The 72,089-nt window shown below is 34.8% G+C and overlaps 5 protein-coding genes and 1 pseudogene across 5 annotated transcripts; 4 read left to right on the forward strand and 2 right to left on the reverse strand.

Moving 5' to 3' along the window:
* The first annotated feature begins 12,950 nt into the window (after positions 1-12,950).
* On the forward strand, positions 12,951-13,889 carry LOC100955972 (olfactory receptor 6C75). Its single transcript, XM_003790478.1, has one exon. The coding sequence runs from the start codon at positions 12,951-12,953 to the stop codon at positions 13,887-13,889; it is 939 nt and encodes a 312-aa protein (XP_003790526.1).
* Positions 13,890-18,016: 4,127 nt separating this feature from the next.
* LOC100958072 lies at positions 18,017-19,173 on the reverse strand (annotated as a pseudogene).
* Positions 19,174-27,857: 8,684 nt separating this feature from the next.
* Positions 27,858-28,796, reverse strand: LOC100958388 (olfactory receptor 6C74-like). The gene has a single exon (XM_003790648.1). The coding sequence runs from the start codon at positions 28,794-28,796 to the stop codon at positions 27,858-27,860; it is 939 nt and encodes a 312-aa protein (XP_003790696.1).
* An 11,269-nt stretch (positions 28,797-40,065) lies between these two features.
* LOC100958712 (olfactory receptor 6C76-like) lies at positions 40,066-41,001 on the forward strand. Its single transcript, XM_003790649.1, has one exon. It carries the CDS (start codon positions 40,066-40,068, stop codon positions 40,999-41,001), a length of 936 nt encoding a protein of 311 aa, XP_003790697.1.
* A 17,658-nt stretch (positions 41,002-58,659) lies between these two features.
* Positions 58,660-59,717, forward strand: LOC100956282 (olfactory receptor 6C65). The gene has a single exon (XM_003790479.2). The coding sequence runs from the start codon at positions 58,751-58,753 to the stop codon at positions 59,690-59,692; it is 942 nt and encodes a 313-aa protein (XP_003790527.1). The 5' UTR covers positions 58,660-58,750; the 3' UTR covers positions 59,693-59,717.
* A 9,126-nt stretch (positions 59,718-68,843) lies between these two features.
* LOC100956594 (olfactory receptor 6C76) lies at positions 68,844-69,785 on the forward strand. Its single transcript, XM_012805498.1, has one exon. It carries the CDS (start codon positions 68,844-68,846, stop codon positions 69,783-69,785), a length of 942 nt encoding a protein of 313 aa, XP_012660952.1.
* The last annotated feature ends 2,304 nt before the right edge of the window (positions 69,786-72,089 follow it).

Consider the following 72,089-nt stretch of genomic DNA (forward strand, 5'->3'; position numbering starts at 1 on the left):
TAGGGCAATTTTGTATAGTTGATGCTATTTCATAACTTGATAAGGCCTGTTCAACATTTCCACTTCATTCTAGCTAAGTCTTGGGAGGTAGCGTGCTTCCAAGTATTGGTCAATTTCCTTCAGATTGTCATCTTTCTGGGAATAAAGTTTCTTGTAATATTCATTAAGGATTTTTTGAATTTCTAAGGGATCTGTTATTATTTCATCTTTACCCTTTCTGATTGATGAGATTAGAGATTTTACTCTTTTTTTCTTGGTTAGGTTGGCCAAGGGTTTATCAATTTTGTTGACCTTTTCAAATAACTAACTTTTTTATTTATTTATTTGTTGTATAATTCTTTTGTTTTAAATTTCATTTAATTCTGCTCTAATTTTGGTTATTTCTTTTCTTTTGCTAGATTTGGGATTGGAATGTTCTTCCTTTTTCAGCTGCTTAAGATGTCCCATTAAGTTGTTAACTTCTTCTCTTTCTTTTCTCTTGAGGAAGGCCTGTAATGCTATAAATTTCCCTCTTAGTACTGCCTTTGTGGTATCTCAGAGGTTCTGATAATGCCTGTCTTCATTATCATTTCATTATAAAAATTTGGTAATTTCCTTCTTGATCTCGTCTCTGACCCATCTATCATTCAGCATAAGATTATTTAGCTTACATGTTTTTGTAAGAGACTGAAAATTCCTTTTGTTACTGAGTTCAACTTTTATTCCATGATGGTCCAAGAAGATGCATGGAATGATTTATATTCTTTTAAATTTACTGAGGTTAGACTTATGACCTAAGATGTGATCAATTTTAGAGTATGTTCCATGGACTGATGAGAAAAATGTATATTCAATTTTGTTAGGATAAAATGTTCTGTAGATGTCTGTTAGGTCCAAAAGTTGAATAGATACATTTCAATCTAAAATTTCTTTGCTAAGCTTCTTATTGGAGGAGCAATCCAACACTGCCAAAGGAATGTTAAAATCTCCGACTACAATGGAACTGGGAGAGATCAAGTTGCTCATGCCTGTTAGAGTATCTCTTATAAATTGATGTGCATTCTGGTTGGGTGCATAGATACTGATAATTGAGATCCCATCATGTTGAGTATTACCCTTAACAAATATAAAGTGGCCAACCTTGTCTTTGCTTACTTTTGTTGGTTTAAACCCTGTTGTATCTGTGAATAAAATTGCAAGACCTGCTTTTTTCTGCTTTCCATTTGCCTGGAATATAGATGACCATCCCTTCACCCTGAGTCTATATTTATCTTTTAAAGTAGGATGTGATTCTTGAATACAACAGATGTCTGGTCTGAGTTTCTGTATCCAATCAGGCAATCTGGGCCTCTTTACAGGACAATTTAAGCCATTCACACTGATTGAAATTATTGATAAGCCTGGTAAAATTTTGAGCATCAAGTTGCTCAAAAGTCCAGTAGACATTTTTAATCCTTTTGCCACTGTGGAGGTTGGAATTTGATCAAACGTTTCTGAGTGAGTTTACTTTTGTGGTGGAGGATTGCACTGGTCATTATGGAGGATAGGTTTGAGAATTTCCTGGAGAGCTGGTTTAGTTATGGCAAATTTCTTCAACATGTGAATGTTGCTAAAGTATTTAATTTTTCCATCATAGATGAAACTCAGTTTAGCTGAATACAGGATCCTGGGTTGAAAATTATTTTGTTTTAGGAGATTAAAAGTCAATGACCATTCTCTTCTAGCCTGAAAGTTTTCAGCAGAGAGATCTGCAATATCCTAATACTCTTCCCCTTGTAGGTTATGGTTTTCTTATGTCTAACTGCTTTCAGAATTTTCTCTTTCATATTAACTTTGGTGAAGTTAATTATGATGTGTCTGGGGGATCTCTTGTTCGGGTTGAGTCATGCTGGGGCTCTGAAACTATCTGCTATCTGAATTTCAGAATCTCTTGGCATGTTTGGAAAGTTCTCTTTCATAATCTCATGAAGAAGAGCCTCTGTTTTTTTGTGAAGCAACTTTGTCACCTTCAGGGATTCTTGTACAGCGAATATTAGTTTTCTTTGAATTATCCAAGAGCTCTCTGAGAGAAAGATCCATTTTTGCTCTCCATTTCTTTTCTTCTTTGAGTGCTTGGGCATGTTCAAAAGCTTTGTTTTCAATGTCAAAGATCCTTTCTTCTGCCTGCTCCATTCTGTTACTGAGGGATTCTACCATATTTTTCAGATTTTTGAGGGCTGCAACCTCTTGCCTCAGTGTTTCAAAACCTTTGGTCATTTTATCTTTGAAATCATTGAATTCTTGAGACATCTTTTGAATAATTTCTTGAAATTTTAATTCCTTCCTTTCTTCCATTCTGTTAATCTTATTTGCTATCCAAATTCTGAACTCAATTTCTGACATCTTAGCCATCTGTTTATGGATGGGTCTTTAATTGCATCTGCCCCATTTTTCCTTGGGAGAGTTGACTCTGGTTATTCAAGTTGCCAGAGTTTTTTTGCTAATTCCACCCCATGCTGAGTTTATACTGTTTGGAGACCTTATCAGACCCGTTCAGTCAGTGGCTGCCACTGGAGAAGGTGCCAGCTTGTTCTGGTTGCCCAGAGAGACAGGGCATGTCTGACCTCTTCTCCCAGTTCTTGGGGGCTGGGGTGACTGGGGGAGTGGCAGGGGAATGGCAGTGGCCGAGCAGGAATGTGCACAGCTGGATCAGACCTCGTTCTGTCACCTGGGTGACCAGGGGGCAGGGGAATGGAAGCAGCTATGTGAAGAATACGTAGGGCAGGATCAGTCCTGGTTCGGCTCTGCTGGGGCGACCAGGGGCAGGGGAATGGTAGTAGCTGGATCAGTTCTAGTTCAGCCCCACCAGGGCAACCTGGGTGCAGGGGAATGGCAGCGGCTGTGTGGGGAACACACACGGCTGGATCAGTCCTAGTTCTGCCCCACCAGGGCAACCAGGGGCAGGAGAAGGGTAGCAGCGGTGCCCGGGCACCCATATGGCCACATCAGTCCTAGTTTAGCCCTGCCGGGGTGACTAGGGGGCAGGGGAACAGCAATGGTGTGGAACACACACAGCCAGATCAGTCCTGGTTAGGCCCCCACCGGGGTGACGGGAGAGCAGGGAAATAGTAGCATCTGGATTAGTCCTGGTTCAGCCCTCCAGGGAGACCCCGGGGCAGGGGAAAGGCAGCAGCTGCATGGGGAACATGACTGCAGGGCCAGGACAGTGCGCTTGTTCCCTCGGGCGGGGGGACGCTACTCTTGGGCCTCCTCTCACTGTCTTTGCAGGCAAGGGGGGAAGGGTGGACTGGAGATTCAAAATGGCAGTGGAAACTTTAGTTCAATTTTTCTGCTTGGCAATAGGGTGTTCGGAGTCTCAGCAGAGACCATCTAGGAGAGTAGACCCCACTGTCCTTAGCTCTCACACATGGGCTGAGAAAATATGTCCTCAGTTCATCTCTCACCTGTAGGAAGCTTACAGGAGCAGATGAAGAGAAAGCAAAGAGAAAAACACAGCTTTCTTGGGGGATGAGACAGATATTTTTCCTTGAGATGTTCCATATACCTGTAAGTTGCACTCCAGGAGTCTCAGCTTGCATCAGCAGAGGTATCCTGCAGGTATGACTCTTCTCTCTCTCAGCTGGGCTCCTAGTCTTCAACTTTGTTGGGTGTTTTCTGGATGTTATCCTTCCCTCTGAATAGGAGCTTCTAGGAGGCTGATACCTGTTGGCCAATTTGCCCCCACCTCCCATTATTTATGGATTCTGTATTTGCAAATTTTCCTATTGGCAAAAGTGTATTTGCAGCTCCCACATAAATATTAGAGTCACTTTCATAGTCATTTGGGACATGTAGAGAGCAGCAACAATCTTGAGTTACCCAGCCTGCATAATCTCAGTTGAGGTTAGGCAAGATAATGCTCTGCCTCTGTTTCAGCTCTCAAATCTGAAACAAGTGGTCTTTTGATGGTCTATTCAGTGCCACAATTTCCTGTTTCTTTACGAATGTTTTCACTGCTTACAATGCCCCCCCACCCCAAAGGTGAACTAAAGTACTATCAAAATTTCTTAACAGCAAAAAGGTGCAATAAGATTTAGGAAGAAAATCAAGTGTTAGATAAGCTTTGCTCAGTCATTAGTTTTAGGGTTGTTGGCAATTAATTCAATGTTAATGAATCCATGTTAATGAATACTATACAGTGTATCAGGAAAAGAAAGAAGAAATTCATCTATCTGCATATTACCATTCTCCTAAAAGTGCTTAACTAACAATTTTAGTGTATGATGAAGCTGTGGAAAAGATGAAAAGCACCTAAATTTGTGGATGCATGAAATGAGAACTGATTTTTTTAGAAAAAGCATAGGGAAAGCACTGCTGTGAGGCTAAAAGCCAAAGAAATGTGTGATGACATTACCCAATGGTGGGAAAACCAGCTAGGCTTGCTGGTTTAGGTTTCAAGGTGGGAATAGTGTTAAAACTGCAGGCAAAACAGGTGCTACAGATCAGGAGGCAATGGAAGACATTTTTTTAAATACTTGATGTGTATCAAATATGAAAACATTTATGTAAAAGAGGTTTTCAGTGTTGATGAGACTGGCTTGTTTTATAAGGACTTTAACAAACTAATCTATATGAAACAAATTGAATGTGACCTATACAACAAATGGATTTGGTTGATGAAAATGTTCTGACCGAAAGCTTACACTCATCTAACCCTAGAAGCAAGAATTCAGTATTGCTATTTCAATGCCTATGGAAACTTTATGGATACATATACCGGCATCTATCTTTATGCATACGTATACCAGCATATTGGTGCATGTGTGTGTGTGTACATGGATTAGTGTGCATGCATAGATTTCCCGTCTCTGTCCACTGACAGGTCTAGGAGGACCTGAAAAGATGGAGTGGGACTGAAAGGACTCAGGAGTCAACCAGACAGGGCAGCCAATGGCCAAAACTGAAGAATATGAAAAACAAAATAAATTGTATCAGATACTGAAGCAAAAAATAAAATCAACATTTATTAGTGCATACTGTTATAAATGAATGAATAAACAGATAAAAGGAAAGAAAGGAATAATTACTGTTTTTCTTTTCTTTTTTTTTTTTTTTTTGAGACAGACTCTCACTATGTCACCCTCAGAGTGAGAGTGCTGTGGTGTAACAGCTCACAGCAACCTCAAACTCATGGACTTAAGAGATTCTTGGCTGGGTTCAAACCCGCCAGCCTCGTGTATGTGTACGGCACCCAATCCACTGAGCTATGGGCGCTGCCTACTGTTTTTCTTATAGAAAAAAAAGCCAATTAATAAATATAGAAGAAATAAGAGAAATATAAATACGCCATTGGAAAGACAGTAATAATTGTAGGCAAGATCCCCATAGAATGATAAAATATTAGTGGATGAAAGTTTAAGAGCAAACTTAACTTGATTTGTGTAGTATCAAAGTACTTCTTCCAAAGACTTTAGGAACTTTCACAGATGAGAGGAAACTAAGGAACATCCCTTTTAACTGAAATGTTGGCCTTGGATTTGATCCATAGAAAGGTGAAGGACAGTAAGAGAAAAATAGAAGAAAAAAATTAAGTCTATAGTTTAGTTAATAGCATTGTATTAAAGTCTAATTTAGGAGACATTATAATTGTACTATGGTTATGTTAACAGAATTTCTTTCTTCAGTAGGTCCTTGGTCTTGGGATTTGAAGACTAAATCCACGGATCACAGATCAGTAGTAAGATAGGATTTATTATACAGAAAAAGCACCTGAGCTTCTGGCAGAGGGAAAGACCCAAATCAGAAAATCTCCTCTGTCTGCCTGGGTCCTTTATCTAGGAATATATATAGTTGCATGGGTCCTTTGTAGTTACATTTGGCCAGGACTTAGTTACAAAAGAATGGATATAATCCCTTCTGCTAGGGTCAAGGTGAAAGAGCCATTTCCTTCATGAAATTGTCCAGGTCTAGGAAACTTACATAAAATTGGCCAGGCCTAGGAAATGAGAGGGTCATTTTTCAGCCCTGAATGAGGGAACCCTGTAGCAGTCATTCTCTACTTCGGAAGTTCTGTGTGTGCTGTGGAAGGCAGCTTCTCGCCATTCATACTGTACCTTGAAATAAGAGGAAAGAAGAGGTGGCTAGTGCAGCAGCCCTGGCTGTGCCAAGGTCTTCCTCAACTTCCCAGGGATCAGTAGGCTTGCCCTGCTTGCACCTCTCCAACATACTTGGTTCTCCCGCCCTCGCCTCCCTGCATCTAGCTGCACCTACACACACACCCGCTCCACAATGCAGAAGGTTGAAGCAGGTCCTTCCTCCCAGGCCTGGAGCGATCAGAGCCAGGGTACCACCTGCCCTCTATCAGTCATGTAAAATTTTGTATTTAATGACAGTTGAGTGAATAGTGTATTTTTGCAACTGTTTATTTTTTAAATTATTGCAAAATAAGAAGTTATATTTTTAAAAAATAGTGCCTAATCCCATCTTCCTAAAGGCAAGAAACCCTCCCAATAACCTTGAATGATTTCATAAAATGTCATGTTCTACCTCTACATCTCACTCATTCAAAGGAAAGCCCATTGACTCCTTATTTATGAAAAATGGTATAAATTACACAGACATCATAGTCACTTGATTTTGTTGGGACCAAACTCGCCACTGAGAGACCACCACACACATGCAAAGACAACGAAGTGCTTTATTTGCAAGCATATGCCTGGGTCACTCCACCCTACAGCGTAGCAGGGGAAGGGCAACCCAGAAATGAAGCGAAGGGGAGATTTTTAAAGTGTATAGAGGAATTTCACTGGGTGTTTTGTCGGGAGGGGTTGCCATTGGCTGAGCTGTTGTCCAGGGATGCTTGGCCCCACCTGATACGCCAGAGGGGCTATAGGGTGGATTTACAGTTAGGGACTTTCCAGAGGAGGGTTGCCTGTCCACTTCTGATAGACTGGCTGGATCTGGGCTGATTGACCTTGCCCAGAAGTGCAGGGATTGGGGGGAAGCCGGTCCCCTTCAGACTGGCTGCCAAGAAGTACAGAGGAGAAAACCAGTCTCCTTTTGATAGACTGATTCTTCCTGGGCAACTTTGCCCAGGAGGGGAGTGGGGAGTTAGTTCCAAGATGCAGTTACATTAACCTCTTCATTTCTAAATGGAGTTACATTAACCTCTTCAATTTCTGACCAGCTCATGTATTTTAACACAGCTTTGCGGTGGCATCATTCAATAATCCTGCATCCAACAGAAATCAAGAGTGATTTTATGACATGAGTTCCTGAAGAATTTTCCATGTGGATACAACAGCAAGGCTATCTCTTTTTTATTATTATTACTTTTTTCTTTTTTAGAGACAGTCTTACTTTGTCACCCTCGGTAGAATGCTGTGGAGTCACAGCTCACAGCAACCTCCAGCTCTTGGGCTTAGGTGATTCTCTTGCCTCAGCCTCCCAAGTAGCTGGGACTACAGGCACTCGCCACAACTCCCGGCTATTTTTTTTTTCTTGCAGTTTGGCTGGGGCTGGGTTTGTACCGGCCCTCGGCATATGGGGCCGGCACCCTACTCACTGAGCCAGAGGCTAAACATACCTCGCTGAACCCCTTTTACTTGTCAAGCTAAGCCAATATTTATAACCACATTTTTAGCTACTAAATTATTCTACCTTTTTTGATTGTAATTACTTTTCAATATGTGCAACCATAGGGAAGAGGGTAATGGAAGACTCATTATAACATATAATCATTATACATCCTCGTTATAACTTTTGCTTTTTCTATATATCTAGAATCATACTTTGAATTTTCCTATAAACACCTTATTAAATAAAAATATCTACAAATTCTCTGTGTTAAATATCTACAAATTCTCTGTGTTTATCTCCATAAAGTCTGCAGAATTTAAAATTAATTTTACCTCATTATTAACATACACAGGGATAAAATCTTCTGCTACAATTCTTGGAAGTTTTCTATTTCTTCCCAGACAATTAGTTTACTTTATTTGTATTCTTCAAATAAAGCAAATGTGTGTGAGAAATAAAACCATGCTAAGAGAAAATATTTTGTAAGAGCTTATTTGTTTGGCAGAGAAGCAACTAAGTTAACTAAGAAGTGTTTCTTTGTTTAACTTGGAAGATAAAATCAAATAGATTGGATGGACAAATAGAAAGGAATGTATTAATATGCAATAGATAAATTTAAATATCATTTTTTTCATTTCTCTTTTGTTCCTAATTTATAGTTTTATACATTCAATTGATTAGGTTTTAGCCTCAATTTTGTAAAGACTGGTACTAAATATTCACACATTTATTTCCTTCTCTATGCATATTAGATAATCAGTCATTTCAATCATGAAAATGTTTGATTCTAAGTGTGAATATTAAGGTAATTACAGAAAAATATTAACATATAGGTCTTATCACTAGTAACTGGTTGTGATAAACCATGAGTTTAAAGACAATCTTCAATCTTTGATGAGTTTGTTTTTAAAAGATGTATTAAAATATTTAATTAGGCAGCTCCCATAGGTCAGTGGGTAGAGCACTGGCCACATACACCGAGGCTGGCAGGTTCAAACATGGCCCAGGCCTGCTAAACAGCAATGCAACTATAACCTAAAACTAGCCAGGCATTGTGGCAGGCACGTGTAGTCCTAGCTACTTGGGAGGCTGACGCAAAAGAATCACTTAACCCCAAGAGTTTGAAGTTACTGTGAGCTTTGACTCTAGGGCACTCTACCAGAGGCAACAGCTTGAGATTCTGTCTCAAAAAAAAAAAAAAAAAAAAAAAAATTAGTTACTCCTTAATTTAAATTATTTATTTAATCTTAATTTAGCAGATTTAATTACTTACATTCTATAAGTTATGCATGTTACTGTAATATATTATTGAAAATATTGATAGAAATCTTACTTTGTTAAAATTTCTGAAAACTTTTGCTTTTCTCACTGGAGATATATATTATTACTTAAAACTGTTATGAGAAGTATTTATCTGAGACACTTTACTGGGTTGATAGTGCCCTTCAAAGATTAATATACACCTGGTAACCAAGAATAGGACTTTATTGGAAAATTGGCTCTTTGTGCAGATATAATCAAGTTCATATGCACTAAAGCAAGTTTCCACGCCTTTTTATTTAATAATGTGTCCCTCATAATGTATAATTTTAAACAATAATTTTGCCTATAGATGAGCACCATATGTATTGCTATTGTAATAATATTTATAATTAGACAGGACCATGTTTACTCAAGTTATTGATTTTGGTCATTAATAAATTAATTTTTAAACTTTGAGTTTAACATAGCTATTATGCTTTAATTTTTTTTCTCTTTGATATGTTCTTTGTATTGCTTGATTCTTTTTTATCATACTAATCTTATACCTTGCATAACTTTGTGTCTTCCAAAGAAACAAAAATAATCATAAACTATTTTTTTCAGAAAGTGCCTATCTTCTTAAGATCACTAAACCATTTCAATTTTCATTTATTTTGAACTATTTATGAAGCTCTTGGATTACATATGAACTAAAAATGTGTCAAAATAATGTAAAAGGGATGTTACAGATGTATTTTCATATCAAAACAATGAACAATAATACAACCGGTGTAGGAAAATGTTGTTTGCATTGGACTTGAAAAAGGGACTCAGATTTCAAAACTGATGCAGAATTTTCACATTTTACTTCTGTAGGAAGTAAAAACAATGCAAAGAGCTATCTTTATCATCTTTGCATTCTCAGAACCTATGGCTGAACACAATACATAATAAACATTCATAAAGGAGTTATTGAATGAATAAATAATAGTAATTATGATCCAATTTTCTATGTATCAGTCAATGGAAACACAAAATCTTTAAAAACTATTCTAGCATCTTTAATAACGTATAATTATGGAGACCTTAGGCCCATTCTAAAATATCAGAATGAATTCTTAACGTTTCCCTAAAAGAGAAAACTCCACTGATTCACAGTTTATTCTATTGTTATTAAGAGGTTATTAATTTCTATTTCTTCCTTCTCCTATTGAAAATGTACATCCTTATATATCTTCTTCTGCTCTCATTTCAGGCTGCTATCATCCAAATATTCTATTCTAAACTGTACAATAATTTGGATTACTATTTAGTGTTTAGTATCTTGGGAACACCAATCTCCATGGTATCTTTTGTTTATTCATTCAAATAATTCCCTTGAGTCCATTGTAATGGAACAGATAAAATTATGGCTAGCCTGAATTACATTACTTCTGCATAGAAGCTCATATCTTATTCATCAAGCTTGGAAACACATTGCATTAACCTTCATTTTAACTATAATTTATTTCAAGTATCAAGATATTACTTCTTTAAATGATGGCAGGATATTTAGAGACCTCAAATCTTAAGAAGTTTGAATTAATGTATAGAAAAGGGTTAATGTATGCCTTTCTTATGGAACATTTGTAGAGAATCTCTTGAAATTATCCTTATCAATATTTTAAATATTTGATTACAAATATAAGATGATAGAGGGGAATTTTGCAAAATCCCAAAGCACTTATGCACAGGCAGATTAATTAGCAATTAGAAATAACATTGATTAAACCAGTTGTATTTACCGTACAAGTAAGTATGTTCTTTTAGGAATATAATTTCTGCTTTAACATTAATAATTTATACTTATGTTTCATATACTTTATATGATTTTATCAATAAAATAAACCATTCAATTTATGTGAAATATATAAATAAAAGAAAAATTTAATAAATACTATGTGAAAAATTTCATGTAACTTTTTTGTCATTATAAAATAAATATTTGTTATTGATAGACTATATGATTTTTTGTGTAATATCTATATATTTGCTAATTATCCTTTATAATAAAATCAACATCAGGAAACCATGGAATCGTTTTGTATAATATTAAAACAACTTATTTGATATGTTTTAATACTGAGCAGATATACTTTGTGTTTTTGTTTTTGTACAAAGTGAATCTTATGCATAGCAAAGATTAGCAGTCATATAAAGGCAAAAGGCCAAAAAGAACCTGCGTATCATTTGACTTCAAAGAGTAGATAATGGAGAGAAGAAATATATCTATCCTAGAAATTTTACTGGTAAAGTTTGGGTTAAACTAATTCACATACATGTATTAATTAGTTCACTAACTCTGAAAAAGTGTTATTGGGACGGATAGATCTAGCATGTCTGAAGAACATACAAAACAAATGAGGCTTTATGGACTTAGGCAGGCTGTTTGGATCCTTAAGTATTGAAAAAAAATTATCTTAAATAACAGTGTATCTAAAGCTTTAATAATAACTTCAAACATGAACAACCAAATAAACAAATTCTGCATAACATTGGGAATGATATAGAAAGCAAAAAATAGGAAAAAGGAAAATAATTATTGCCTGCTTACAACTTACCTGAATATTAAACTATTCTTATTTATTATCCCTCAAGAAAAAAATAAGTAATGTTATGCAAAGTGCTGTGTCATTTTGGAAAAAAAGCAAGTAAGAGTACTTACAGTTTACTAAAAATTACTAGCATAATAACAGAAGTACTACTTTATATGTCAGAGTAGACTCATGACATAAACAAAAAATATTCAAGAAGAAAATGTTTGCAATTTTATAAGAGACCATTATAACAGATTAGTAATTAAAACCTGAGCGTTTTGCAATACAAACATTGAAGTTAGACTGGGTCTGCTCTCCCTTCCACTAAACATCTCTGTGAACCATTAGCAGGAACACATTACTTTGGAAGACTCAGTTGCTATTATAGACTATAAAAGTTTGAATGAGGGAGCAGAAATAAGGGATTATTGAAAATAATAAAATAAAAAATACATGAAAAGAAAGACAAAAATAAAATTTTTCACACAGTGCAGTGATATGGTGGCAATGAAATCTCAAGAGTTTTATTTAAAAATATTTTAATGGCAGAAGTTTCATCTTTTCTTGCTTCCAGGGAATACATGGAAACATTCAGAAGACAGATTTATGCAGAAATATATGAGAATAAATGAAGGAAATGCAGGAATAATTAATATATGAGGTAATAAACTGTGTATGTACTATAAATTCATTTTTCTCTAAAAGCAAAGAGCAATAATGATTTTTAAAGGGTGTGTATGCTTTTTCCTAAGATGTTATTATATATATGTAAGGTGTACAATGTGATATTTTGATGTACATGTACTTACTGAAATGGTCGCTACAATCAAACAAATTATTCTATTCATCCTTTCATCTTTTTTTGTGATAAAATCACCTGAAATGTATTCTCTCAGAAAGCTTTCATTATGCAGTATAATATTTTATCTGTAGGTCTTGGGCTGTACCTTAGATCTCTAGATTTATTCATTCTGCATAGTTGCAGATTTGTACCCTTTAAAATATTAGTATAGATAGATAGATGTTAGGGCATATATATATGAGATAGATGGGTAGGGAGATTGATGCATAACTGTATACAATGGAATATGACCCAGTCTTTTAAAAGAAGGACCAGGCCAGGCCCGATGGCTCACTCCTTTAATCCTAGCACCCTGGGAGGCCGAGGTGGGAGGATTGCTTGAACTCAGGATTTTGAAATCAGTTTGAGCAAGAGCGAGACCCCATCCATCTCTATTAAAAATAGAAAAATTAGCCAGGTGTTGTGGTAAGTGCTTGTAGTCCTGATACTTGGGAGGCTGAGGCGGGAGGACTGTGTGAACCCAGGAGTTTGAGGTTACTGTGAGTTAGGCTGATGCCAAGGCAGCCTACCCAGGGTGACAGAGTGAAAGTCTATCTCAGAAAAAAATAAAAAGGACATATTGTCATACTAACATTTGTGACATCTTGGTTATAGCTGTGGGGCATGATAATAAATGAAATAAGCCTGACACAGACAAAAATATCACCAAATTTCTTTATTGATGTCCTAACTTCCTTATTTCGACATCTGTTTGACAGCTTAAATACAGAATGCCTTTATAAAGAAAGAAAATAATGAGAAATTCCACATCAGTAACAGACTTTATTCTTCTCGGATTGACAAGTGACCCACAGTGGCAGATTGTACTCTTCATATTTCTTCTTGTTACCTACATGCTAAGCGTGACTGGGAATCTGATCATTATCACCCTTACCCTTACAGATCCCCATCTGCAGACCCCCATGTATTTCTTCCTTCGGAATTTCTCATTTCTAGAAATATCATTCACATCCGTCTGCATCCCCAGGTTCCTTGTCACCATCATCACAGGAGACAGAACCATTTCCTATAATGGTTGTGTGGCTCAGCTATTTTTTTTCATCTTTTTGGGGGTAACCGAATTTTATCTTCTGGCTGCTATGTCCTATGACCGATATGTGGCCATCTGCAAACCTCTTCATTACACAACCATCATGAGCACCAGGGTATGTACCCTTCTTGTCTTCAGCTCTTGGCTTGCAGGATTTCTGATCATCTTTCCACCAATAATCCTTCTTCTGCAGTTGGATTTCTGTGCCTCTAATATAATTGATCATTTTATCTGTGATTCTTCTCCAATTCTGCAGCTTTCTTGTACAAACACTCACTTTCTAGAACTCATGGCATTTTTTTTAGCTGTGGTAACACTCATGGTCACCTTGACGTTAGTTATTCTCTCCTACACAAATATAATCCGGACAATTCTGAGAATTCCTTCTATGAGTCAAAGGAAAAAAGCCTTTTCCACTTGCTCCTCCCATATGATAGTTGTTTCCCTGTCTTATGGTAGTTGCATATTCATGTACATTAAGCCTTCTGCCAGGGAAAGGGTGACTTTAAGCAAAGGAGTAGCTGTGCTTAATACTTCAGTAGCTCCTCTTTTGAATCCCTTCATATACACACTAAGGAACCAGCAGGTAAAACAAGCCCTTAAAAGCATGGTCCAAAGGGTAATCTTTTCTTCAAAAAAATGAATGTGATTATGTGTAACATGTACCCCAACAGCAAAGCTGAACGGAAATCTCTCTCTCCCTCTACATTAACTATCTCTAAAGGCCTCACTTCACTCCTCCAGTTAGACATGGTTATATATCATCAACACCTCTTTATCTGATTAGCATAAAAACAAGGACTTAATTATCTTAAGTTATAGAGATAGTATTTGATTTCTTACCTGTGTAACTGAATTTTTAGGTAAATCAATAAGCACTAGTGTTTCTCATATGAAGGCAAGAGAGATTATGAATTCATCTGTAAAATAGATATTGCTATAAATTAGGAAGCTTACCTAGAACTGCATTCAAATGAAAAAATTTATTTTTTAAGAAATCTATAATTAATAATATCTCTAAAATTCTTTCCTCATTGTCACCAGGAATAACATGCTATAAAACTAAAAGTATTATTAAAGTGTCTCCTTATGTTTATTAATAAATTATGGTTAAAATGTGCAGAAACAAGCAAAGAGATGACCTTTACTTTATAGTTTGCTTTGGTAATATTTCCTAAAATAAAGATTATTTGACTGAGAATGTTTCTATCATTACCCTGATAAAATTCATATTTGTTTTCAGATTCTTCAAATTGCTACAAAACTGCTTTTCCTATTGATATGATGAAGAAAATGACAAATTAAGAATCTAGAAGGGAATATTGACATTTTTTATTTTTATACCTTATATGTATGTTGGTTCTTTACAGCCTATATGGAAAATGATGACATATGAATTCCTAAGGACTTGTCTTCCTTCATTAGTGAACCTATAGTACTATCTTTTTCTTTGTCTTTCACAGAAAGTTCTACCCCCCTTAGTTGTATCAAATTGAGGGAGGATGCCTGCAAAAAGTGAAGGCTAAAAAAACAAAGGCTTCTCAGAAACCCAAAGACTCTCTTGCAAGGTCCTTCTCATGGTAACCGGGGCCTTAAGAATTTATAAAAATTAGCTTCCTAGGTCCTTTGAAACTAACCCTTGCTGATTGCTTCTGCTTCTGCAAACCCTGCACATGATTTAACACCTCCAAATCAGAAATATTATGATAATTCCTTTGTATGTCTACTTGGGTGTCCAATAAAAGGACAGGGACAGAGCTGGGGCAGGGGGCTCATTACTTTAAGGCTGATGGCCTCTTGAGTGTCCCGGTTGGCAAATAAAGTTCCTTCCCCTTTAATCTTTGGGGAGGGTCTATTGGTTTCAATTCCCTGATCCTGTTACAAAATGAAGTGACTTTTAGGAGTATTTGAGAACTGTAAAAAATGTGTTCAAGCCCAGTTCTTACAGTTAATAAGTCCCTCAACTCCACTGTATCATTATGAAAATTGGTTGTCATGGGGAAAAGCTGTGAGTCCGACTCACTGTTAGAGGCAAAGTGGATCTGACCTTGATTTCTTGATTTTCAGCTTAGTCTGATATATAAGTTGATGTAAAGAGCTTTTTATATTTTCTAAATTCCATGACAGAAATACTACTTTCTCACAGAAGAGTGTCCTTGAGCACTCACCATGTCCTACCATTGTGCTTTTTAAAAATAGCTTACCTATATTTTTCAAACAGTTTCTAACATATTACCACAAAGTGCAAAATGAAGTGATATTCTTATTTGATTATGAATTTGTAAAGTAAGAAAATATAAAGCTGATTTTTTAAAGATTATATCAGACAGACACACAAAAGTGATAAAAAACAGAGTGTGAAAACCAACACACAAATGTTAACAAAATGAATATAAACTATATGGAGGGTACCAAAAAATGTATACCAATTTTAAGAAAGAAAAAAACTGTATTAAATTTGTAAAACTCAAGTTATGTTTTACTTATATAATTATAAGAGGTGCTCAGTGTGACTTATATTTATCTTTTGTTATCAGTATATATTTTTCTTTCTTTATTTATTTTCTTGAGACAGAGTCATACTCCATTGTATCAGCTTAGCTCACAGCCACCTCATCCTGGGCTCAAGCCATCATCCTGCTTCGGCCTCCCAGAGTGCTAGGATTAAAGGCATGAGCCCATGTTACAATTTTAATAGTTTTTTCCTTTCTTAAAATGTGTATACGTTTGGGGGGCACCTTCTATCTACAAGTGTGTGTGAGTGAGAGGGAGGGGAAAATAAGAGACCAAAGGAAAATAGACCCTCTTGATCAACAAAAATTAACTGAAGAAGTTGACTGTAATATTCTTATGATCTATTGCAAAATGTTACTTTAAAGTATTAAGGAATAATGAAGCTTTTATTGCTAAGGAGAGGTTTGGTGGGAAATGTATCAGGTATATATTAGCAGTCATGTTTTTGGAGGATTTCAGTAAACTATTTATTCTCATTTAGTGTTCACAATGTATTATATCAAAAATAATTTCCTTAATAATAGAGAAAATTATATTTCTGTAATTATCACACAAAATACAACTGTCATAACTTTTTTAATCATATGGCAATTAATGTTACATCATTGTTTTAAGGTAATAAAAATCATAAATAGTTTAATTTTCATTGGTAAATAATTATCTTGGAAGTCAATTCTATCAAATAAAGGTAAATGTTACTAAGAATGAAAATATCTTAATGTTACTACAAAGTGGAATTTCATTAATTCATATTCCCATGAAATATTCCTCAAGTTCTAGATATTAAAAACTGTTCTCCCACACAGCTACAATTACAGGCAATAAGTCACTGCATCTGCTTTCTGTGTTTCCTCTAGTAGTTTTAGAGTTTTGGGACTTACATTTAAATAATTAATTAAATTAAACATATCAAATAAATATACTAATTTTGTATATACGAAACAAATATACTAAATTCCTTTTTGTATGCAGCATGTAATGAGGGTCTAATTCATTATTCTGCATACTAATATAGTGTTACCAACTCCTTTTGTTGAAGAAACTGTAATTTCCCCCATTGTATGTTCTTAACACCTGTGTCAAAAATCAGTAGACTACAAATGCCTGGATTGATTTCTGGGCTTTTCATTCTGTTTCACTGGTCTACATGTCTGCCTTATGCCAGTACCATGATGTTTTGTACTGTATTTTGACACTAGGTAATGTGAGGACTCTAGTTGCCTTAGTTATTCAGGGTCTTCTGTGAGTTCATATAAATTTTAGAATTTTTGTTTATGTCTGTGAAGAATATCATTAGTATTTTGATAGGGATTGTAAGAAATTGGTAGATCCCATTGGGTCATATGAACATTTCAATAATTTCAATTCCTACACCTTTCAATTCATAAACACCTTTCTTCTATTTATTTGAATACCTTCTTTCTATTTGTTTGTATTTGAAGCTTCTTTCATCAAAATTTTAGTTTTCAGGGTAGAACGCTTTCATCTCCTTAGTTAAATTGATTTCTAATCATTGCATTTAAGTGGTTATTATAAGTGAAATTTCTTACTTGATTTCTTTTTCAGATAGTTCACTATTAGTGTAAGTGAACACTATTGATATTTACATGTTGATTTTGCATCCTACAACTTTAATGAATTTGTTCCTTCATTCCAACTGTGTGTGTGGGGGGGGGGGGTATTTTTAGGGTTATCTATGTACAAGATCATGTCATTTGAAAACTGGGACAATTTAACTTTGTTCTTTACAGTGTAGATGCATTTTATTTCCTTCTCTTGTATAATCATTCTGTCTAGAATGTTCAGTATTATGTTATTATAAAAAATAAGTGTTGAAAGTGAGCATGTCCGTCTTTTTCCTGATCATAGAGAAAAAGCTTTCAACTTTTCCCCATTGGGTATGATGTTAGCTGTGAGTTTGTCACATAATGGACTTTCTTGTATTGAGGTGCCATCTTTTACACTTTATTTTTTGACAGTTTTTGCCATAAAAGGAGATTGAATTTTTTCAATAGTATATTAAAATAATCATTTTGGTTTTGTCCTTCATTTTATTAATAATATGTTGTATCACATTTATTGATTTATGCATGTTGAATCAGCCTTGTCCCCCTGGTATGAATTCTACTTGATAATGATGAACAATCTTCTTGATGTGCTGTTGATGGTTTTTGTGTTTTTATGTTCGTCAGAGATATTGGCCTCTAGTTTTCCTCTTTGAATTAAATAATCTTTAATAAAATTTCTGTTGAAAACTCAGTCACAGGGAAAACACACAATTCTCTTTCCCATATCATTGAGGATTGAGAGCTCCCCGTGTTTGCTTTTGTCAACATACAGTTCCGAGAGGATGAAACATGGGTCAGAGGTGACTGGAGGTCAGAGAGGACTTCTTGGTAAGCACTCTGTTTTAAAGAGCTGTGCATGGCCTCCTTCCCTTTGTCTCTGTTTAGCTTTATTGCATTTAGTTTGATGAAAATATTTAAAACTTTTAACTTAGTGTACATCCACTTGCTTGGAAAGCGCTTTCATGAGCCCCACAATTTCCCAGCAGTATGTTTCTAGGATGACTGAACTGTACTAAGACTTTTGACCTAAGATGCTACAATACAAACTTCCCTGTCCTCCGGTTAGCAAGTGGTATTTCTAATAGGAATCTAGACAGGGCACAGTCAAGAAAAGGCTCATATTTTAAAACTTGCACCAGTTATAAACGGTACTGGGAGAGCTCTTCATCATTCATGTGTCTCAAGCAGCACATAGCATATTCCCACACCTGCTGGTCTGGAAAGTTGAAATGCCCTGGGTGGCAGAGGGGTGCTGTGTAGGCCAAACCTAAAGCAGCGCCTGAAGCTGAGCAGCATTCTCAAGTTTATTCCATTTGGTGGACAGCTATAATTATGGCAGTGACTGTGGGAAATTATCTCTGCAGTCTTGATGCGAAGTTCAAATAGGATCCATTTCATTCTCATACAAGGGATCCCTGTCCAAGATTTCCTTCAGTACAGCAAGCAATTTCTTTCCATTGACACATTAGTACACTCATGGCATGCAATCTCAGTTCCTTTTCCAATAATCTTCTCAAAGGGGTGGGTGATAACAAGGTTATTTTTTATTCACTGAAACTTAATATGCAAAGCTGTTGCATTTTCATTATATGAACTTGTTTGAACAGTTCCCATTGGAATCAACATTTCTCCAAGTTTATCAGGACCTGATGACCATCTGTGCAATATTATGTCTCCAAATCTCAACTGGCCTTAAAAGTCAGAAAGTCAAAAACCATGCTATAAGGATAATGTTTTCCAGCCTTCCGTATGGTCTGATCTTTAGAGGGATTCATAGTTTAGTTGATTTCTTCCTTTTTTACTTCTTCCAAAAACTGTATAAACAACAAAGCATATTCAAGTCATTCTCAGCAAGTAATAAGTACTAATATCAAATTCCAGTGGTTCATTCCAAATGTGATCATTTTCTCCCAATAATTCTGAGCTTACAGTGGTTTTATACAGGAGCTCAATACCACAAGAAAGACCAGCTATGACATGAACTTAATCAGGACAATCTGGAAAGGATTGCTTTTTCCTCAAACATGAGAAATTAATTCATATTTTCTTTGGTGGTAAAGGAGGAGTGAGGTTCATTTATGGCAGCCAGCCTCTACAACAACCATTTCCAGTTCATACATTTTCTTGGCCTTTCGGCATTCCCCAAATGTAAGGTGAAGCAGCATCTTGCTCTTTGCACAGATCTGGATATACTGGAGCTGAGTTAGTGTGTGATCACAAATACATACTCAGCTCTTCCATTAACTTACAATACCTAATCACAGGGGCTAGCTTCATCTGCCTTCCAGTGAATAGTGAATTTTTTGAATGCCAATTCATTTATTTTGATATTATTTTCATGTTAGAGCACACTTGAAAGCTAAACACATCCTGCTGGGCTTTTTTTCTATTTTCTCTTTTCTTTAAATAGATTTAGTGAGTTTTTGTTACATGGCTAAATCACACATGAGTCAATGGGCACTTGAGCTTCTTCCATGACTTAGCAATAATGAATTGGGCTTCAATAAACATTCTGGTGCAAAAAAAGAAAAAAACTAAGGTTGTTAATATATCCATCACTTGAATAGTGTACATTGTACTTAATGGGTAATTTTTCATCCCATAGACCCTCCCACTTTTCCTGTTCTGAGTTTTCCATACCAACTCTGTATGACCAAGCATCGTCAATGCTCAGCAACCACTCTTAAATGAAAACTTGTGGTATTTGGTTCTCTGTTCCTGGGTTACTTCAGTATGACCTCCAGTTTCACTCAAGTTGCTGCAAAAGGCGTTATGTCATTATTTCTGCTGGTGATAATATTCCATGGTACATGTATGTATGTATGGGAATTCACATTCTCTCTATCTAGTCTTGGTTGATGGGCTCTTAGGTTGCTTTCATACCTTTGCAATTATGATTTGTATTGTGATAAACATATGAGTGCAAGTGTCTTTTTAATAAAATGACTTCTTTTCCAGTGGGTAGATTCCCAGTAGCAGTATTGCTGGATTGCCTAGTATGTCTACATTTAGTTCTTTGAGAAAATTCCATATTGCTTTCCATAGTTGCAGTCCACAAATTTACATTCCTGCCAACAGTGTATAAACACTCCATTCTCACTGCATCCATGTCAGTAGCTTTTTTTAAAATTATGACATTCTGACATAGGTAAGGAAATATCTTCTGATTTTATTTTTTTAATTTCAAATTAATATGAGGTACAAATTTTTAGGTTACATTGTTATCACTTCTATGGGATAGAGTAGAGAATCCAGAGATGAAGCCAGCCACGATCACCATTTGATCTTTGATAAGCCTAACAAAAACATGTACTGGGGAAAAGAAACCCCATTTAATAAATGATGCTGAGAGAACTGGTTAGCCTCATGTAGAAATCTGAAACCAGACCCACACATCTCACTATTGACAAAAATTTATCCTTGTTGGATAATAGTTTTAAATTTAAGGCATGAAAAAGAAAATCCAGGAAAGAGTGTGGGGGAAATGCTTGAAAATATTGGCCTTGGAAAAGGTTTTATGGGGAAGGCCCCTGGGAAATTGCAGCAGTTTCAAAAATAAATGAATTGGATTTGATCAAGATTAAAAGCTTTTGCACAGCTAAGGGTACCACAACCAAAGCAAGCAGATAGCCTTCACAACAGGAGAAGATTTTTTCATGTTGCAAATCTGACAAAGGCCTGATAACCAGACTCTACAGAGAACTCAAATTAATCAACAAGAAAACACCAAAGGCCCCCTTTATAAGTGGGCAAAAGACTTGAACAGAAACTTTTCTGATGATGACAGAATTGGCCAATAAACATATGAAGAACATGCTCATCATTTTTAATCATCAGAGAAATGCAAATCAAACCACCTTGATATATCACCTAACTCCAGTAAGATTAGCCCCATCTGCAGATGTTGGCATGGATGTGGGGAGAAAGGATCACTGGGGGATTACAAACTAGTACAACCTTTATGGAAAGAAGTATGGAGAACTTTTGAAGAACTAAAGTCCACCTTCCATTTGATCCCACAATTCCATTACTAGGTATCTACTCAGAAAAACAAAAATCATTTTACCACACAGACATTTGCACCAGAATGTTTATTCCAGCTCAGTTCATAATTTCCAAGTCATGGAAGCAACCCAAATGCCCATCAACCACAAATGGATTAACAAACTGTGGCATATGTACACCACAGGGTACTATTTAGCCTTAAGAAAAGATGAAGACTTTACATCTTTTATGTTTACCTGGACGGAAGTGAAATATATTCTTCTTAGTGAAGTATCTCAAGAATGGAAAAAAAAAATCCAATCTACTCAACACTAATATGAAACAATTACACGCCCACATGAATGATCAAACACAAATATATTCCAGCAAGGAGAGGAGAGAAGAGGGAGGGGGCAGGAGGAGAGGGAGGGTGACTGGAAGGAGAGGGAGGGCAATTGGTGGGAGGAGGGAGAGCAACTGGCAGGTTCTCACCTAATATGCACAATGTGAAGGTGCTCAGCACACCTCCTGAGGGAAGGTCCCTTCTATAGTTTTCAAAATGAACAACTACAGTAAGCTTTCCTCCATATGGCTTATCTTCAAAGATGGATAGTGGATATGTTCATTCTAATTTTTTTAACTGTTGGGGATTAATTGAGGGATATGTTTGTTTTAGCCAGTCCATCCAGATAATTCAACAAGTAATTGCCTCTTTTCCTCATTGAATTTGTGTATTTTTCTTTGAAATTCATGCACTTAGGATCCTTTGAGGTACCAAGTTCCTACGGATCTTTTCCCTCCTATTTCCCAGTCTAGTTTTTCTCCTAGGTCACAACTTCTTTTTGCTGAGTTGATAATTGTAAGAAAAGGTCTGACATGGCAGAGTCTTCGTGTTTCTTCTTCAAGTTCCTTATATAAAAAGCAGGTTGATTCACACATGCAAACAAATGAGTCAATTTCCATACCCAGAATAAACATCAGGTAATTGTGAACATGCTTCAAGATGATAGCTTCCTGAGGTACCTCCAACCGGAGGCCCTCAAAATGATGGGCCCATTTCAGTCTTTTAGGCACCACAGCATTAGTTATTTTTTAAAAGTGGAGTTTCCATGGCAAACTATTTCAGATTACATGATACACTCTGTGTGTGGTACACGCCACCCCACTGCTGGATACCACTGTGGGTATGTGGTCAGCAGCCCAGGCTGCTGCAACCACGCTGCTCTGGTTTCCCCAATTCCCACCTCTCTCATCAGTACTACACCTGCCAGCCATCCCCTGCCATTGCCCACCTGATCTCTCAGAGAAATGGAGTATGTGCTCTCTGCTGCCTTCTCTGCACTCACAAAGACCATGGTTTAAAATTTTATAAAGAACCCTGCGGAGATGAGGTGGTGCTATTCTCATCACATCATTTCTTGGCTACATGCTGTTAATATAATTTACATTGATGATATTTACCTTAATCACTTGCTGAAAGTGGTTTCTTCACTTAAGCTTATTATTATTCCCTTTTCATGATCTGTTCTTTAGAAGTGAATTATTAAGTTCAATCTAATCTTCTGGAAAAGAAATTCATCTCCATATTCTGGAATGAGTAATATTTACATTTATTATTTGGGACATTTTTGTAGGGAAGATTTATTTATTATTCCACATTCAGGCATCCTCAAACTACTGCCCACGGGCCACATGCAACCCACCTAGGACACTTATCCAGCCTGCCAGGTGTTTTTGCTGCCACTGCCTGTCCTGCTTAGCAGTTGACTTGTCCCTGGGCCTGCAGTCTGGCCCTCCAATGATCTGAGGGACAGTGAACTGGCACCCTGTTTAAAAAGTCTGAGGATCCCCTACATCAAGTGGACTAATGAATATTCAATATGTATCACTGTCATGCCACCACTTCTCTCTCTCTCTTTCTTTCTTTTTTTTTTTTTTTTTTTTTAGCTACTTGTTACTTTTTATCACTATGATATGGTCTGGGTTCATCTCATCATTTACTTACCCAGCCCTAGAATCATCTTTCCTATGGGGCTCTAGTTCCATTTACTGGGGAATGGCATTTAGAAACTGCAGAGAAGTCATGACTAACACTTTCTGGTTGGATTCTGACTCTGTCTTTTCTTCCTATTTCTTTTCTTGTTTATGTTTCCTTGATTTCTGTTATCAAAATATACTCTCAGCTCATCCTGTGTTTTTTCTACCTCACATTTGAAATCACAATTTCTAACAAGAATTCTGGTACTTTTTATTAGAAAGTCATGTTTAGAAACAATGTCATGTTGCTTAATGTGTTCATTGATAGACAGGTGGTGCTCTTTCTAGCACATGCAGTTAATAGATCTAGGAAATATATATAATATAATATAATATAACATAATAACAATCATAACCACACACATATATAGTTATTTTTAATTTTATTATATCTGATTTTTCTATATTATTCACATTTTGTAGTTGAAGATAAATTCAACTCTAATCTCTACTAATAGTCTTCATTCTGCAATCTATTTTATCTGAAGGCAATAGAGCTTGACCAGATTGTGTTTTTGCTTAGTATTTTTGTGGAATATTTTACTTTGATTTTGACTTCACAAGTTTCTCTGCCACTTACCCAGACACAGTGCTGGGTCTAGCACGTATTTCTATGTCTTTTCTAGGGATTCAGATCCCTTCCCCCGGGTCCTCACATAGATGACCATCAGTGCCCTCAGGCTATAGTTTTACATCTCTACGCTCTGAAATTTAAGACTTTTTCTTAATTTAAGTTTTTATTAAGTCATAACTGTATACATTTATGGGGTGCAATGTGATGATTTGATATACAATGTGGAATCCTCAAATCAAAGTGATTAACACAAGCATGACCTCACTTACTTATTTTTGTGGTAAGACTTTTATAATTTACTCTTAGTTGTTTTAAAATGTACCCTTGCACTGTGCACATTAGGTGAGATCTCACCAAATGCCTCCCTCCTCCCTCCACTCACCCAACTGTCCAGTTCCCCTCACGCTTTTGTTTTTTAATGGAGATATGGGAGACGAGTCTTGCCAGAGTTTCATAGGTGACTGACATTTCTCTCCTTACATTAGCTGCCCTCAGGCTACATTTTTGTTGTTGTTGTTTTTCCTTGAATATTTGGTTTTGTCTCATCGAGGATATAGGGAAATGGATCTGAGAGGAATTTCAGCTGTGGCTGCTGTTGCCCTGTCTTCCAGCACCATGGAGAGTGCTTTCTCAGTCGTCTACCTGGTTAGCTTCCTGGACCAAATGCCTGGAAAAGTCAAGATCCCTCGCTGTTTGTCACCCCAAATGGCCCCACGCTCTGATGCTAGTCCTCATTTAGTAAGCTGTAAATATTTCTGACTGAATGCTTAAGCTTTCTATAGGCTTATATGACAGTAAAGTAATTTCTGACAAATAAGCAAGCACTTGGGTCCTATTTCTCCCTTCTGGTACTTGCTTCTCTCTAAAATTAAGGCTATTTGTCTTTTCTGAAACCTCAATTCTTTCATGACTTTAGGGAAAATCATTCATTTACAGTTTATCAGCTTTTTATCTCATTATAAGAATAGGAACAATGGGTTTTTTAAAAACCTTTTTAAAGTGATGCCCATTTTAAATGGAAACCCTTGATTATTTTTTAATCATTCCTAGTTGTCTCAAGTAGTATCATCCAAGGCCACATGGTTAAAATTGTTTTTATTTAAGTGTGGCCTGCATCCCTTAGTGTTTTCTGTCTCTAGAGATTTTTTTTTGTTTGGATTCAAAAAGAAATCCACGTATTTATTTAAATTCACTGAATGAAGTACATGTGTTTTACTGTTAAATCAAATTTTTCCCTAGGAAAATAACAGAAATAATGAAACAAAAGTCTGCAGATCATCTTCTCTTCTTAATAGTAATTTGTGGAGAAATAAAATTGTAGATTGTTTAAATTAACTATAAATATGATTACATACTTTTATAATATGATATGGTTATCTGTCATCCTTAAGTTATTAATTATCAGACTAGAGTACCCTCTTGTTTATAGATTTAACTGCTCCTCCAATATGGTTTCTGTTTTTCTTTACATTCACCTTGGTAAAAATAACTAATATCCTCAGAACTTCCTTATAAAAGAGGCAATGGATCATTTTCACTTATATAATTTCCTTCCGTAAACAGAGCCTTTACAATCCAGCCTGTGCAGGAGTAAGGTAGAGTGGGGAATGATTGAATGTACAGACAAGCTGAGGAAGAGAACATCACAGGAACAATATTGAATGAAACACTTTGGTAACTTTGGAAGATAATAAGATGGAGATATGTGAATTGACATAGGTAGGAAAAGCTGAAACTTTTTAGATATAATAAAGAACTTAAGTGTGGTGTCCCATATCTATAATCCTAGCACTCTGGGAGGCTGAAGTGGGAGGATTGCTTGAGGCCAAAAGTTTGAGACCAGCCTGTGCTAGAGCTGTCTCCAAAAACTATGATAATTAGCCAAGTGTGGTAACATGCACCTGTAGTCCCAACTTCTTGGGAGTTGAGAAAGGAAGATAATTTGAGCCCAGGAGTTTGAGGCTGCAGTGAGCTATGATGACCACACGGCACTCTAGCCCAGGTGACAGAGACAGACTCTGTCTAAAAATGAAAGAAAGAAAAAAAAGAAAGAAACGGATTAAAATTATCTTCTGAAGTCTTACATCCATAAGTACAAGACATTTGTGTATAAAGAGTATATGATGAAAACTCTCACAATCGTAAAACACACAGCAGAGGATCTAATGCAACAAATTTGAAACAAGCTACACTAAATAAAAATAAGGTAATTTTTAGTTATACAATAATCAAATATAAAATAGAAATAAGAAAAGAAAAATAATAATCCTCAGTACCATTTTATATGAAAATAGGAGAAAGATACTTCAAACTTTCCCATCCTTTCTCCCCAGATTCAAAGGACAGGTTTTGTGTCATTTGTTTTTAATTTAAAAATTAAAAGATTTTTCTGTTCTGAAAAGTTCTTAAATGGGAAAGAGAGTTCTATTTTAGTACATGATCATGCATCACTAATAAATAAGTCTATTCTCTGTAAAAGAAAGTATAAAAAGGGATGTATGGTGAATAGTGGTGGGCGTTGATAGCTATAACACACAAATCACAAGATTTTTTGGGGGGGAATATTGGGCATATACCATGTTGATTCTACATTTAATTGATTCTTTTAATTCAAAAGATCAAATAAACAGGCAGAAGGAATAATAGACTATGTAACACCAAAAAAAATGCTAGTGGGAATGTTTATAATACTCTGCCTCTCCAGTATTACAGAGTGTTATGGACAGCAACTCCATTATTCCTCCATTATCTGAAAAGATAAATTAAACCAGATAAAGGCGGAATGGTGGAGTTGTTGTCTAAGAAATTAAATTTAAATCAGTAAAATGCTGATTAGATGTCTAATTAATCTAATTAATTTGTTATCTCATTAGATGTCTAATTTAATATATCTGTATTTGTGCCTTTTTAATAATTTTATAGAAACACAGGAACTTACACAACTGAATAAAAGCATCTCTTACTAGTGAATGTTCTCTTAAGACTAATAGAATATTAATAAATACTCAGAGCATAGTATGTGGAATAGAAAGGGAAAAAGGGGTGTGTGTAAAGAGACACTACTGAGAGAAAATGTGGCACATTGCAAGATGGGTAATACTTTTGTTTGCATTAGACTATATATTTTGAAATCTTAAACATAACATTTAATGTGCTTCTAAATTATACTATGTACATAGCTGATCTCTGAATCTCAGGATAGATTTTTAAATGTTTTAGGGTAACTGCTTTTCCAGGTCAGTGGTAATGTATTCACATAAAAGGTAAACATTGCATAGCTGTTATTTGCATTAGGGTTTGAATTTTAAAATCTAGATACAAATTGAAGATGTAACGCTTACTTGCTGTGTGACATTGAGATAGTCTAGTTTTGACTGTTTAAATTGGCTTTCAGTACAAGTCCTCTTGACTATCTGGAAAAGGCCGCTTTTGTTTATGCTAGCATAGGTATTTGGAGATAACTAAGCCTAAATGTGAATACTTACATAGGTTTACTAAGTTTCTGGAAGCATCACAAATTTAGTAATACATTAACATTATGTGGTATAAGAATAAAATATTTCCTAAAGATTTATAAAATAAAGTTAATATTTTAAAATTTAACAAGGGATCTCATATTCTGGGCATATTTATGCTAGAAAAATATAAAGTATTAGATTTCCAAAATGTATTCTTTGTGGAAAATAATGAAGATAAACAGAGGAACTAAGTTGAAAGAATGAAGTGATTTTAGGAATGAATAAGAAAACATCATGGAACAGAAAATACCATTAGAATGATAAAAATCTAGGAATAGGTAAAATAGCTATTTATGAGTGAATATAGTTATTACATAATAATACAAACATTTTAAAAAGTGATATATCAAAGCATATTTCAGATAGGCTACAATTTCAAATACACTAGAGTGATATCCTTTTATAAAGCTAAAATTTTATTTTAAAGTAATAAAGATACATTTTTCTACTATATTCTTGAGAGCTTGTTTCACTTGCTTATTTCTTAAGGTGTATATAAATGGATTTAAGGCAGGTGCAACAGAGGTGCTGAGTACTGCTACTTCCTTATTTAAAGCTACCCTTTCCTCTGCAGAAGGTTTGATATACATAAAAATACAACTGCCATAAGAGATGGAGACAACAATCATGTGGGAGGAACAGGTAGAAAAAGCCTTCTTCCTCTGCTGGGCAGAAGGGATCTTCAGAATTGTTCTTATGATATTTGCATACGAAAACATTACCAATGCCAATGTAATAAGGAGTGAGATAATGGCTAGAACAAAACTTAACAATTCTATGACCCGAGTGTCTGTGCAGGAAAGTTTCAGAACAGGAGAATAGTCACACGCAAAGTGGTCAATAACATTGGCATCACAGAATTCCAACCTCAGGCCCATGATAAGTCCAGGAGAGATTGTTAACAAACCAGCCAACCAACAGGCCATAACCAGCCGGTGGCAGACTCTGGGGCTCATAATGGTTGCATAATGAAGGGGTTTGCAGATGGCCACATAGCGGTCATAAGACATGGCAGCCAAAAGAAAAAACTGTGATACGCCACAAAAAATGATAAAAAATAATTGTGTTACACAAGCATCATAAGAAATAGTTTTATCCATAGTTGCTATGCTGACCAGGAATCTCGGGATGCAGACAGATGTCAATGAAATTTCTAAAAAGGAGAAGTTCCAAAGGAAGAAATACATTGGTGTTTTAAGTTGGGAATCCAGCAAGGTGAGCAGGATAATAATCAGATTTCCAGTGACACTCAGTAAATATGCCAGAAATAGAAAAAGAAAAATTACAATTTGCCAATTTGGGTCATCTGTCAGGCCTAAAAGAATGAATGTTGTCACCACTGTATGGTTTCTCATGGTTAAATTCTTCCTGAAGTCCATCAGGTCTGAAAAAAATAAATAAATGATTAACCTATGTTTAAAAGTCTTCACCTAGTATAGGTTTAAAAGCAATATGCAGAACTAAATAACTCAATTAAAACACATACACTTTTCTTTTTTCTCTGGTTTTAACCATTTTACCTAGAAGTCATTTTACCTAGAACCATTTTACCTAGACCCAGGTTTGGTTCTACTTTTTAGTATCTTTTTCTGTATACTCACTTTTCTAATTCTCTTTACAGATTCTCTTACTTTGGGAAAAAAATGCTTTTATTATACCCTAATATAAGTAACTGTGTGTTTCTCTGCCTTAAAGTTCCAAAATACTAAGACATAACTGTAATATTCCAAATTCCGCAAGAAATCATTTTTAGATCAGTTAATCCCTCTATTGTTAAAATGTTCTTAGTTTCTTTAAGTGAGAAATAGCTTTTCTGTACACTTCTATACTTTAAAGAGCTAATCAGGACTTAACTTTTGTACCTAATACTTTTGAAATCATTATTTTCTGATAATATATTTCTGGTTTGCCTTTGATTTTTTCAGTACTACCAATTAGAACGTTTTCAATGGAGTGACTATTAATGAATTTTAGTACTCTGCATATCTCACAATTAGCACAATTTCACAATTAAGTGAAATTTTTACTTGAAATTTTTAATTAATTTACTCGATTTTTTAGTCTTTTTTAACTTCATGAGTAATTTTATCAATGTGAGAAATACTTTACCTTTGGGCTATTTGAGTACTCAATCCTTTACTAACTATTAAAGAAAATACACCAGTTTTCTTTATTTTTTATTAAGTCATAACTTTATACTTTTCTAGAGTACAATGTAGTGATTTGATATACAACATGGAATGCTTAAATCAAACTGATTAATATACCTATCTCTTCACTTACTTATTTTTTGTGGTAAGACATTGACAGTTTACTCTTAGCTGTTTAGAAATATAATTTAGTATTGTGCACATTAGTTGAGATCCCATCAAATGCCCTCCCTCCTCCCACCAAACACTTTCTCCCTTCCCCTCCCTCTTCCCCTCTCTATCCGCCTTTTAAACTATATTTGCATTTTATTATTCATAAGAGAGTGTGTTTTTATATTGGTTTCATAATAATATTGAGTATACTGGAAACTTTTTTTCCATTCTTGAGATACATTACTAAGAAAGATGTCTTTCAATGCCATCCAGGTAAACATAGATGATGTGAAGTCTCCATCTTCTTTTATAGCTGATGGTATTTCATGATATATATATACACACCACAGTTTGTTGATTCATTCATGAATTGATGGGCATTTGAGCTGCTTCCATGACTTGTCAATTATGAATTGGGCTGCAATAAATATTCTGGTCTTTGTTGTGAAAGGAGTTTTTTTCTTCTGGATAGATACCTAGTTATGGAATTGCAGGAAAGTCAACCTTTAGAGTCTTAAGAATTCTCCATCCTTTTTACCAAAAAGGCTGTATTAGTTTGCAATCCCAACAGCAGTGTAAGCTGTGTTCCCTTCTCTCCACATCCATGCCAACATCTGTAGTTTGGGGACTTTGTGATGTGAGCTAATCTTACTGGAGTTAGGTGATATCTCAGTGTGATTGGATTTGCATTTCTCTGATGATTAAAGGATATGAGCATGTTTTTATGTATTTGTTGACCATGCACCTGTCATCTTCAGGAAAGTTTCTGTTCAGGTCTCTTGCCCACAAAGAAATGGAGCATGTTTGTTCTTTTATTATTAATTAGATTTCTCTGTAGATTCTAGTTATCAGACATTTGTCAGAATCATAACACACAAAAATCTCCTCCCATTCAGAAGGCTGTCTGTTTGCTTTTGTCATAGTGCCCTTAGCTGTGCTGAAGCTTTGTTGCTTGATCAAATCCCAGTAATAGATTTTTGGTGTTGCTTCAATTGCCAGGGGAATCTTCCTCATAAAATATTTTCCTAGGCCAATATCTTCAATCTTTTTCTCTGCACTCTCTTCTAGTTTTTTTATAGTTTCATGTCTTAAATTTGAATCTTTTATCTAGTGATAATCAATTTTGTTAATGGTGAGAGGTGTGAGTCCAGTTTCAGTCTTCTACAGGTCCCTAGCCAGTTCTCCCAGTACCATTTGTCAAATAGCAATTCTTTTCCCCAATGCATGCTTTTGTTAGGCTTGTCAAAAAACAAATGATGCTACGTGGCTGGGTTCATCTCTACATTATCTATTTCATTCCATATATCTACATCTCTATTTTTATACCAGTACCATGCTATTTTGATCACTCTTCATGGATGATATAATCCTATACCTAGAAAAACCCCAGGACTCAACTACAAAACTCTTAGAAATAATCAAGGATTATAGCAGTGTTTCGGGATACAAAATCATTACTTACAAATCAGCAGCTTTTAGATATACCAACAATAGTCAAGCCAAAAAGATAGTCAAGAACTCTATTCCTTTTACAGTAGTGCCTAAGAAGATGAAATATTTGGGAATTTACCTAACAAAGGATATGAAAGATCTTTATAAAGAGAACTATGAAACTCTGAGAAAAGAAAACATAAAAGCTATTAACCAATGGAAAAACATACCATGCTTGTGGCTGAGAATAATCAACATTGTCAAATGTTCATACTACCCAGAGCAATCTACAGATTTAGTGCCATCCCTATCAAAGCACCAATGTCATACTTTAAAGAATTGAAGAAATAGTACTTCGTTTTATATGGAATCAAATTTTTAGTAAAGATTGTTCATGATGCTATTCTAATAGACAAAAATAGACATTCTTTAATTCTGTGTGTTGAATCTTTAATAATGAGCTAGATAAATATTTTCCTTTTCTAATTCTGAATTTAATGGGTTTAATCTTATGGCCACACATTCAGAATAAAATGGATTATACAGAATTTACTGTGCATGGAAAACAGCAAAATACTGAAAATACTTACTGTCCACAAACTTGACAAGGGTTTCTTATGTTTATGAAGTGTGAAGTTGTCCTTTTATATCATTAACCAAAAATGTAATATGAGTGATTTTTTCTAACAAAAATGAGGGTAATGGTAAGGAGAAGGTACAGAGAAACAGATAGAATAGAAAGAAAGAGGAAAAAATGAAGGAAATAGTAAAAGAAAAAAAAGAAAAGAAAAAAATGTAAGGAAGAGTAACTGATAAAAGAAAAAATCTTGGAGAACAAGATAGACAGAGGTCAGGAAGATACACTGAGAGTGACATAAGAAATTAATAGGGTGGTGCTAAGGGAAACCGTTAGCTTGTAACGGTAAGGGAAACACAACGCTTGTAACCGTTGTGAGGGGGCTGGACTGGGAGGATTCCTTGAAATCAGATGGTTCTTACCAGCGTGAGTAGAACCAGATTCTTCATTTGCTAAAACTTGGAAGGGTAGGAAAAGAGCAATAACAAAAAACACTAAGGAAAAATTAAATAAGATTGAAAACAAAATAGAAAAATTCTGTGGCATGGTCTTCCCAATTCTGTCTTCCTAGGGGCAGAGGTAGAAAGATCTCTCACCCCCTTGGAGCCAGATCCCTGTTGTGGCCTACCTGCCAGTCTACAGCTGTGTCCTCTCAGCTCTCAGCCAAATAATAATAAGTAATGATAATAATATGAGAATAGTTAAAGGAACTTAAAAATACCATTGTATCTAATAAAGAAGAGAGAGGGAAGTGGAGTGAAGAAAGAAAGGAGAAAGACAAGAGAAAGGGAGGGGATATCTTAGCTGTTGAAGAGGCAATTATTATGGGAGAGATAAGAAAGGTAGAAGAGTGTCTGTCCAAAGAGAGAATGTGCTGAAGTGAAACATAGAGAGAGAATAAATGAGGCTAAAATACTGTATCCAAAAAATACAGAAGCCTTGTTCTTAATGAAAGTAAAGATAGAAGTTAAGAAAAGAACCAACTACACAAATAAGCAAGAAACCAAATGCAACAATATAAAATATGGAAAAGCCACAAGTAACCAAAAATAAGCAACTGCAGTAACAAATAAATGAAAGAACAACAACAATAAAAATAAATTAAAAAAGAAAAATCAAAAGAAAAAGAAAATACTAACAACAAGAATAAAAAGGAAAAGACAAAAAATGAGATATAAAAACTAATTTTGCTTCTCTTTGCAGTGATCTTTTACCCCTTGGTTAAATATATACCTGCATATCTTATTTTTCACTGTAGTTATGAAAGTTACTGAGTCTTTGATTTGATTTGCAGTATGACCATTGTTCGAATGTAGGAATGCTACTGATTTTTCTACATTGATTTTACAACCTGATATTTACTGTATACAAAATAACATCTGGGAAAACAGTGACATGACAAAATTTTATGATACAACTTTATTATGAAAAGTAATTAATTAAAATCCCTATAGAAGAAAATATGTAGATTTTTGTTGACATGTCTTCTGAACCATGGAGATTATTTACTAACCATAGAAACTATTTACATTATATATCATGAAAAAATAAGAAAACAAGAAAAGAAATATTTTATATTTAATGTTTAATTGACGGAACTATATTAAAATGTAAAAGCTGATGAAAAAGCAAGTTGAATGAATAACAAAAGAGGCTAGAGAGATTTCTATCAAAAGTAATAAAAGTGACTTATTAAAATATGTTTTATGGCAAGATTTTTTATGAAATATTAATTATATTTTAGAGAATACTTAACCTTTAAAGACTAAACAATCAAAAAATGTTTCACTTTTTATGTATTATTATATCCTATTCACATGAGCTTTGAAAACATCAGGGAAAGATAGAATATTTTTCAGAATTTGATAAGGGAAACAAATCTATTATGAGTTATATGGAATGAAATATTTTTTAAATAAAATAGATTTATAAGTCATATGCCATTGTGTAACTGATAAAGACATTTATGAAAGATTATTGCCTTCATTTTTGTTGGCATTTCTAAAGTTTTTGTAGAAAACAAGGTAAGCAGTTCAGAGGAAAGCCAGAAGTGAAACAGAGGAACATTTATTTTACAAGATGACAGATGACTACAGAAGTAATGATAACTAAAAAGATTAAATTTCTTTTTACTTTTCACAGATGAGACTAATATATATAGGTGTTCTCCCACTTGTTTCCACCACTGGGATCATTTGCTATATGTGACTTTTGGCCAGACATGAGAATTTAGGCTTGACCTTGATAAAGAGCTGCTTTCTGTGGGTCAGAGAAATCAAGAAAATTACTGGCAGTCCATCAGAGTTGGAGTAAAAAGTGGAAAAGTTTGTGGGTTTTGAACAAATGACCAAATTTACTACTAAAGATCCTTTCCATGCTTTCAAACTCTATAGAAATTAGAGGCTAAAGACGTAAGCAGAACCAGCAGTCTTCTTAAAATACTTGCCAAACTATAAAGATAAATAAAGCAGAAGTTTGAAAAGATAATCTCTACACTTCTGAAATGCCTATCGAGATGCGCACAGACTGTTCATTATAAAAAGACCTAAATCTTACCTCTCACTCCAAGGTATTAAATTGGAATCTTTGGAGAACTACTTACTAAATATAGAGCTCAGCCAAAGGTAGTCTGAGTTTATTTAAATAACTGCAACTTCAATTTGAAATCCAGCTTAGGCCTAGAGCAGGCTCATGCCTGTAATCCTAGCACTCGGGGAGACTGAGGATGGAGAATCACTTGAGCTCAGGAGTTTGAGGCTAGCCTGAGCAAGAGAGAGACTCCATCACTTAAAAAAAAGAAAAAACTAGAAAATTGAAATCCCGCTTAATTCCAGTTTGGATTATCCCTGTATGTTATTGAAAGTACTAACCTATCACAACCTTAAAAAATCTTTCTAAGCAATCAAAAATGTAGAGTTATGAGGAGAGTAAGAGACAATGGGGAAAAAACACAAATGATCCAGATATAGTAGTTAGGACATAATGATCACAAAATATTTATTACTGATATGTTCAAGACAGCAGAGAAAAATGGATAAAATGATTAACAACTTGAGATTATAATATATTCAAAAATTATATAAAGAAATCAATAAAATCAATAGAATTAAATAACATAATATCTGATTTTACAACAAGTGTAAATTGCTTTAATATATGGTGAAGACTGAACATGTAAATTTGAAAACAGGAAAATTATAGCCGAAATTAAGAAAATAAGGAAGTGGAGAATAAGATACATATAGAGCATAGTCAAAAATTCTGGTATGCATGCAAATTGGCATCCCAGAAAAAAAGAGGAATGTGAAAATAAGCAGTATTCAAAGCAATACCTTCAAAGAAATTCCTAAAGTACTAAAAAGAAAAAGAAATCAACCCAAAGATTCAAGAAACTCAGTGAACCCCAAGTAGAAACAAATCCTGTGGTATCTTTTTTGAAACTTGCTAAAAATGAATACAAACACAGTCATTATAAGTTCAAAACTTTCAATTTAATTTTTTTTCATCTCTCCAGCTGGTGGCTAAATATACTTTTGGTAACATCTGGGCCAATGCTGTAGGAGTAATATAATAGCTAATGGAGGATAATGCATAAAAACCATATATAGTAGCTATTTCTGCTATTCACCAGTGTCTTTCTTTTCTAGATCAATTAAGACCCAGAAAGAAAAGGGGAAATCTCACTCAGAAAAGTTTCCACAAGGATATTGTTACTCAAGTTGGAAAATATGAAAGAAAGAAAAAAAAGAAAAGAACACTCAGGTCACCCAGAGATAATAACTATTCCATGAGGGATGAGTTTTGAACAAAATAAAAAGTGTAATAAAAGACTTCTGGGGAAAAATCAAAAAAGGCATGAATGCTTTTGCCTTAGTCATTTGAATTGTCTATTCTTAAAATTTCTTTAAACATGCTTTTAAAGTCCTATTTTCTTTTATAAAAATTATGATTGCCCACATTCTTTTTAGTAAAGTATCACAAGAATGGAAAAGCAAGTATCCACATACTCAGTACTGAAGTGAAGCTAGCAGACAAACTAATACGTGCCCACACAAGGGAAAAACTCAGTTCAATTCAATTTGGGGAAGGCGGGAGAGGAAAGGAGGGAGGGGAATAGCTATGCTCCCACCTAATGGGCTCCATGCAAGTGTGTATTACACACCTCCGGGGTGCGGGACACATCCGCAACAGGAACTTTACCAAACAAATGCAAACACTGTAACTCAATAATTTGTACCCTCATATTAATCTGAAATTAAAAAATTATGGTTTCCTAAATACACATCTTTCCACACATCTCTAAAAACATAGATAATGAAGGAGAATTGGTGAGATAAACTATAGCCCAAACCCTCAGCATAACTAGAAGTCTAGAAAAATCATGCTCCAAGGCCACACCAAAGCAAGGAGTAAGGCAAGAATTTGGGGATTAGAGGAAAAGTTAAATGGAATCTTTAATGTGAAAAAAATAAATATAAGCTGATAAGATTAATGAAGTTTCATCTCTTTGAAGAACAATTCCCTCATTAAATGGAAAAATAATGAATTTAGTATATCAGATTGCCAGGACAAGGTTTCCAAAGAAAAGGGATTAGAAAACTTGTCAATTACAAACCAGCTTCCTTTAAAAAGGCATAACTTCTGAGGCAGAGTTAGGTATAGATACTTTGTACTAGTTTTCTATGCTGAATGATAAATTACCAGAACCTTAGCACCATAAAAAGGCACGCACACATTGTGTCACAGTTTCTATAAGTCAGAAACCTGGCCAATGTTTAACTGGATGTTCTGCAGAGCTGCAATCAAGACGTCTCGAGGTATGGATTCTATCTGAAGGATTGACAGTGGGTGAGTCTCCTTCCAAAATTACTAAATTGTCAGCAAAATAACATTTTTTATAGCTGTGCAACTAATAGAATCTTGTTTCTTCAAAGTCAGCAATAGAGAGAAACACTATAGCAAGTTAGCCAACAAGAGTCTTTTAAAATTTAACATAATTATGAGAGTGAAATCACACCATTTTGCCATTCTAACCATGCTTTGATTAGAAGCCACAGGCTATATCCACACTCAAGGAGAAGAGATTATACAAGGCTATGAACATGAAGAATTGAAGATCATGGAGACTAACTTAATCTACCTGTCAGATATCCTGAAAAAAAGATATTTTCCTTGAAGTGTGGTTATAAAATTAAAAAAAAAAAAATGCTCCTGGCTAGGCACAGTGTCTCATAGCTGTTATCCTAGCACTTTGGAAGGCCAAGGCAGGAGGATTGCTTAAGCTCAGGAGTTCAAAATCAGCCTGAGCAATAGTGAGACCTCATCTCTACTAAAAATAGAAAAATTAATTGATGTTGTGGTCAGCGCTTATAGTCCGAGGTACTCAGCAGGCTGGAAGCTGAGGCAGGAGGATTGCTTGATCCAAGGAGTTTGAGCTTGCTGTGAGCTATGACGCCATGGCACTCTACTGAGGGCAACAGTCTCTGCCTTGAGAAAAAAAGAAAAAGTTCTCCTGAAATTGAAATATCCTAAATATAACATTTACAGAATATCAGAAAAGAAACAAATACATTATACGTATTTTGGTTATACATACTGCCATTTATGGAAAGTTCTCTGATGGGAAATATTAGACAAATGTGAAATAAAGTAATCAGCCTAAGTCATGCACATTCTTACTGATTCACCTGCTATAGCAAGTCCAAGTACACACAAACATATAATTCCTCAGGACAAAAATAATTTGAATCCACCATCCATTAAAAAAAAAAAAAAAACTGTGAGAATACCAAAAATGTGAAGCAAACAATTCAGTAATTGAAACAACATACCAGACCCAAAATTGTCCAATGGGAAATATTAAACAAATGTGATTAAATGGTATATAATCTTTGCTTCCTTTATTTTCTTATGTGAAATAAATAATAAATAATTCTTTAGATAATCAATTTATGAGTTTTATTGTATCTAAATGATGTGCCTATTTACTACCCATATTTTGCCTAAAATAGGTGCTCCAGATTATTTTATTAACAAATAAAATATTTGAACAGCCCATTTCACATTCTGTGGCCTTTTACTTTTCTATTTCCTGCTTCTTCACATATTTACATATTATTGGATCTAATTATCTTGGCCATATTTATCACAGATTAAAACATTGACAATATGAACGCCAAGATAATTATAAGACTATTCTTTCTTCACTACCATTGTTTGCAGTGCACACCTCTATGGTGTTTAATGTTTTTTAAAAAACATTTCCGAATGATACCTAATTAAAATTGTTTAACTTAACATTTCTGTCATCACTATTCTCTCCCCAGAGACACCTTAATTCTGTTTTCCTATAAAAATCTCCTGTGAATATTTTGAGGGAGGAAAATAAAAGCAGATTAAATCAGTCCATTTCTTTTGGAGAGAATATTTTTTAGATATGAGTTTTACAAGTTTTTTTTCTGGAAGATGAAGACAGAATAAAATGACAACTCATATTTCTTCCACAAGAGTTTTTGAGACACAAGTGCGATAAGATAGTGGTATATTCTCCTAGCACCCAGAGTCAGGACTTTGTTATTTTTATGAAAATTGTGGGAGAAATGAGATACTGAATGCCCAGCCTTGGCTTGTACAACTTGAGATATTCCTTTTACACTTCAAGGATGTTCATCTAAACCAACCGTTTTCATTCACATTCCACACAGCTCATCTCTTTTCCACAGCTATTTTTTTTTTAATTCTCACTTATGATTTGAGGTCACTCCTTCATATGAACTAACAGCTTCACTTAATAAACTAGCAAAATATACAACTTTATCTTCTCCATTCCACTGTTCTACTGTAAATATTTCCCTTGGACAAGGATCCCAGATTTTCTTTTTTCCTTAATTCTTTCTCTTTTTTCCTATTTTTCCCTCCGTCCAGTCTCTCCTCTCCTCTCCTCTCTTCTCCCTCTCCCTCTCCCTCTCCCTCTCCCTCTCTCTTTCCCTCTCCCTCTCCTGTCTCTTATCTACATTCCTGGAAGCCTTGATTTCTGCTTTGAATTTCCTCACAGTAACCAGATGCAAACTACCCATTTTGCCATTGCCTTTTCCCATTTCCACAACCTCTAGCTTTATTCCTAAGCAATAAATTAGTACCAGAGACACTGCTACTCAATTAAAAATTTTGCAATATCATCCAAGTTTCAGAATTATGCCACTGATTAAGATGCCCAGATTTCTCAGTGAATAACCAACTCTTCCTTGGATCACCAGCTGCAGGACCTCTTGGATACTCTGCTGTAGTCTGGTTGTGGCACCTTCTAACAGCAGCTGGAACTATGTCGCCTTCCTGTCAGGACCTCTCCTATTTCAAGAATAGAAAACAGAATTTTCTATTTGATTCATTCCTACAATATGTCCCACCTGACTTTTTATGACGAAGATCATTTTGTCAAATTCCACCTACTCAGCATGTATGTTGTTATGTTAGAAAATCAAAGGTAGGAACAGGTTGAGAAGACTATGAAATGTTCCAAAAGTAAAACCTCAAACATTGACACTCAGTTAAAGTAAAGCAGCACAGCATTTGAGTTTGAGCAAAGTACTACCACATGAGATTATATAATTGTAAGTATGTTTTTCATTTCTTGCCTCATTTATTTTGTCCATTTTCTAATCAATTTATAACTCACATCCTTTTATTTGGGGAGTTAGAATATCTTTTATAAAATCAAAATTATTTAACTCAGAAGTGAAAAACTTGGAAAGACTTCTAAAACATCTAAAAATTCTGTCTTGTTTTAGGATTATGTAAATGTTAGGTTTGATGGCCCTGATCAATTTGTTAGGTCATTAATTCTCTGTATGGGTGAAACTGACATTAAATATCTTGAGAAATTGTGAAAAATGTAAAAATTGGTCAAAATTGTTTTATTTTCAGAAAACTAGACCATACGGTTATAGTAAAAATAAATGAATATTTTTACATTTTAAAGTTTTCACCTGGTTTTCACACACATAAAATCAATTTTGAGGAAGTAAAACACATTTGGTAAGTATATTTTTATTATACAGTTGCATTTATTAGACTTATCTAATGACTCACTCCATATTAAATGACTAATGATCTACAAGGCCAATACCAGACAGATGTTTTGGGGGGATTGATACATATTTTCAGAATTCTGTATAGCTTGGTAGCTATTGTATTATTTTCTATAGGCCTTATATGTTTCTTAATCTGGCAGATGTGATAAAATGTATCCCTGTCCTCATGCAATCATTTTTCTCATTTTCTATTTTAGACCTGGCAAGAGTCAACAATAAAGAAATGAAAAATCATACATTTAAAAACGAGTTCATTCTTCTGGGATTAACAGATGATCCAAAGCTAAATGTTTTGATTTTTATCTTTCTATTTTTTACATATATACTGAGTATAACAGGAAACCTGACAATTATTACCCTCACTCTGATAGATTCACACCTCAAAACGCCCATGTATTTCTTCCTTAGGAATTTCTCTTTTCTAGAAATCTCTTTCACAACAGTTTGTATTCCTAGATTTCTGGGCAGCATTGTAACAGGGGATATGAGCATTTCCTATAATTCTTGCATGGCCCAGGTGTTTTTCTTCATACTCCTGGGTTCAACAGAATTTTTCCTTTTGACTGCTATGTCCTACGATCGTTACATAGCCATTTGTAAGCCATTGCATTATACAACAATAATGAACAGCAGAGTCTGCATCCAACTTGTAATTAGTTCTTGGCTGGCTGGATTTCTCATTATCTTTCCCCCTGTGATCATGGGGCTTCAGCTGGATTTCTGTGACTCCAACATCATTGACCACTTTACCTGTGACTCCTCTCCTATGCTACTCATCTCCTGCACAGACACTGCACTCCTAGAGCTCATGGGATTTTTCCTGGCAGTATTCACTCTCATGGTAACCTTAACATTAGTGATTCTTTCCTATGTATTTATCCTGAGAACAATTCTGAGAATTCCCTCTGCTGAGCAAAGAAAAAAGGCCTTTTCCACTTGTTCTTCACATATGATTGTTGTCTCCATTTCCTACGGAAGCTGCATTTTCATGTATGTCAAAACTTCAGCAAAAGAAGGAGTAGCTTTGACCAAGGGTATAGCAGTACTCAATACCTCTGTTGCCCCAATGCTAAATCCTTTTATTTACTCCCTAAGGAACCAGCAAGTAAAGCAATCCTTTAAGAACTTGGTTGAAAAATGCTTCTCAAATAAATTTTAATCATAAAGAAATCTATAGCCTGAATTTTAAATGGAAACTTATCTGTAATAATCGACTTTTTTTACCTTCAAATTTTGTCCATTTTGACTTCTTTGGCCCAATTATCCTTTTATGTTTGCATGCCCTGAAAATAGCCTGCATACAGTGATTAGATGTTGCATACATGAGAATGACATTTAATGAGAATGTCAGAACTTAGTTTTAAACAATAATTGAAACACTTTCTCTTTGGGAGGCAAGCAAAACTAAATAAAAACTATCATCAAGCAATTCTGCAAAGGTTTTAATCCTAGTACATAAACACATAGAACCATCATAAGCTGTACTGTGAAGTGAAATCTCCTGTTTCTAGTATACTTCTATATTTCCTGTATCCCCTTCAGTTTTTGCATCATAAATGTTGATCTACGCTGGTTTTATACAACACCATAGTAGTTTATAATAGTAAACATATAATAGTTTATTCATTCAATAAATCCTTTGTCCCTCTAAGTGTGCTATAAATGGAGAAAATAGAACAATGGCTAGCTTGAATGATAATACTACTACACACAAAATCATATAATTTTGCCTATCAACCTTGGAAAAACATTACATTTACCTCTATTTCATTCATAATTTATTTTATTTCAAGTGCCATGACAATACTTCCTTAAGCAGAAATAGGTAGGGTATCTAAGGACTTCAGATCCTTAGAGAAATTTGGTTGGATGTATAGAAATGGATAAACAATATACCTTTCTTGTACTTCAGAGGGATTTTATGGAATTTTTCTTTTCTATTCATACATTAGGTATTTGACTATAAACAAAATAGTATCCAAAGGCTGTAAAATATTCTGGAGCTTTAAATTTAAATAAATTAAAAGGCTAGAAGTGACACTTTGACTAATGCATTTATGCTTCCTGTACAGATATGTGTATATGTACATATATATGCATGTATGTATGTTATTGTTATTTTAGGAATATTATTTTCCATTTATAGTATATTTTTTGTTTTACAAAATCTCAGTTATGTATATCTTAAGTATGAATACATTTAAATAACACAATTATTATGAAATATGGAAAGGAAAGAAAAAATTTGAAACTATTTTATTTTTATAGTTTCAAGTAGCAATTTTCTTTTTATAGCATGAATATTTTATGTTAATAGGACTGAATTAATTTTGCATTCTTTTGTAGATTCCCATATAATCACTTATAATATAGTCAATATCAGAAAAAATTTAATTACTTGTGTACAAGATTCAACACAATTGAATGCATTTTAATACTGAACAGATATTCATTTTTAATTATTTCAGAATAATTGAGGATATAAAAAATTAGGTTATACTGTTTGCATTTGTTAGGTAAAGTCCCTCTTATTATTGTTCTCTGCCCCCAAGGGGTATGCTATACACCCTAACATTGTGCCCCTTAAGTAGAAGAACCCCCATACCCTTCCCTCCTCCCCTCTGAATGCTCCCTCATTCCCCCAACCCCACTTATTTGAGTTTTTCTCTTATGTGGATATGTATTAGATTGTCTACTGGTTTCAAATTAGAATTCAATGCTTTGGAGTCTTGCTTGAACTTATTTCAGTTTTTCTCTTATTTGAGTATGTATTAGATTGTCTACTGGTTTCATATTAGAATTCAGTGCTTTGGGGTCTTGCTTCTCCATTCTTGTGATACTTTATTAAGAAGAATATGTACAAATGTTATCCAGGTTATTATGAAAGATATAAAGTCTCCATCTTTTTTAATGGCTGCATAATACCCCATGGTTAACATATATGACAGCTTGTTAATCCATTCCTGGGTTTGTGAGCGTTTAGGTTGTTTCCACATTTTGGCAATTGTAAACTGAGCCTGTGATAAACAGTGTAGTGCAAAAGTCCTTATAATAAAAGGACTTTTTTCTCTTCTGAATAGATGCCTAGTAATGGGATTGTAGGATCAAATGGCAGGTCTAATTTGGGTTCTTTGAGGATTCCCCATATTCCTTCCAAATAGGTTGTATTAGTTTGCAGTCCCACTAGCATTATAAAAGTGTTCCCTTCCCTGCACACTACATCTGCAGATTTGAGACTCTGTGACATGGGCTACTCTTCAGCATCTGCACACCACATCTGCAGATTTGAGATTTTGTGATGTGGGCTACTCTCACAGAGGTGAGGTAATATCTCAGGGAGGTGTTCATTTGCATTTCTCTTGATGATCAAGAATGATGAGCATTTTTTCAAATATTTGTTAGCCATTTGTCTATCTTCATCAAAGAAGGTTCTATTCATATTGCTTGCCAGTAGATGGGATTGTTGACTCTTTTGTTGTTGATTAAATTGAGTTCTCTGTAGATTCTAGTTATCAATTCTTTGTCAGATTGACACCCTGCAAATATTTTTTCCCATGCTAAAGGTTGTCTTTTGCTTTATTTGTGTCCATAGCTATGGGGAAGTTTTTCAGCTTAATTAAGTCCTACTTGTTTATTTTTATTTTTGTTGTGATGGCTCCTGAAGTCTTTGTCTTAAAATCTTTCCCCAGTCCAACATCACAAGAGTTTTCCCTATATAGGTGAAAATCCTTTATGTCTTTGCCTGTGCCGTTTCTGAGAATGAGCATGTACAGATCTTGTCTGGCACAATTCAGGAGGAACTAAAGCAGAACTCCATTATGACCTTTGACCTAGCACAAAGGAAGCAAAATTCCTGTGCTCAGAAGTCAGCCAGGAATGGAGGTTGGGGCATGTAGGCCTGACACTGGTATGTTTCAAGGACTTCCGAATTGCGGTTTTCCAAGAGTAAGTTATTGCCTCCGGATAGCCTGAGGCTGCAAAGAGCAGGCAAACAATCAGCCTTTTTCCCCCACAGCAGTTTCCATATCTATCAAAAAGTGGGCTAGGGAGTTGACAGTCTGCTGTTTCATGGTTACTATTTTGAGTATAATAGATAACTTAGAAGAATGTGTATCACTTGAAAATTTAATCTGTTTTTTATAATATGTTAGTGAGGTAATGGTATGAATATTAATTAGCAGCGTGTATGTGCAACACCAGCTATGTAAGCTGGGAAGAAATAAAGAAGTTTGCTATTTGCCATATAAGCAGTAGCCCCCTTTATTCTACATAATTTCAGTTGCAGGTCTACACCTTGCGTCACCGACCACTCACAAGAAACTTCCCCACACTTTCTTCTAAGATTCTTACCATTTCATGTCTTAGATTTAAACGTTTTATCCATTTTGAGTCAATTTTTGTAAGTGGTAAAAGGTGTGGGTTCAGTTTCCATCTTTTACATATGGTTATCCAGTTCTCCCAGCACCATTTGCTAAATAGGGATCCTTTTCCCAACTGTTTGATTTTGTTTGGTTTATCAAAGATCAGATGGCACATAGAGACCGGTTTTATCTCTTCCTTCTCTATTCTGTTGTATATGTCTATGTTTCTATTTTTGTGCCAATACCATGCTGTTTTGATTACTGTGGCCTTGCAATATGAATTCTGGTAAAGTAATGCCTCCAAATTTGTTCTTATTACTAAGAATAGCCTTGACTATATGGGTTTTTTTCTGGTTCACACAAAACAAAGTACTATTTTTTACAGTTCTTTAAAGTATGACATCAGTATTTTAATGGGGATTGCATTGAATCTATAAATTGCTTTGGGAAGAATAGACATTTTAACAATGATGTAATGTGGATTCTTCCCAGCCAAGAGCGTGGTATGCTCTTCCATTTGTTAATGTCTTCTCTGTTTCTTTTCTTAGGGTTTCCTAATTCATTTTGTAAAGATCCATCATCTCTTTTGTTAGGTATATTCCTAAGGATTTAATTTTCTTTGAAGCTACTATGATGAGAATTGAGTCCTTGTTTTGCTTCTTAACATGGCTATTATTGGCATATACGAAGGTTACTTATTTATAGACTTGATGTTATACCCTGAGATGTTACTATATTTCCTGATCACTTCCAGAAGTTTTGTATTTGAATCTCTGGGGTTTTCTAAGTATAAGATTATATCATCATCGAAGAGAGACTTCCTCTGCCCCCATTTGGATACCATTTATCATCTTCTCTTGCTTGATTGTATTGCCTAGAAAAGCGGTTCTCAATCGCTCAATGACCCACAGGAACTGTATTAAAGGCTCATGGCATTAGGAAGGTTGAGAACCACTGGCCTAGCACTTCCAGCACAATGTTGAATAATAATGCTGATAGTAACATCTTTGTCTGGTACCAGTTCTAAGTGGAAAAGCTTTCAGTTTTACTCCATTCAGTATGATGTTAAGTATGGGTTTGTCTTAGATGGCTTCAATCAGCTTAAGAAATGTACTACTTACGCCTGTATTCTTAAGTGTTCTTGTTAGAAAAAGGATGCTGAATTTTGTCAAATGCTTTTTCTGTAGCTATTTAGAGGATCATATGGTCTCTTTTTTTCCTTCTATTGATATGGTGAATTATATATGGATTTGTGTATGTTAAACCAGCCTTGCACCCCTTGGATAAAACCTACTTCATCATGATATATAATTTCTTTAATGTGTAGCTGTAATATATTAGCTAAGATTTTGTTAAGTATTTTCACATTGATATTCATTAGTGAAATTGCTCACCCCCACCCCCATAATATCAGGGGACATTTGTCATGACCTGTCAGGCTTCTATGGCCCTGGTCTCAGTTAGCATAGGAAGGAACCAGGCAAGAGGCAGGTTAGAAGTACAAGCTTGTGGAAGGCAGGCTAGCCTTTACTTTCTGGGTGGCCCCGAGCAACCTCTGCACCAGCCTTTTATTGAAACAGAATGATACAAGTGAGGGGAGTAATTAACAATGACTACGTGCTGAGGGCATGGGCTCTTTCTCCATAAGGAGCTCCTGTGGACAAACTGCCCGATAGTCCACCCCTCAGCTGTAAATCATCTTGCGTAGAGGTCATCTGTCTCTTGGCATCCTCTACAGACTTTAACATTACAGAGCTGGACAGATAAACTAAGATGGAAGGGATTTAAACATGACCCCAGAACAACTGTGCTTAATAGACATATAGAACACTCCATCACAAAGTTAAGGAATATATGGTCTTCTTGTCAGGCTATGGAACATTCTCCAAAATAGGTCATATACTATGACAAAAATCATAGTTCAACAAAATCAGAGAATTGAAATTATACTTTGCACCTTCTCATACCACTAGGTAATAAAGGTGGAACTCAACTCCAACAAAAGTTTTCGTCCCTATACAAACACATGCAAACTAAAGAAACCTTATGCTGAATGAAAGTTAGGGCAAGGAAGAGATTTTAAAAAATAATTAACTTCTTTGAGCATAACAATGATGAAGACATAAGCTACCAAACCTTTGGGACACTGCAAAAGCATCCTAAGAGGCAAATTTGTCACATTAGATGCCTACATCCAAATAACAGAAAGAGAGTACATCAACAATCTAATTAATCATCTTAAAGAAATGGAAAAAGGTGAACAATCCAATCCCAAACCTAGCAGACAAAAAGAAATAAACAAAATTAAATCAGAAATAAATAAAATTGAAAATGAAAGAATCATGCAGAAAATTAATGAACCAAAAAGTTGGTTCTTTGAAAAGATAAATAAAATTGATGAACCATTGGCCATATTAACCAGGAATAGAAAAGTAAAATCTTTAGTAACTTCAATCAAACATGAAAAGGGAGAAAGAACTATAGATACTACAGAGACATAAGAGATTATTTCTGACTACTACAAAAAACTCTATGCCCATAATTTGACAATGTGGAGGAAATAGACCAATAACTGGAATCATACCCTCTCCCTGACTTAACCAGGAAGAAATAGATCTCTTGAACAAATCAATATCAAACACTGAGCTTGCAGAAGGAATAAAAAAGCTTCCAGCAAAACAAACAAACAAACAAACAAACCGCCCAGAACCAGATGGCTTCACATCAGAATTCTATCACACCATCAAAGATGAGCTTATACCTACATGGCAGAACCTATTCCACCTATTCCAAAACACTGAGAAACAAGGAACCTTCCTCATAACTTTCTATGAAGCAAACATCACCTTGATTCCAAAACCAGGAAAGGACCCAACTAATAAGAACTACAGATCAATTTCACTAATGAATATTGACATGAAAATACTCAAGAAAATCTTAGCCAATAGATTGCAGCTACACATTAAAGAAATTATATATGATCAAGTAGGCTTCATCCAAGGGGTGCAAGGCTGGTTTAACATACGCAAATCTGTATATAATTCACCATGTAAACAAAAGGAAAAACGGAGACCATATGTTCCTCTAAACCAGCAGTTCTCAACTTGTGGGTCATGACCCAGAGGAACTGTATTAAATGGCCATGGCATTAGGAAGATTGAGAACCACTGCTCCAAACAGATGCAGAAAAACAGATGCAGAAAAAGCATTTGTAAAAATTCAGCATCATTTTCTAACTAGAACACTTAAGAATATAGGCATAAGTAGCACATTTCTTAAACTGAGTGAAGGTGTTATGGTGTTTTAGGATATCATATTCCTCAGACCAATTAAGGTCTGTTTCATAAGTCTGAGAGCATTCAAATGCATAAATATTTAGAATTGAAATGTCCTCTTATTGTATTGTTCCCTTGACCAACATGAAGTGTCCATCTTTGTCTTTTTTGACTTTAGTTGCTTTAAATCCACTTGTATCTGAAAATAAGATTGCAACTCCTCCTTTCTTCTGATTTATATTTACCTGAAATATTGTTTTCTATCCCTTCATCCTGAGTCTTGCTTTGTCCTTCAGGGTTAGGCATGTTTCTATAGACAGCATATAGATAGCTTGTGCTTTTTATCCAGTCAGCTAGCCTATGCCTCTTCCTTGGGGAATTCAAGCCATTAACATTTATTGAGAGAATTGAAATGTGGTGGAGTTCTATTTATCTTATTTTATGAACGTCCATTGCTTAGTTTTATCTTTTGTGTCATTATGGCAGCTAGATTGTCCTTTAGTTTCTGGGTGTATAGTTTGCTGGTACTCCATTGTAAGGTCAGCATGTAGAATAGGTGTAAGTATTTCCTACAAAGCTGGTCTTGTTGTGACAAACTTCCTCAATGTCTGCATATCAGTAAAAGATTTTATTTCTCTCTCAGTTTTAAAGCTTAACTTAGCAGGATATAGAATTCTGGGCTGAAAATTGTTTTGTTTAAGTAGGTTAAAGATAGATGACTAGATGACCATTCTCTTCTGGCTTGAAAAGTTTCATTTGAGAAGTCTGCTGTCACCCTAATGGATTTGCCCCTGTAGGTCAAACAACAAAATTGCTTTGTTTAAATAGGTTAAAGGTAGAAGTCTAGATGACCATTTATTTCTGGTTTGAAAAGTTCTATTTGAGAAGTCTACTGTCAACCTGATGGATTTGCCCTTCTAGGCCAACTGGTGTTTATTCATGGCTGCTCGCAGAATTTTCTCTTTCCTCTTTACTTTTGATAAATTTGTGACAATGTGTCTTGGAGACAGCTCTGTTTGAGTTGAGATGCCCCCAGGGTTTGATTTCCCTTTGAAAAGAGTGTGTCAGAATCTCTGGTAATACTTGGAAATTTTCACTTATGATACTCTCTACTAGAGCTTCCATTTCTCTGGGGCATTCTTCTTTTCCTTCTTGGATACCTATAAGTCTTATGTTTGAATGCTTCATGAAGTCCCATAATTCTCTCAGTGAACATTCTGTTTTCTCTCTCTTCTTTTCTACCTGTGTTAGTACAAGAGTTTTATTGTCTACATATGAGATTCTTTTTTCTCCAAGGTCTGATTTCTTACTGTTACCTTCTACTGCATTTTTAAGTTCCCTGATTTTCTGCTTCAATTCCTTAATCTCCACTAAACCTTTTTTATATTCTTCATATCTTTCATCCCTTATTTGGTTCTCTTTTTGGATTTCCTTTCAGTTATTTTGCACTTTCTTAGAAATTCCCTTCATTGTTTTTACCATCCATATTTTAAATTCACTTAATGTCATTTCTAACATTTCTTTATAAGTGGAATCCTTTGCAGTAGCTACGTCATGATCTCTTAGGGGAGGGGTTGTTCTGATCTTGTTTTTTATGTTGCCAGGATTATTCTGTTGGTTCTCCCTCATGAGTGTTTTCTTTTTGTCTGCTTCCTTACCCTACTTTTTCCTTTTGCATCTTCTTCTTTCTTTAAGTTACCTTGTCTCTGACCTTAGGTGTTGAAATATCCTTTTGGCATAGGACCAAAAGGAAGAGAAGAGTGAAAAGCAAGAAGAGATAAAAGATTAAAAAAGAGAGAGAAAGAGAAAAAAAAAAAAGAAAAAGAAAAATGGAGTAAATGGAAAGATTGGCAAAAAAACAGAGAGCAACAGAGAGAGACAGGAGTAATAATGGTATTCAGCAGGGTACTTTGACCCACACCCACAATTCCAAGTCTCTTGGGAGCTGAGTTGGGTGGGTCTCTTGAAGAACTCCTTACTAGCCTGAGCAGAAACAAGACCACACTTCTGCCAAATAGAGAAGGAAAAAAATACTATAAATCAAAACGAAACAAACAAAAAACCTTAAGGGATAAAATTGGCAGGGGGAAGAATAACAGATGCTTAAATGGGCAAAAATGGACTCCTTACTATTAAAGAAGGAAACAATGAAAAATTATAATTATAAAAGGAAAAAGAAAGAAAGAAAAAGAAAAATCAAGGGGGAAAAGTTGAAAAATAAATTATTTGTAAAAGATATATATACATACATACATTTATCTATCTAAATATATATACATATAAATATATACATATATTTATATGTACATATATACATATAAATGTATATATACATGTATTTATATATGTACTTTATATACATATAAAAGATATATATACATATATATGTACACATATACATATATACATATAAAAGATATATATACATACATACATATATCTCTTTTAAAAATAATTCATATATATATATATATATATATATATCTTGCTATATATTGCCTAGACCACAGGTGATCTTGGGTATGAGATGCTAATCATGACACTGACACTGCTGTATAAGACTGAGTCAGGAATTTTCTGTCTTGCTGAGAATACCTGGTCCTATTTTCCCCATTTCTTTGCCCTCAATCCCTGCAGGGTTAGGAGCTGAATCTCTTGTCAGCCTGCTTAATAGATGCCTCAAACCCCCAAACTATGTCCCTTGGCCAAGCACTGGCTTTTCCAGGAAAGCATGTGTCACTCAAATCTCCCCATCACTGGCTGCCCAGCTTATCAGGCACCCAGAACTGGCCTCACATGAGGACCCTAAGGGTTAATCCTACAAGGCAGCTTTCCCACAATAGCTGTGCCCAGCCTACAGCCAAACAATGAGAGCTCTTCTACACCCAGTCTTAGGTGCTGTTTTAGATCACTTGCTCACTTGCCTAAGCTCTCCTAAGGTAACTCCACCAAGTGCCCAGGTCCAAAAAAAAAAAACCCTACAAGGCAGGACTTCTCTGTCTGAAAAATACTGCTGCCACCAAACTGGGAGGCCTTCTCCACTGCTCTCAACCTCCTTTTGGGTTCCTGGAGTTTCCTGCTGCCTCCCTGTGCCCCTGAAGCAATTTCTGGGCAGGACCCACCAGTCAGAGGTAGCTGGAGTACTTTCTTTCCTATCTCACCACTTGTGGCTTCAAAGGAGCTATCTCTTGTCCATCATCTTTCTCCATCCTCCCTCAAACAGATATTCTTAAGTATAAATTTACACAGAATGAATTTTACATACAGTGAATATCAGCATGTATTTAACAAGGGCAAAGGCAAAATAAAGTAGCCTGTGTATCTATGTTCACAAAGACAATAAATAATAGGAAATGGGAATAGTTCTTTCCCAGGAATCTTATAGGCAAAAATCTGAGGCAAATGCATTCCCATAGTAAATTGACTAATCCTAGGAAAATGGTATTCCATTTGAAAATGCTAAATCTTCTGGAAAATATAAAAACCAAATGAGAATTTTCAAACTCAAAAAAGCTGTCTGGACATCTAATTATTTTAGAGAATGATGTTAGGTAGCAGCACATCTAGGCTTTTATGAAAAATAACTAAGTCTGACCATGTTAATCAATCTGATATAACATCAAGGGTATTATCAGAAACAAAAAATTTATAGACAAAAATCTTTACTTCATCTAAAATACATCTTGAATGTTAAACTACTTTGTTCATCACTACTCCAGAAAATACCCAGTATAGAGTATAGTGAATATGTGCCACATTAGTGTGGAAATCATACTAATAAGAACACTTACAGTATTAAAATATGGTTAGGATTAAATAAGATATATATTCAAGAAAAATAAGTTTATAATTTCATAAGACAGCATTTTACAGATTATTAACTAGAACTAGAATGTCTTTTCTTACAACCCCCAGATTTTAAACACTATCTCCTCATACCCTTATCAGGGACTAACTACTCTACCAGAGGCATGACTGTGTTGACTTCATTAATTCTAAAAATGTAAGTAGGGGGAGTAAAATATGTAACTTCAAAATTTTAAAAAAATATAAATTGTGAATGGAAAGAAAAATAAAATCTCAAAGAATATTGAAATATTCTGGCATTTATTTAAAAGGTTACTAAAAGTTTTCAATTTATTTTTCTTGTTTTCAAGGAATATCTTGAAATTTCTGAGGAAATATTTATACTAACATATATGTGAATAAAATGAAAGAAATCTACAAAATGAATTAATACATGAGGTAATAAATATCAGAGTTTTAAAAAGTATTTGGAGGGTATGCAACACAAAAATTATTTTATTCTAAAAGCAGATGAAGACAATAAATTTTTAAAATCTATACATGTGCATGTTTCAATTTCTTTACTGACATCTTAGCTCTCTTATATCTTCACCTGTTTTACAACTAAAACAAAGAACAATATAGGCACTTTTCATCTTTCTTCTTATTACCTACATGCTAAATGTGACTGGAAACCTGGCCATTATCACTCTCACCCTTTCATAGCCCAGTTTCAGAAATCCATGTATTTCTTCCTTTGAAATTACCAATTCCTAGAAATATCATTCAAGGCTGTCTGTGTTCGCAGATTCTTTGTCACCACTGTAATAGGGACAGAACCAATTCTATACTGGTTGTGTGGCTTAGCTTTTTTTTTCTTTTATCTTCTTTTTTTGTGTCTTCATGGAGATGACCAGATTTTACCTCTGGGCACCATGTCCTTTGACTGCTACATGATCCTCTAGACCACAGAGCACCCTAGGAATGAATAGATACATTATTTATAGCTTAGTTTTTCTTTTTACCAAACCTATGACACTGTCTTCATCTTTTCATGGAGTCTTCCATAGTAAATTCCATCACTGTCCTCCATTTAAGAAAACCACTTTTGGAAGCATATGGGAACCATAAAAATGAGTTAAGATCTACTACTTGCAGTTAATGACTCCTTCAAAACCAATATATCATTAATAAAATTGTCCTGCCTCAGTAGCTAAGAGTCTGAGTAGGTACAAGGCAAGTGGATTTAATTTGGGTATCTTGATTTTTCATCATGGTCTGATAACCTCAGTTAATGTACATAGTTCTAGATATTCTAAAACATTGACAAATGATTTTTCTTATTGTTCAAAGATGAAAATTTCTTTAACACTCATTCACTTCTTCTCATCTACTTCTTACCATTGTGCTTTCATGAAAGGACTTACATTTTTTTCAGCCAATTTTAACACAATACCAACACAAAATTAAAATTATTATTATTTGTCTATGAATTCTTTGTTGTAACACATAATTTACAAAGAAATTAAACATTGCAATAATATGCAAGCACAAATGCAAGAGAAAATCAAGAGTGCTAAAAAGACACAATTATTAAATGAATATATATATACTTTATATGTATATTAGATAACATAGATAGATATATATAAAGAAAGATCGAAAGATATTGAGGTAAAAAAAGGATAAGGGGAATTCTATCATCTTAATCAATTAAAACTTACTTAAAGAAGTTGATAATAAAAGTAAATAAGTGAAAATCAGTATAAATCTTTCCAGAGTAAAATTGTTAGTTGTCTTCATTTCTAAATGCCTTTATAACAAGGTGCCACAAATTGGATGACTTTAGACATTTTATTTTAATGTGCCGCATAGTATATTTTCTTGAGCTTCTTTGAATGTGTAGATTCACGTCTTTCCTCAAATTTGGGAAATGTAATAATAATTTCTTTAAATACCTTCTCTGCATCTATCTCATTCTCTCTCTCTTTTCCTCTGGGTCTCCTATAGGGCATATTTTAGTGTACTTAATGATATGCCACAAGTCCCATAGGCTTTGTTCATTTTTCTTTATTCTGTTTCCTGTCTGATCCTCTGAGTTGTCCTGTCTTCAATATTCTGATTCTTTCCCTGTCTGGTATTAAAGCACTTTGTGAATTTTTTCATGTCAGCTATTGTAGTTTTTGGCTTCATAATTTCTATTTTTTTGATCATTGTTACCACTTTTTATTGATATTCTCTATTCATTTATTCATTATTCACGTCTTTAAGGTCTTTTATTCATGTTTCCTTCAGCTCTTGGAACATATTCAAGATAGTTGAAGTGAAGATTTCATTTAGTATGACCAATGTCTTCACTTTCTCAAGCTTAGTTCCTGTCAATTTCTTTCTTCTACCTACGTTCTGTCACTCCATGAGCTGGCTATTATTATAATGTGATAACTATAAAAATCAGATTCTTTCTCCTTACCAAATTTTGCTATTCTTGCTTATTGAAGGTTGGAGTCATCAATTTATTTGGTTACTTTATAGAACTTTTTTTTTTTTTTTGGAAACAGTCTCACTATGTTGCCCTGGGTAGAGTGCCATGGCATTGCAGCTCACAGCAAACTCTTCTCAAACTCTTGGGCTTATGCAATTCTCTTGCCTCAGCCTCCCAGGTATCTGGGACTACAGGGCCCCACCACAATGCCTGGTTACTTTTTGGTTGTAGTTGTTGTTTAGCTGGCCCAGACCAAGCTCAAACCCACCAGCCTCGGTGTATGTGGCTGGTGCCCTACTCACTGAGGTAAGACTTTCTAAGACTGTATTCCTTGTCATGCATAGACACTGGAGTCTCTGTTTTGTTATCACAGTGGTTAGCCAGTTACCTGACAGAGATTTCCTTATATACCTGGAATCAGAGAGAGAGAGAGAGAGAGAGAAAGAGAGAGAGCAAGAATAGAACTTTCCTGGCCTTTGCAACTTGGCTCTAAGATGGGGCACCCCTTCATACTAAGTCAGGCTCCTTAAAACTCTGTTCTAACTTTCGCCTTCTCCTTGATTTGAGCCCACAGATCTGTGAGAGGTACAAGCCTCAGATATTCTTAAGTCTTTTTCAAGCAAGTTTCTGGTCCTGGGTATGTTTCACTCCTGCTTTCATGGTTCATGAGGCCCTTTATTCCTTTGTAGCCCAAGGAACTTCCTCCTCAGTCTGTCTTTCCCAGGTTTTTGAGTATTTACTCCATTTGTTGTTTGGTCTACTTACTCCATTTGTTGTTTCTTGTTCTAGGCAGCTATGGAAAGTATGTTTTTAAAAAATCTTTTGATAGCCACCACTGCTGCCTAGAAAGTATGTCCTATTTCACTTGATTGAGATGGGTAAAATAGAAGAGATTGGCCTCTTCACCAGTCTCTTAGGGACTCTCCAAACTGGTTAAAATGTACAACCAAAATGCACAGTGCAGAACTTTAAGAACTTTGTTTAATCTCTTAGCACCAGTATGCCACACCAAGAATGCAGGTTGTCATCCCAAGATGACCACAGTACTGGGAAAATGGGAGAATAGGAGTCAGGACAGCAGGACTCTGAATTATTTCCTTACCAAAATTAGCCAACTTTCTCTTCATTAAGCACTCCTCTTGTTGCTATAACATTTTTATTAGATTCTAGAGTCCCTAAAATTCAATTCTGTCAACTTAAGGGTTTTATTAGTGATGAGACTATTTCTCTGAATTTCCCATTCTGCTATTTTCTGTCACCTAAAGTATAAGTTTTTAAGTTTGATGATGATCACTTCAAACTTTTCTTTCTTTTATGAATTGCTCCCAAAGCGTGACCCTAAAATAATGAACAAAATTACTTTTCTAGGTGGATTATTTTTTTATAGATCAGTTTTGTCTACTTTTTTAAATTTTATTCATTTATTTATTTATTTAAGACAGAGTCTCACTTTCTTGCCCCTGGTAGAGTACCACAGAGTCATAGCTCACAGCATCCTCAAACTCTTGCATCAAGCAATCCTCTTTCCTCAGCCTCCCAAGTAGCTGGAACTATAGGTGCCCACCACAATGCCAGCTATTTTTTAGAGATAAGGTCTAGCTCTTGTTCAAGCTGGTCTTGAACTTGTGAGCTCAAGCAATCCACTCACCTCGGTCTCCTTAGCAGGCCCAGGCAGGGCTTGAACCCTCCAGCCTTGTGTATGTGGCTGGTGCCCTACTCACTGAGCTAAGTGTGCCAAGCCTACAGAACCATTTTTTCTAAGACTGTACTAGGGTGCTAGGAATACAGGCATGAGCCACCATGCCCAGCCCTGTATGCTTTTTTAAATGTGAGTCTTTTTAAAAGAAAGAACAGAAAATAAAACAAATATACAAAATGTATTTGAATATTATTGTGTATATCCACTGTACAAAGATCAGGGAGTCTGTGCTTCATATTGGTACAGAGTTAGATAGCTTTTCCAGATAGACTCAAACTATTAGGTTTTATGTAGTCATCATTACCACTGCCTGATAATCTGAGTGTTGTTTATCACTTCTGGCCCCACAAATTATCCTTATTATTCAAAGCAACAGATAATGTTTTAGCTGTGATTACCATGATAGATAATGGACTGCATGGTCTGGAATCCCCTTGCCACAGAGTTTTAAGGGTGCCTGGGATACATTATGCTAATGAACTAACTAAAATAAAACCATAAAATGCACAATCTTGGGGCACAGATTTTATTTATGCTCTTTAAATCCACAATTGTCACATATTTATTTTAATAAAGCTATAATATTTTACTAAGTTACTCAATTAAAACTATATGAACTTCCCTAAAGAATCTAATCTCTGTCTAGAAAACTATTTCTTTATCTTTTGTTGTACCTTAGAACCTCTACATTAGGATTTCTTTTTGGCCACAATTACTATACATTCCAATCCTGTAATTCATTTTTTCTAGTGGAAATTTACTAAAGAACCAAAATGAGTATCTCTTCCTTTAAAATAATAACTAAAAGGACAATTTGAAAAAAATATCAACAAGGAAACATCATTTCATCAATCTTTCCCTTTTCTTCCTGTAAAGCATAACATTATATGTAAAATTTTATGTTCCTTTAGTACCTAACGGCTCCCAAGAGAACCCAATTATAATGTTGCCAAAATTAATTGTATTATAAAAGCCCTAGATTTTCAGTCTCTAGGGACTGTTCTATGTTTCCCTCAAAACAAACTCTTCTGCAATATTATATTCAAAAACACACAAAATTTATCTGTCTGTTTCTTTTGGAGAAAAGCTCTTTAGAAAACCTGTATCACTGAGCAATGTCAGAAAAATCATGAAATATATCATATTTAAACTAAAAATCTTTTGGAAGTATGCTGATTGGATTTTCTCATCCTCACAAACTGGATTTTGGATGAGGAATGGATGGTTTATGATAAAAGAGAATCTGGACAAAATCTATAAATTTTAATTATTGGTTAGCTGTACAAAAGTAAAATAGTTTGATAAAAAATGTAACACTGAATAAACTCTTTTATATCTAAAACCCATGCCGTGGCACTCTAATCAGGGGGACTGAAAGACACCTGTCTCAAAAAGCAAATAAACACTAAAACCTGTGTTTCTGTTGTTATAGATAATCAGAAACATATTTAGGTATAAACTATGACTTGGATCCATCAAGGACTAACATAAAAGTGAGTATATTTCTTCTTCGTTAATGTTAATTTATCTTTCTAAATTATAGAACTCTTAACAATTACTTTTTCTGAAATGCATCATGAAGGCATTTTGTCAATTCGTTCATTATTTTCTCTGCCCGGACTTCCTAAATCTGTCATAGCTGAGTTAAACAATGCACAGAACCTGCCTCGGGAAGGATTTAGACAGCATGTCATAAGCCTTAGTCGATATGACTTGGTACAGTACCACAAGACACAGGATGAAGTATATCATTTCATTGTCATCTGCAGCCTTCACAATGCCTCACACTTTGCCTTTCTGTTCATTAAGTCAGGCTAGTCTCAAAGTTCATTCAAAAATCACCAAGCTTAGTATTAGTAACAGTAAATAAAGCTGAGGAATGCAGGTAAATAACTTTTAGTTGTTGATCATCTGCCTCACTGGGATTTCAAAATTCTCATTAATTACCTAAAATTCCTATTTAGTTGGCACACACCACTATCAGTGAATCAGGACTGACTAATTCAGCATAAATTAATGTATGGATGCAGAGGTTAGCCCATGGAGCTAAAACATACTACTGAATCTTCAGACCAATACTAGTCATCGTTGCATTTATTTTATTCAATCACTAATTCACTCTTTTATTAAATAAAATTGAATCTAAGTCTATGTTAACATTGGAAATGGTATAGTAGAAGACAAACATGGATGTTACCCATCTGTATAGACCACCTATGTGACCAGAGGCAAATTACATAACCCATCTATACATCAATTTCCTCACTGCAAACAGTCTGTCAATAGACCCTACCCTGAGAATTACTGGGCACAGGATAAGGCTACATAGATCTTTTCTATAATAAAAAGAAAATAAAAGGAAAGAGGAGGAAGAGGAAAGGAGAAAGAGAAAGAGAAGAAAATAAAATAAAGTTCATTATATTTTATGCTATATGATTATATTACTGCTATCGTTGTTGTTATTATCTTCCTTCTAATATATGTTGAACTTTAGGGACATCTGTATTTCTTTTCCTTATCATATATTTGAAAAATGAGAAAGTTACCATATAATTATTTTTCAAATATACTTGATAAAAGTTAGCAAGTAATAATTTTCTGAAATAATATATTTAGTCTTAATGTGAATAATCTGATTTATTTCATTGTTTATATGATGACAATATTTGAGAAATCCAATTACAACTTGTATACAATGACCTTGCTCATTAATAAGGGCTGATATTGTATTTGTGTAAATTTCAGAGAGGAACTAGGAGTGTTATAGCAAGAAGGGATGGATTTCAATGAATTTCCCCTAAAGACCACATTTTGTGTTTAATTTTTTGCTATCAACAGAATTAAAGAATAACTTAGAAAAGGTTAAATTATAACCTAAAAGACCATTTCTAATAACAAAATTAGCATTTGAATTGTATGGTGATTACATTTTCACAATTACAGCATTATTTTCATAACTTATTTAATCTTCCACAAACACAGTGAAGTAAGATAAACATTTATTATCATTACCATCTCATAACTGGCAAAAACCTCTCTGTGTGTTAAGTCATCAAAATATGTAGCAAGGAATTATCAAACCTGAAATTAAACTCTATTTTTAAATTAATAAGTCATATTAATGTTTTCCATACTAAATAAAATCTAATAGGAGCTTGAAATTCTGATGGATAGTTATTTTGCCACTTCTTGAAGTTAAGGCTATTTATGCATAATAACAATACTGCAACTGTATTCAAAATCATATTATGAATTGATTCAATCTTTTTTTTATCTACAGAAGTATCAGGATTCAGAGTTCAGCCATGCCAAATAAGACATCAGTTAGAGAATTCATCCTTCTGGGACTTACAGATGACCCGGAGTTACAAGTTGTGATATTCTCCTTTATGTTGATCACATACTTATTGAGTGTAAGTGGAAACATGACCATCATTATGTTAACACTGTCAAATGTTCATTTGAAAACTCCCATGTATTTCTTCCTGAGGAATTTCTCTTTCTTAGAAATTTCATTTACAACAGTCTGCATTCCTAGATTTCTGATCAGCATTGCTACAGGAGACATAACCATTTCCTATAATGCTTGCATGGCACAGGTATTTTTTTTAATCCTTCTAGGATCAACAGAATTTTTTCTTCTGGCTGTTATGTCCTATGATCGTTATGTGGCTATCTGCAAACCTCTACATTACACAACAGTTATGAATAGCAAAGTCTGTAACCGGCTTGTTGTCAGCTCCTGGTTGGCCGGCTTTCTCATTATTTTTCCTCCAGTGATAATGGGCCTCCAACTGGATTTTTGTGACTCCAACGTTATTGACCATTTTACCTGTGACTCTTCTCCTATGCTGCTAATTGCTTGCACAGACACAGAGTTTCTAGAGCTCATGGCTTTTTTCTTAGCAATATTCACACTCATGGTAACTTTGGCCTTGGTGATTCTCTCCTACACACTCATCCTTAGAACAATTCTGAAGATCCCCTCTGCCCAGCAAAGGAAAAAAGCCTTTTCCACTTGTTCTTCCCACATGATTGTGGTTTCCATTTCTTATGGAAGTTGTATTTTTATGTATGTAAAAACATCAGCAAAAGAAGGTGTGGCCCTGAGCAAAGGTGTTGCAGTGCTTAATACCTCTGTTGCTCCCATGCTGAATCCCTTTATTTACACCTTAAGGAACCAGCAGGTAAAACAGGCCCTTAAGGAATTCACCAAAAAACTACTATCATCAAACCAGCACTCATGATAATGAAATCTGTAGCTAAAACCACAAACAAATGCAAATCATTATTCTAGGTGATAGGTGTACACAAAAGAATGAACCATATAAGGGTTTATACTCACATAAAATCTACCTCTAATAACAAGTTAGACATATTAAGCAGTCACATAATAGTAAAGTAAATTACCTAGTGCTTTAGTAAGTGATGAATGCTATGTTACAAAAAGGAAATGTGTTATGGTTATGGAAAGGCCAATGATGGGTAGAATTCAAATTAAATAACCTGGTCAAAAATTTCACAGTCATTTAAAAAGTGCTTTTTCTGTATTAAATGGATTTTCCTGTAATATTAATCACTTCCTATTTTTCTGTAATTTACCCAGTTTATGATCATCTATTTCCCATATCAAGCATATTGAAACTGTGAGGTATTGATACAGGGCAGGTGCACCCTGGCTTGGTCAGCACAAGCCACCAGTGAGGACCTGCCCGCCTTTGCATCTCTGCCGGCGGGGTGGGGATGGAGGGGTGGGGGAGCTTTGGGGGTTTTGGTGCAGCAGACAAGGGGAGGTGAGAGCTGGAGAACCAAGTACAGCAGAGAGGGCAAGTGTGGCAGAAGCCCACGGGTCCCTAGTTAGTTGAGGGAGACCATGGCACAGTCCAGAGCCACCCTTGGACCTAAAGAGCCCTCCTCTGGCTGCACCACTCTGCTGTGAGCATTTCATAGCCCAAGGATGATACAGGGTTCCACCATTAATGGCTGAACAGAGACCCCTCATTTCCTAGGCAAGAACAATTTTATGTAAGTTTCCTAGGCCTGGGCAATTTCGTGAAGGAACCTGCTTATTCACCTAGCCTAGCAAAAGGGACTATATCTATTCATTAATGAGCTCATTTACCTTGCCCCAGTGAAAGGGACAGTATCCATTCATTTGTTAACAAGTCCTGGCCAAATGTTATTACAAGGGACTGATGTGGTTATATATACCCCTAGACAAAGAACCCAGGCAGAAAGGAGAGCTATTTTCTGACTTGGGCCTTTCCCTCTGCCAGGAGCGCTGGTGCTTTTTCTGTATTCCTTTGTGTCTAATAAATCCTATCTTACCACTGAACTGTGGTCTGTGGATTCATTCTTCTAATCCCCAAGACCAAGGACCTACTAAAGAAAAAATTCCAGTAACAGTATGACCATCAAGTAAGTACTTGTCTTTTCTTTAAAAAGATGTATAACAAGTTCTAGATAGCCTAATCAACTTCTACCTGAAAATCAGTGATTCTGAAGAAAATTCATGATTATAGCAGTACAATTCACAATCACAAAGACATATAACCAACCCAAGAGCCCACCAAAGCATGAATGGATTAACAAAATGTGGTATTTGTATCCTATAGAGTACTACTCAGGTATTAAAAAAAAATGGTCGTCTAGTATCTTTTGTGACAAACTGAAGGGAACTATAAATAGTATCTCTGCTCAATCAGAAATATTTATCTATATCTCTTTGCATTACACACTTCCTGTCTAACAGAACAACTCTTCTAAGTGACACATCACATGAATGAAGAAACAAACACATGTGCTTAGTGCCAAGTTGGAACTAATTGATCAACCCTTAAGTGCATATGGAAGTAAAGCTCAATGAAAATCAAACTGGGGAAGAGAGAGGAGAGGATGGGTTAATTCATACCTATCGGGTACAAGTGTACACTAGTGGAGTGTACACTTATAACTTTGACTCAATCTGTATGAAACAAAGTATATAAACAAAAGAAGTATACCCCATAATAGTCTGAAAAAAATCAAATAAAAAAAGAAACTTCACAGCAACTTACAGTTAATCAATGAGATGGCACCTAATTTCAAAGCTTAGAAAGCTGCTTCGTGATTATTTTGAAGAAAAACTCTGTCTCTTTCTTACTATTCTACTGAATCAGATATTCAGAATATGTACAAGGAAAAAGTAACTGAGGAATAATATTCTTCTGTGGAAATAGACTATTTTTTCAATATCCAGGTTACTTTTTTGACATCTCTGCTCAATCAGAAATATTTACCTACATCTCTTTGCATTACACACTTCCTGTCAAACGGAAAAAGAAGGGTGAGAAGCTGGAGCTGTTGCGGAAGGAGAGCTCCTCCAATGAAGTGCCACAAGCAAGATTACTAGATATGGCTGCTTTTACACTAAATGTGGTGTCTTTATATTTCATAGTATCATATTATCATAAAATTTCACCATAAAATAGAATTGAGGTGGGAGATCATCACAACATAGTCCATGGAGTTATCAAAAATCACTACAGGATTTGTATACAACTATTTAACATGCACATAGTGTTCAGAAAACACAATTTTATTTGTGCTCAAATATATAAGGACCCTTCAAAGACAAATTACACACCTTTATAGTTTCCAAATAATTACCATAAGTAGTGCACAATATATAGTAGGAAAAAAGACATTAAAATAAATGTAAAATGCAGAATCCTGAAAGTTAAAAACATAAAACCTCAAGTTGAGGAAAAATTAAAAAATGAAAATTAATAAAAGATAAAATAGTATAGTTGATATGTAAGATAATTAGTTTTCAGGACTTTAGCAATGTTAATATCATAAAAGATAAGACTGGAACATAAAATTTAAAAGGTTATATTAGCCATAATACTGAGAAAACCTAGTAAAATTGTGTAATTATAGGATACTAAGGTAATAAGGGTACTATGTACAATTATATAAAAGTATACTTTTGAATGTTTTAGAAAAAATCATTAATTAGAAAATACAGGGCAGCAAATAAACTGAATATACTCCATATTTTAACAAAAAAAGAATTTTTAAAAAATACAAACATCTATGTGCTGTGCCTCCAAAATGTTCCCAAGATTTTAATATTATCTTATCCTAAACTCTAGATGCATAGAACAATCATTTAAAGTAGATGTTCTTGTACATAGTTACAGACTATAAAATAGTTAAAGCAGTGATTGACTTTATAATATGCAAAACTTTCATAACACATATGCATGTTCCCCATACAAAATCCTCATCTAATGAATCAATAATATTTTTTAAATACTATCATTAAAAAAGGATACTTGATTAGGAAAATTTGAGACATAATGTATCATAGTCACATTATCTTTTAAATATGTCAGTTGAGAAAAATATGTAAGAGAACTCAAATTATATTACAGCTTGCCCATTAATTGTAAATGAAAAATGGGAGCTCAGCACCTATAGCTCAACCAGCTAAGGCGCCAGCCACGTACACCAAAGGTGGCAGGTTTGAATCCAGCCCGGACCCGCCAAACAACAATGATGGCTGCAACCAAAAAAAATAAAATAAAATAGCTGGGCGTTGTGGCGGGCACCTGTGGTCCCAGCTACTTGGGAGGTGGAGGCAGGAGACTCGCTTGAGCCCAGGAGTTGGAGGTTGCTGTGAGCTGTAATGCCATGGCACTCTACCCAGGGGGACAGCTTGAGGCTCTGTCTCAAAAAAAAAAAAAAAGAAAAGAAAAATGGGAAAAAATTCCTAGTTGACACAAACATAAAAGTAATTCTGTCAAAGCCCAAAAGAAAAGTAAATGAACAACCCATTAAAATTTTACTCTGAGGTGAAATTTATATCATTAATATTAATAACAACAAAATAATAATAGCATACTACCCACTTTGTATTAATTAGTTCAGAGACTTTGCTCCAGATAAATTTAACTACTGTTAGACCATACACAACAGAAGGAAATTTCATAAATATTTAAAATAAGATGAAAAATACTGTTTTCTCAGACATTTCTTATGAATAATTCCCAAATATGTTTTTAAATCACTGAAAAATATTCATAAAAGACATTTAAGAAATTATAAATAAATAGAAGAATAGCTCATGTTCACAGATTGAAAGAATTAGTATTATTAAAATTTCCATACTACCCAAATTTAACTACAGGTTAAATCCAATCACTGCCAAAATTCCAATGCCATTTTTCACAGAAATAGGAAAAATCAGTCCTAAAATTGGTAAAGAAAAACAAAACGTCCAGAATAGGCAAACCAACAACAAGAAAGACAAAGAACAAAGTTGTGGGTACCACATTTCATGACTTCATACTATATCACAGGGGCTACAGAAACCAAAACAATACAGATACTGGAATATGAAACAGACACATAGAACAGTGGAACAGATGAGAAAGCCCAGAAAATATCACACATATGAGCTGTGACAATTAAGTTAGTAAACTTGCCATTGTGCACTTACCTTGACAGCACTGTAACACAATTCAGAAACATCTAATAACTGGGGTATATTAGTGTTTCATTTGTGTCAATATGTGACAGTTGAGTGCCACTCTTGCTGTGTGGTGTTCATTATTGTTGTATGTGTGTTTGCGCTGCAATGAGAATGTCAGAGCTTGAATTAGAGTATAAAGCAAACATTAAATTTCTTGTTAAATTTGGCAAGAGTGGAAGTGAAGTTAGGGACCATTAGACAAAATTTATGGACATAATCCCAAGAAGAAAATGGTGTGTACAAACGGATTTAATCTTTTTCTGTGGGGAGAGAAAAGGTCACTGAGGAAGAAAAGTCAGAGGGGCCAGTAATGAGCAGAACTAACAAAAACATTGCAAAAAGTCATCAAATTGTGTGTCAAAATCATCATCTGACTGTGAGAATCACAGAAGACCAGGTAAACATCAATAGAGAAACAGGAAAACCTTAACCAAAAATCTTGGCATGAGAAAGGTATGGCTCTTGCACCACAACAATGCACCAGCTCACACAGCACTGTCTATAAGAGAGTTTTTAACCAGCAAACAAATAACTGTATTGGAATACCCTCCCTACTCACCTGATCTGGCTTCCAATTACTTTTTTCTTTACTTGAAGACAAAGGAAATATTGAAAGGAAGACATTTTGATACTTAGGATGTCAAGGTACATTAACATCTATACTCATTCCTTTCTTTCTATGTACACTTAGCCTGCTTCCTCCTCATAAATTCTCCCTATTTTGCATCCTGTCACATATGCCTTCTTCTGAGTAGAATCTTAATAATTAAGAAATGTCTTAAACTTTAATATATTTTTCAAACTTAAACAATACTTTCATAATATATGAAAAAACAAGCAAGTATTTCATGCATTTTGCAACTCAGAGAATTCAATTTCTCAAAAACTAGTAGCTTAATGTTTTAAACCTGTGTAAAACTTTTCTGGAATCAATAAACATGATTTCTCATTCTAAACTCTTTAAAGAATGTCATGTTTATTGTAAAATTAAAAACTTAATTAGCATATGTTTTGGTCACATGTCTAAAATGGATATTAGATTCTTTTTTATATGAGTCTATGTGGAAAAATATAAAATAAAAAACAGTATGTTTCCTCCTTAAAAACACATTTAAAAATTGATAAAAATAGAAAGTTACTAAGATAACCATAAATAATAAGGAAAATGATAAATAACTATATACTAGGTATCAAATTAAAGTGTAAATAACTCTAATATAAACAAATACCACAGGTACTCACTATTAACTTGGAATTTATCAATCAACACTTATGTGCACAAACAAAAGTAAAACTCAATGAAAATCAAGCAGGTAGGAAGGGAGAGGATGGGGTGGGTAAATTTATACCTAATGGGTACAATGCATTCTATCGGGATGAAGGGAACACTTATAACTTTGACCCAATCTGTACAAAAGCAAATTATATAACCAAAACGTGTATACCCAAATAATATTCTGAAATTTAAAAATATCTGAAATCTGTAACACATTTATCAAAATAGAGTAAACATCCCAGAAACAGGCACATAATCACCATTTTATTCTCTGTAATCACTAGAAAGGATTAAAGATGTAATCTTTTATATGCTGAATTTGCATCAAAATAACTACTTTTATAAAAGTATGTTATGCAACAAGCAGTTCTCTAGAGAAATGTGGTAATATGTACGAATATTTTAAGTATGAAAAGTTGCAGCCCAATAGAGTATTTGAAGAAATTTACACTCAAAAAGTAATAGCACACTTTGTACCCTAAATGAATCCCAAACAATAAAAAAGGTAATAGCACAATAAATGCCAAAAATTTTGTTCATGTCTATCCATTCTAATATTATTTGTAATAAGAAATATTTTCAAATCTTGATATGTTAAACGAAGATCAGTTTGATTCATTATGGCATATCTGTACAATAAAACCGTATTTGGTCATTAAAACTAATGTGTTTAAGCTAATATTGAATAGTTAACTATTAAGAACAAATGAAGATTTCTTAATTAGGTATTGAATGCTTAAAAATATATTGCTAAAGGTCAAAGGCAGGTTTCCAAAATTGAAAGCAAACTGGGGAAGTATGCTTTAACTTGTTAACAGTCATTATCTCTGCATATAAATATTTGAATATATTTATTAAGACCACATGAAGGTATCTTGTTCAAACGAAAAGATTCAGGCTGTAATTTTTTTCTTAAATCATCTTTATTTCTAAACTGTGATAAAGTCTATAACAAAACAATTACTAAGTTTTTGTTACTGAAATACCATACTGCAAATGTCATTCAAATATCCCAGTTTTGACTTATATGAAATAAAGAAGCTACTATTTTTCAGCCAGGCACAATGGCACATGCCTGTAGTTCTAACTACTTGGGAAGCTGAGGCAGGATCATTGCTTGAACCCTGTAGTTCAAAGTTACAGTGAGTTGTGATCCTGCCTATGAATCGCTACTGCTTTCCTGCCTAGGGAACACTGTGAGATTTTTTTCTCTTAAAAAAGAATAAACAATAAACAAAAAGAACTTCATTTAAAAAACAAATTCTACTTGTTAAAATATTTTTTAGCATTGTTGTTTAATCACTATAAAATGAGCTCAATTTATTGCGTTCATATATAATGAATAGATTTTGCATACAGTGTTGAAAAATCTTTGGAGGGGTTTATGCCCATATACTGAAAATAATATAGAAATATGAAGGTGAAATCTCAGTTTCTTCTAATTTTAAATGAGCACTAGTTACTTAGCTAAACTGATGAAAGGATCAACACTCCCTATGTAAGTTTCAGATGGATTGGTGTCCCTCAGTGGTCTTTCGAGATTTCAACATTGCTTCATGAGTTGTTCTGTTGTAATACCAGGTATTTTTTTCCTCCATAGACCTCTGGCTGATTTTGCTTTTCTTATTTTAAACTGATTTCCCCCAAAATGAATATCAGAGGGTATCAGTTTATTTTTGCTAGGCCTCACTCTTCCCAGAACACCTGACTAACATCCAGGTTGATAATTTTCTCAGTCTTCTCCTGAGACACAGGTTCCATACATAATAAGCCAATTTAAATATGATTGTCAAAGTTGATCTTGTACATAGATTCATTAGTGCCCTATTATAGTTTATCCCAAAAGTCATTAGCAGTTTATCTGAAGAATTTATCCCAAAAGTCATTAGCAGTTTATCTTAAGAATATTTATGAAATTATGTATGGTAAACACATTAAAGGTGCTATGTGCACTTTTTCCCTGTGGAAAATGAATAGAAATGGCCCTCTGTGCAATGTCAGGATATGCTCTCAAAAGTAATTCTAGAATTTTTTTTATTTATACTGCAAAAATTTTATCTAAAGATGTGATGTTAAAATGGAGGGCAGAATGTTTCAGGATTCCAGATTTTAAACAATGTTGGAGAAAACACAAAGAAACTATTTCATTAGATATTTTAGATGAAACACCAAGGTCTTTATGAGTAAATCTGCAGCTTTGTGGGAAGAGAGAGAAAATTTCCCCACATATCATTGACCCAACACATGACCTTTTACTTAAGAGAATTGAGCATATTATTTTGCATTCCATATTTAACTCTAAGCATCAAAATTTTGATAATCGGTAAGTATTTTCAATTAATATGTGTGTGATATTTCAACTTCCATTCATTCTATTTTATTCATTATACAACAGTGATTACTCTCCTCTGGTAATTTCTTTTTTCTCTCTCTCTTTCTGTCTTTATTTATATACGTAGCATATGTAATAGTTAAATCAATAACTAAAAAGTGAAAGTATTTTAAATAGTAATTTCTACTAAGTAAATGAAATATGGGAAACAGAATAGTTTAGAAAGACCTGATACATGTTAACTAGCGTAGGTGTCCGAGAGAGTAACAATAACACACGAAGAGTTATTTGCTTGTTTCTTATGTGGTTCATGTAAGCTGTTTGATATCAAACTGCATTTTAAAACATTTCATTGGGAATTTTGAAACATCAACTGAAAAACTTTATATTAGTTATATTTTAATGAAAGGCTTTCTTTTTTAAAAAAATTCAAGAATTAAAGTAGACAGGAGGCTGCTGTGTTATCTGGAAATAGAATGGATGGATTAGAAAAAAAATGGATAATACATATATAAACCATTGTTTAAATTTTCATAAGACAATGATAGAATGATTTCCATATTGATATTTGTATAAGAAAAGGGGCAAGAAATAGACAAAAAAAAAAAGATTGCTACTTCCTGAAAGGTAATTTAGAATTTTCACTAAAAAATTGAATTGACCGTTGATTTCTATAATCAGTCAGAATTTTTATTTCAGGCAAATATAAAATAAGAAAAACTAAATGCCTGCTGCATTACATAAATATGAAGCATTAGAAGTCTTTATGTTCTATTAATAAATTTCCCCCAACTAAATATAAGATAAATGTAAGACATATAGGCAGAGTAAACATGCAGCAAACACCAAATTAAAGCATAGATGACTTATCTTAAAATTGTAACAGAATTATATGAAATGTGGAATATAGAGAAAGATGATAAAACAAAGCCCAGTGTGATTCATATAAAATACGAAGATGCTTTAAAAATATTGTGTAAATACACTAGGGGTGCCAAAAAAATGTACACACGTGCCATATTCACAAGTCTCTGGATGCCGATGGTAACCGCTCTGGGCACCTCTTTTAAATTATAGAAGTCAAATGTCACTTGTATTCATCTTTTGTTATTGAGTGTAATTGAGTGTTGCAATTTTAATGCAGGTTTTTCCTTTCTTAAAGTGTGTATACATTTTTTGGCACCCTCTGTATAATCTCACTTTCAATGCCTTATTTTATTGTTTTCCATGTTGATTTTATTAGTACTATCTGACAGAAATCAACCATCAGAAATGAAAAACAGAACATCTGTGACTGATTTCATCCTCCTGGGTCTGACAGATGATCCAAATTTACAGCTTGTGATTTTCTTCTTCTTATTTGTCACATACATACTGAGTGTTTGTGGGAATCTAACTATCATCACTCTTACCCTGCTGGACCCTCACCTGAAGACCCCCATGTATTTCTTCCTCAGAAACTTCTCCTTCTTAGAAATTTCATTTACTTCTGTCTGTAATCCTAGGTTTTTGATCACCATTCTAACTGGGGACAAGTCCATATCCTATAATGCCTGTGCAGCTCAGCTGTTTTTCTTTATCTTCCTCGGGTCAACAGAGTTTTTCCTCCTGGCCTCTATGTCCTATGATCGCTATGTGGCTATCTGCAAGCCTCTGCATTACACGACCATCATGAGTAACAAGATCTGCCACCAGCTTATAATCAGCTCTTGGCTGGCTGGTTTCTTGGTAATTTTCCCACCTCTGGCCATGGGCTTAGAGCTGGATTTCTGTGACTCCAATGTCATTGACCACTTCACCTGTGACTCTGCTCCTTTGTTGCAAATCTCTTGCACAGACACCAGTACTCTAGAGCTCATGAGCTTTATTTTAGCTTTGTTTACTCTCATGTCCACTTTAACGTTAGTCATTCTCTCCTACACTTACATCCTGAGAACAATTCTGAGATTCCCCTCAGCTCAGCAAAGAAAAAAGGCCTTCTCCACCTGTTCCTCACATATGATTGTTGTCTCTATCTCCTACGGGAGCTGCATCTTTATGTGTGTGAAGACATCAGCAAAGGAAGGAGTTGCTTTGACAAAAGGCGTGGCTGTGCTCAATACCTCTGTTGCTCCTATGCTAAATCCATTTATTTACACTCTGAGGAATCAGCAGGTGAAGCAAGCATTTAAGGATGCTGTAAGAAAAATATTTTCCTCAAAAAAACTGATCTGAATCCAATTTTCAACTGAACACTCACAAGTTTAACCAGAAACCAATAAACTTTTCATAGTTTCAGTTCTTTTCTGTTTTCTCAAAAATCCAGCTGTTTTTGCTATTTGGTATTTAATTTTATGACATTCAAGCCCTTTAGTAAATTTTGGCACACAATTATGTGAAATAATCTGATGTATTTTCATATGGTGTGCTTCAAAAATAGGACTAAAGTCACTTTACATATTAATTTATGCACTTCTAGTAATAACACATTGATGGTACTACACGGCACATATTGTTTGAACATAAAAATGAGCTTTGTATTTTTTTCCTGTATTTATAAAAATGTACATATATGTTTTTACTCACATATGTGTGTATGCATGTGTTTCTCTGTGTGTGCATATTCTTTGTAATTTTTTTAAATGGTACATAAAGGAAACTCTGCCATATAAGAAGATGGAATATCTCAGGTATAGTAAAAAGAGGAAAACAAAGAACTAAACAATTTGGAAAAGAAGAACATTCATTTTTATATTGAACATTAAATTTAATAATCAACTTACTTATCTTCTATGTAAAATTTAAAAGTTGAATTCTATATCTCATCATAACAAATCAGTAAGAGATAAAATAATTTTTGCAGGCATGATGGTTCATGCTTATAATCCCAACACTTTGGGAGGCCAAGTTGTTACCAAAATTTCTTTCTTCAGTGGGTCCTTGGTCTCGGGGATTAGAAGAATGAACCCACAGACCACAGATCAGTGGTAAGATAGGATCTATTACACAGAAGAGAATATAGAAAAAGAGCTTCTGGCAGAAGGAAAGACCCAACTTGGAAAATCTCCAACTGGGTCCTTTGGTATATGTAGCAAAGTCCCTTGTAATAATGTTTGGCCAGGACTTGGTAACAAATAAATGGATATACTCCCTTCCTCTAGGATAAAGTGAATGAGCACATTAATGAATGGATAGAGTCCCTTCTGCTAGGAGCTAGGTGAATGAGTTGGTCTCTTCATGAAATTGCCCAGGCCTAGGAAACTTACATGAAATTTTTCACTCCTAGGAAATTGAGGGGGAGTCCCTCTTCAGCCCTGAGTTGGGGAACCCTGTATCATGGTTAGGCCTGTGAAATGCTCACAGGGGAGTAGCGCAGCCAGAGGAGGGCTCTCTTGGTCCAAGGGTGGTTCTAGGGTTAGAACAACGTGGGCTATGCCATATTTTCCCTTAACTAACTAGAGACCTGCCAGCTTCCTGGCACTTGATTCTCCAGCCCTCATCTCCCCACACCTCACTGCACCAACACCCCTGGCTTCTGTGTGGCAAGTCCTCCCAGGCATCCCATCACAGCCCAAGCCAGGAAGCCACCTGCCTTATATCAAGGAGGAAGATTACTTGAGGCCAGGAGTTGAAGACAGGCCTGGATAACATACAGAGATCCTCTTTATTATTAAAAAAAAAATTTAGAAAAGCCAGGTCTGGTGGTATACAACTATATTTCCAGCTACTCAGGAGGCTGAAGCAGGAGGATCACTTCAGCCTAGGAGTTTGCAATGAACTACAACTCAATCTACTGCACTCTAGCCTGTGTGACAGCGAGACCCTGTCTCTAAAAAAGTATTAAAAAAAATTAAAGATAATTATTGGAAGTCTTGAGAGTGATTTATTATATAAGTGCTATACAAGGAAAATGAATTAATATAACACTATGACATTAAGAAAAATTTCATGAGAGTAGACTTTTCTTGTTAATGCTATTGCTTAAAGAAAGGGCAATTTCATGTAATCACATTTCTATAAAAAATTTCTTCAGGGGCTCGGAGCCTGTGGCTCAAGCGGCTAAGGCACCAGCCACATACACCTAAGGTGGCAGGTTCGAATCCCCAGCCAGGGCCGCCAAACAACAATGATGGCTGCAACCAAAAAAAAAAAAAAAAAAAAAAAATGGCCAGGCGTTGTGGCGGGCGCCTGTAGTCCCAGCTACTTGGGAAGCTGAGGCAGGAGACTCGCTTGAGCCCAGGAGTTGGAGGTTGCTGTGAGCGTGATGCCATGGCACTCTACCCAGGGGGGATAGCTTGAGGCTCTGTCTCAAAAAAAAAAAAAAAAAATTTCTCAGGAAGCAAAAACTTTTGCCTTATGAATGACACTGAGGATCTTACTTACCTAAGGTTTTGATTTAATAATCTATATCCAGATAATATACTATCTGATAGCATTAATAAATTTTGCCTATGGTATTATGTGGGAAGATATTTGTTGCTAAATTAACATTAAGAAGAAAATAAACCATGTTAAGAGAACAAAAGGACAGGATTTAAT

The sequence above is a fragment of the Otolemur garnettii genome, unplaced genomic scaffold, assembly GCF_000181295.1.
Source record: "Otolemur garnettii isolate 467f Iridium unplaced genomic scaffold, OtoGar3 scaffold00043, whole genome shotgun sequence".
Lineage (NCBI taxonomy): Eukaryota > Metazoa > Chordata > Mammalia > Primates > Galagidae > Otolemur > Otolemur garnettii.

Excerpts from the sequence above, each read along its gene's own strand:
- LOC100956282 (XM_003790479.2), top strand. The coding sequence starts at position 58,751 with ATGCCAAATAAGACATCAGTTAGAGAATTCATCCTTCTGGGACTTACA.
- LOC100956594 (XM_012805498.1), top strand. The coding sequence starts at position 68,844 with ATGAAAAACAGAACATCTGTGACTGATTTCATCCTCCTGGGTCTGACA.
- LOC100958712 (XM_003790649.1), top strand. The coding sequence starts at position 40,066 with ATGAAAAATCATACATTTAAAAACGAGTTCATTCTTCTGGGATTAACA.
- LOC100955972 (XM_003790478.1), top strand. The coding sequence starts at position 12,951 with ATGAGAAATTCCACATCAGTAACAGACTTTATTCTTCTCGGATTGACA.
- LOC100958388 (XM_003790648.1), bottom strand. The coding sequence starts at position 28,796 with ATGAGAAACCATACAGTGGTGACAACATTCATTCTTTTAGGCCTGACA.